Source organism: Adiantum capillus-veneris, chromosome 14 (assembly GCF_014529385.1).
Source record: "Adiantum capillus-veneris isolate H3 chromosome 14, ASM1452938v2, whole genome shotgun sequence".
Taxonomy (NCBI): Eukaryota; Viridiplantae; Streptophyta; class Polypodiopsida; order Polypodiales; family Pteridaceae; genus Adiantum; species Adiantum capillus-veneris.
In genome coordinates, this window is record NC_140944.1 from 89,930,125 (window position 1) to 90,002,213 (window position 72,089).

Genomic DNA, 72,089 nt, shown 5'->3' on the forward strand with positions numbered 1-72,089 from the left:
CTCGTAAGCTTTCTGAAAGTCCACTCTGCAAGGCTCTTGTTCGTAGAAATGAATGAGCCCCAACCTGCGATTAGCCTCTTTTGTCTCTGGCTTTGCAGCTACATCATAGACTTCTTTGGGCAGGAGTTGTAGCTCCACCTGATGCCCCTCTTCACTCTTGAAACTGCCAATGAAGATTGTAGTGTGGTGCTCTTCTAACTATTCTCTGGAAAGATAGGATGCCTTTGCTGCTTTGACTGACTCGGGGTCTAGTTGATACACGGGCAGTTCTTGTAGTTTCTCTTTTTGGTTTAGCTTCTTCTTGGCCCTCTCTGCTGCTTGCATTGCTCTTGTTTAATGAATAGAGTGCAAGGTCAGCAGATTTGTCAGAATTTTCTCTGAAATGTCCTTTTAGACTAAAATGGTGACAATTTGGTCCAATTTGCTTCAAATCAATTTTTGAACAAGCAAAGATGCATAAAAACATGCAAGGAACAAAATTGTATGTTCAAAACAAAAATTTGCAATCAAAGTAAATAATCGCGATTATTTACAGCTGAGGAACTTTTTGCAAACTTGGCTTTATACGCTTGAAGTATATACCAAATACATGCTCTGAGTGAAACATGGGGTCATTTGGATGCACAGGGTGAAAATGGTACCAAATTTTGGCTTTAGGTCTCTGAAACAATAGATATAAAGGAAATTTGAGATTTTGAGCTGCAAATTGATTCCAAATTGGCTAGTGGGCTTAACACATCATGTACTTTGGATGTATGATGACAAAATATCCAAATTCCCCAATTTTGACCATAAAAAAATAATCGCGATTATTAACTTTTCTTCCAAAATTGACATTTTTTGATACAAATTGGTTCTAAGCATTGTATAGACCTTGGTTATGAGATATAAAGTGATTTGGATCAAGAAAAGTTGTCCATAACCCAAATTTTGGCTTGCAAAGACTTCTTTGCTTTTTTGGACAATTTTACAAGTAATGGGTGGTCATTTTGGCTCATACTTGATTTTTGGCATGTAATAGGTGTGTACACATGATAGGTGAGATGATTTGACAATTTCCAAGCAAAACTGATGCAAAAGTAAATAATCACGATTATTTACAACAGTGACAAAAACTTTGCAAAACCTATAAATTTTGACCTAGACATGTTTCATACACCTAATACAAGTCCTAAATTGAATTTGGTCAAGTTTGATCATGCCGGCATCACTTTGTGCTGTGTCGACTCTTAAATCCCGGTTTTTTGTCACTACTCTGTCTGTTGGGTTGGTCGGTCAACTTTGAGGCTTTGGACTTGTCCGCAACATAGTCGTGAAGCAACCTGTCCAATTCTGGCTCATTTGGAGTCAGTTTGGCCTCGTATGTCGGATTTGACGCTGTCATGCCGTGGCACGTGCATAATGTGAAAACTAAAATATCTACTTCACTCTCAATGCTTTTGTTATGTGGGATCGAATGCTATAATGTACTTAATGTGATATATGCTATGTACTTAATGTGATATATGCGAGAATAAGTGCCATGGTTGTAGTTGTGTGCGTACCTTGCCGGGCAGGCGAGGCCCTAGACGTAGCACTATGGCATGATTTTTTAGATAAATATATGCCTATTTTGCTTTAGAAAATGTACAAATGTAAAGTGTATCGAAGTGGCACGCTCGTTTTGCCTAGAAAGTTCAATGCGGGCAATCTCGGCCAGAAATAGCAGGTTTCGTGTGCTGGCGTAAAAGACGTGTCCAAAGTGCTTACCAAGTGGGAAAATGAGGTTCAACATGAAATTTGAGCCCAATGGGATTTTTCCACAATTTTAGGGATTTCTCCCAGGTCGTTTGGGCTTTTTACGGACAAAAAGTGGCATTTTTGGGCTAAAAATGACTAAAAATGGCCTTAAAATAGTCAAACATAGCCTAAAAATAGCTCAAAATGCCACATCAACAATAGTTACATATTTTCTCAAGTTTTGTGGGAAATTTTAGAGCCAAGAATGAGCTCATTTGGGCACATGAGCAACGAGATACAGCCATTCCTTTACAGGGTGCTAGTGTAGTCCTGTGCTGCTTCCACTACATGGTTGAGGCTGTGAGGCCTCCAATTAGGGTTTCCCCTCCTCAAATAACTACTTCGGCTTCTCCAATGAAGTAATGAAGCTTCCATGAAATGGTCACGAAAAAGAATCGAAGCGTAAATTTAGGGTTTTTAACAGGTCGAATGAGCACTGCATCTGTGCAATTGGGAGCGAGGCTACACCTAATCTTCACACACACAAGAATTTTGAGTTGATCTTGGTTCATTTTCAAAGTGGATCTTTCATGGATGGAGTTTTATTCTTTTTTAGTGTGTTTTTGGCTTCAAATCATCTACACCTTGCTTGAGTTTACTACGAATCCTCAGAGACAGAGGCCCGGCGCTTTCCTAGTCACACTGCGCACTTCTTGACACATTTTTGGTGAACCAGACGCGAAGTAGGCTAGGGTGAGGGTTCAAAATCTTCATAGTAGGTCTCAAAACAAAGGTTTGAAGCTATGGAGCAACAAGAGCAACAGGGGGTTCGGTTTGATCCAGTCACAATGCAAATGTTTCAAGCTTTTGCAGTGTTTATGCAGCAGCAACAAGCTACAGAAAGGAGGGAGCTTTCCTCAACCAAAGCGCTTCAATCTGTGGTAAAGAAAATAGACCAATTCAAAGGTAAAGATGTAACAAAGTACCTTTGTGGATATGTAAAGGAGATGGAGCTTCATCGAGTGCCCGAAGCAGAGATGGTGCAAAGTTTTGAACTAGTTGCGGTTCCCGAGATCAGAGAGCATGTAAGGGGAATTAGAAATGAGCATGGGGTGACTTGGAAAGCATTCAAATTAGCCATGAAGGAAGAGTATTTCATGGAGGACACCAAAAGGATAACAAAGAGGACTTTTTTAGAGTGGGTAGTTTGGCCAAAAGAGGGGCTTTCGCCTACCGAACTGCTAAGGGAATTTGAATGCCGATATGATCAATTGTCAAGGACTGAAAAGGCTACGCTAAACTCAGAGATTCAAGAGAAGCTAGAATTACTGCTTAAGGATAAGGACATGGAACAAGGCTTAAAGACTAATTGGAATGAAGTTGAAGATGCCATTTCGCTTCTAACTAAGCGACAACGACGAAGAGACAAGATGATTTTCAACCCTACTCAAGTCCCAAGTGTTCCCGAGAGTCCTATAAATCCTGTTATTGTGGTTCCAAAGAGTGACAAGTCCATTCTAGATGATATTGTCAAGGGAATGCAAGAGCTCAAGTTAAAGCTTACAAGGCTAGAAGAAAAGGGGCAACCATTAGGACAATCTACAGGGCAAAGAACTCAAAACAGAGAAGGATTTGTAAATAGATGCATATGGTACGATAGTACTGACCATGGAAGGAGGGATTGTGAAAGTTGTAAAGACGCTTTGACAAAGGAGCTTGTTTTCTTTAAAGATAGAAAAATTCACTTAAGTGAAACAGGTAAGCTCTTGGGAACAAACTTTGGCAAAGGCGGGATGAAGAAGTTAGTTGAGGACATGGCTACTAGCCATGCCATCTCAATGGTTGAGGCATGCGCCTATGGGTTGAAGGTGGATCCTATTAAGAAAAAAGGACTAGTCAAAGTTGAAGAAGAGGAGTCTAATGGTATTCGAGAGCTATGGCCATGTGCTATAGAGTCTACCATGAAGGGTAAAATGACTACAGAGGTTTTACATGAAGTTGGAGATTGTATTCAACTTGAAACAGGTTGGAATAACCCTGTGGACTCTTTCTCAGTGCATGCATACATTGATAAATGTCAAGAAAATGAGGCCATTGTTGAAGAGAAACGTAGGCGCGAGAACGGGGATGAAGGGCCTTCAAAGCGGGCCACGAGGAGTGGAGGTAGAAATGACACAGTGCCTCCTAGATCACCTTCCCTGCAATAGATGCCTGTCGCCGAAGTGCCTATGCAAGAAGCCTCTAAAGAAAAGAAGAAGGATGCAACAAAATCCAAAGCAAAGGGTTCGGCCTACAAACTCCAATCCGATATAGAGGTAGCAACGAATCTCAAAAGATTTTGGAAGAGAGGATTCTAAACAGTAAGGTGGAATTTACCTTGGGTGAGGTCCTTGGTATAGCAAAGTGGGAATTCCATGAAGAAACAATTGATATCATAAAGAGGAAGCCGCAGTCTCTTACTGAATCTATCCATGTACAAGGTGAAGAAGAGACTTTAAATGCATAGAGTGTAGAAGTCTATGGCGAGCAAGGTAAAGAAAGTGTTGTTGGATGCTACAAGTCTAGGGGAGGAGTAAAACACGTTCACTTCTTGGATGATGAAGATGAAGTGGAGACCACTCACAAGAGCTACTACTTGAAGAGTCACTGGGCAAGAGCAACTACTGAGACCCTTGTAAAAGTGGGAGACTTAGAAGAGCCATACATTGTGTTGATAGATCATGGGTCAAAAATTAACCTCATGTCAAAGATTCTTCATCAAAAAGGAAAATGGCCAATTGATATAAATCATGGATGGATGATTCGTGCAGCAAACAACTCATCAAGGGAGCTGTACGGAGCTTGTCCAAATGTTAAGGTGACTATAGGGGATGTGAAAGATGAACAAAATTTCTTTGTACAAGAGATATCTACATACCCTCTTATCCTTGGGCAGCCATACATCACTGTTACTCGCATGGAAACCAAGGTGATGGATGATGGGTCAGCTTATGCAAGAATAAGGAGTAGGGATGGGAAGCGTGCAGTACAATTCCTTACTGTTTGTGTGGACCATGAAAGGAACCGTGAAAGTCTTAGAGAGCAACCCTTGTCAAAGACAAACAAAGAATTCAAGGACTATAGGGATATGAGGGGTTTTGGCCATGTACCATTGTAGAGCGGGATTGCAGTGGTACAAGAAGAGAAAGGTTCTCACATGATGTATATGCAAAGGAAACATTTTCTACAGGTTTTGTAGGATTAGCAGACTATGGATCTATTGCTTTTACAAAGTGTGAGGACTTAAAGCGGGGTGAACAACAACATGTAAATATTGTACAAAGAGGTTTGAAGATGAATGGTTTGCTAGAAGATGATGAATTCATTGCAGGTGTGTTTGATGAGTGACCGTTTGTGGATACTATGCAAGATTTGGAGCCTTTAGTGGATTGCAATTTTCATATGGGAAGTGAGGTTGTAAAAGTATGCTCGATAGAAATGTACAAAGTCATTGAGGATTTCAAAAATGCTCAAAGTGTTGATGCACGAGTGGAGACCAAGTATAAGTCTGTGGCAAAGAAAGTGAAACCAGTGGCATTACCTCTACCAAAGGAGTGTATGGATAAGATGGAACAAGCTGCTTTGCAACCTAGTCTTCGTGTGCCAAGCAAGATTGGACATAAGTTTACACATGACACTTTGCAGGAGTTAAAGATTGGTTGCACGGACATTTTGACAGATGTTGAAAGAGTATGCTTTGAAGGAATGCTTTCCAAACATGGAAAGGCTTTTGCATTTGAGCCGCATGAGAAAGGGTGTGTTGATCCATCCATTGTTGCTCCTATGGTGATCTTCACTATCCCTACCTTGGAACTTGAGGTCTATTCCAGTTTCGAAGGCTCATTTGCCAAAACTCATTGATTTGCTTAATGAAAATATCAAGATGGGTATTTTGGAGCCTTCTTGTGCTCCATATTCAAACAGGTGGTTCACAGTTCCAAAGAAAAATGGTTCTTTACGCTTTATTCAAAATATGCAATTTGTAAATAAGGTGACAATCAGAAATGTGGGTATAGGGCCAATTGTCGATGAGTTTGCAAAGGCATTTGCAGGAAGAGCAATATATTCTATGGGAGATTTGTACTCAGGGTATGATCAGTTCCAACTAGCAATGGAAAGCAGGGACCTGACTACCATGAGGACACCCTTGGGTTTAGTTAGGATGTGCACCTTACCTCAGGGGGCAACTAATTCAGCTGCACATATGATGAATGGTATGAACAAAGTCCTACGTGACTTCATACTGCAAACTACAAGGCCTTTCCTTGATGATGTGTCAATCAAAGGATGTGATGTAAGCAATATAGATGTGGATCTCGACTCGAGGGGGTGCCCCAAGTATGTGGCAAACCATATCAATGCTTAGGTGATAATATCTTGTCGAGGTTGGAAGAGGTGAACCTTACCTTGTCTCGCCAAAAGTCGGTATTTGGTGTGAATGAAGTTCTTATTGTGGGACATATGTGTGGGCCATATGGTAGAAGGCCTTGTCCTGCAAAGATTGATGTAATTCAAAGAATGAAAGAGACATGTATTAATGTAACTGAGGTTCGAAGGTTCTTGGGTGCATGTGTGCTCTATGTTATCTGGATTCCACATTATGCGCATGTGGCAGAACCTTTGTATCAAATTTTGAGAAAGAACCAAAAGTTTCAATGGGAAGAAATGCATACTCATGCCATGAGAAAATTAAAGAAGCTGCTGCTTATGTCTCCAACTTTGAGGAAAGCAAACTATGAATGTGGAAGATATGTAATTGTGACAGTGGATACTAGCCCCAGAGGAATTGGATGGGCGATTGGGCAAGACGATGATGATGGCAAGCGATATATGGTGAAATTTGGAGCAAAAGTCCTAAGTGCTCGTCACCGCAACTATCCACAGGTAAAAAGAGAGTTATGGGGAGTAGTCACAACTTTAAAATGTGACAAAGAGTATTTGATAGGAGCAAATGTAATAGTGGAGACTGATTGTCTACCCCTTCTTGGAATGATCACAAGCTGCTCAACTCCCGACATTGCTATGTTGAGATGGATTGCCTACATAAAGTCCTTGAATCCAGAATTTAAGCATATTGAAGGGAAAGATAATCCAGTTGCGGATATGCTTTCAAGAGAAAGGTATGAAAATGAAGAAGACATGGTTGTCGAGGGAGATGATGTAGGCACACAATTCTATAGTATCTCTCATGCCAAGGGTGATCATGTTTGCCTCTCAAATGCACTTGAGTCATTTACAAAGGACCTATATCAAGGTGACTGGATGCTCATTGGACGTTGTCTGAGCACTTTGACAAGGCAAGAAGGGTGGACTAACCAAGAGTTCAAAAGAATAAGGAGAAAGGCCTATGGATACTTTTTGAAAGATGGGTACTTATGATAAGGACTCTCAAAATGAGCTTATGAAAAAGTTTCATGAGAGTCTTTATGTTGGACATAGAAGTGTATGGGCCACCTTTACTAAAATGAAAAAAAGGTATTGGTGGAAATGTATGTATAAAGATGTATCTCACTTTTTGGAGTCCTGTGAAACCTGTCAAATGTATTCAAATGTACGTCATCATGATGGATTGCACCCTACTTACCCATTGGCCATGCATTACAAGTGGGTAGTAGATCTGGTTACAATGCCATTGGGCTTATGGCAAATGAGATACATAGTGCTTGCACGAGAAGACTTAACCAATCAAGTTGAAGGTCGTGCTCTAAGAACAAAAAGCACAGAAGGGGTATGTAAGTTCCTCTTGGATGATGTAATTAGCCGGTATGGTTGTGTTGGAAAAATAACAGCGGACAGAGGTGAGTTGGATGCTGACAAAGCAAGGGAGTTTTTCTCTAGGTTGGGCATTAAACTTGCTCTCACTACTGCATATAATCCTAAGGGAAATGGTAAATCAGAGCGTGGGCATACTCCTATCATTAAAGCTTTGGCTAAGGCATGCAAAGGTAAAATGGGAGAGTGGACTAGGTTATTGCCTTATCTTTATGGGCTGATAGTACAACCCATAGCTCAGTTACTGGTTATATGCCTTTTGAATTGATTTATGGTCAGAAACCTATAATGCCAATTGAGGATGTAATTCCCACATGGAATGTATTACATTGGGAAGATGGAATGAGTAGGGAAGTCCTTCTTGCCTTGCGCATACGATAGTTGAAAAGAAGGCCCCAAGATATTGAGATTGCAGTAGCACGATTGAAAGATGCAAGGTTAAAGAATAAGGACAGATTTGATAAGAGGCATAGGCTCAGACCTAAAGCTATTAAGGAAGAGAATTGGGTGTTGGTGTATGACAGTAGTCTTGAAAACCAACATTCAACAATAAGAAAGCATTCAAAGAGATGGTTTGGTCCTTATGTAAGTTCCTCTTGGATGATGTAATTAGCCGGTATGGTTGTGTTGGAAAAATAACAGCAGACAGAGGTGAGTTGGATGCTAACAAAGCAAGGGAGTTTTTCTCTAGGTTGGGCATTAAACTTGCTCTCACTACTGCATATAATCCTAAGGGAAATGGTAAATCAGAGCGTGGGCATCCTCCTATCATTAAAGCTTTGGCTAAGGCATGCAAAGGTAAAATGGGAGATTGAACTAGGTTATTGCCTTATCTTTATAGGCTGATAGTACAACCCATAGCTCAGTTACTGGTTATATTCCTTTTGAATTGATTTATTGTCAGAAACCTATAATGCCAATTGAGGATGTAATTCCCACATGGAATGTATTACATTGGGAAGATGGAATGAGTAGGGAAGGCCTTCTTGCCTTGCGCATACGACAGTTGAAAAGAAGGCCCCAAGATATTGAGATTGTAGTAGCACGATTGAAAGATGCAAGGTTAAAGAATAAGTATAGATTTGATAAGAGGCATAGGCTCAGACCTAAAGCTATTAAGGAAGAGAATTGGGTGTTGGTGTATGACAGTAGTCTTGAAAACCAACATTCAACAATAAGAAAGCATTCAAAGAGATGGTTTGGTCCTTATGTGGTTCAGCATGTACATAGGAATGCGACTTATACCTTGCATGAATTAGATGGGACAAAAATGAAGATTCCCATCGCAGGGAAAAGAATCAAGTTATTCAAAAGAAGAGGTGATACAAATCCCTTTGATTCACAGGAAAGTTAGAATGAAGGCTCTGATGAAAATTTTATGGATGTGTATGATGAACAAGAGGATGATGCGTTAGAATTTTTTGGAGGTGATGATGGGATCGATATGTATGTTTACTTAAATGAAGACTGAACGTGCAAAAGATATTTGTGGCACATGTCGGAGGATTTGCAGGTTTAAAGGGGGTGGATTTCGTGCCGTAGCACATGCATAATGTGAAAACTAAAATATCTACCTCACTCTCAATGCTTTTGTTATGTGGGATCGAATGCTATAATGTACATAATGTGATATATGCGAGAATAGGTGCCATGGTTGCAGTCGTGTGCATACCTTGCCGCGCGGGCGAGGCCCTAGACGTGGCACTATGGCATGATTTTTTAAATAAATATATGTCCATTTTGCTTTAGAAATGTACAAATGTCAAGTGTATCGAAGTGGCACGCTCGTTTTGCCTAAAAAGTTCAATGCGAGCAATCTCGGCCAAAAATAGCAGGTTTCGTGCACTGGCGTAAAAGACGTGTCCAAAGTTCTTACCAAGTGGGAAAATGAGTTTTAACATGAAATTTGAGCCCAATGGGATTTTTCCACAATTTTAGGGATTTTTTCCAGCTCGTTTGGGCTTTTTACGGGCAAAAAGTGACATTTTTGGGCTAAAAGTGACTAAAAATGGTCAAAAATAGCCAAAAATAGCTCAAGATAGCTCAAAATGCCACATCAACGATGGTGTAGTCTTTGCTCAAGTTGTGTGGGAAATTAAAGATCCAAGAATGAGCTCATTTGGGCACATGAGCAAGGAGATACAGCCATTCCTTTACAGGGTGCTAGTGCAGTCCCGTGCTGCTTCCACTACATGGTTGAAGCTGTGAGGCCTCCAATTAGGGTTTCCCCTCCTCAAATAACTACTTGGGCTTCTCCAATGAAGTATTGAAGCTTCCATGAAATGGTCATGACGAAGAATCGAAGCGTAAATTTAGGGTTTTTAACAGGTCGAATGAGCACTACATCTATGCAATTGGGAGCGAGGCTACACCTAATTATCACACACACAAGAATTTTGAGTTGATCTTGGTTCATTTTCAAAGTGGAGCTTTCATGGCTGGAGTTTTGTTCTTTTTAAGTGTGTTTTTGGCTTCAAATCATCTACGCCTTGCTTGAATTTACTACGAATCCTCACAGTTATAGGCCCTACGCTTTCCTAGTCACAGTGCGCACTTCTTGACAACGCTTTGTAACCTTCGAGCCGTTTTCTACTTTTTGAGGGCTTTGCTTGATGGATTTCACCAAACCAATCATAGACATCGTATATGGACCTCATTAGCAAGCCATCTGTGGAGTTAGGTCGGAATTCTGGCATTTGCCAAAAACCTAACTTTTCTACTCGGGACCCTCTTGACCCCAGTCGAATGGTCATCTGATGGTATAGAAAGGTTCTATTATGTTAGGGCATGCTATGGTTCAAATCCCATCCGATTTGGTCAAGCTGACAGGCCGCTATGGTCAGTTTTAGGTCGTAGGTCTTCGTGCACTGCTCAGTTTCTAGGGTTTTTTCTAGCGCTTTAGACTAGCTACCAGCCGTACAAAATGGATCATTGTTGAGTAAAGAACTTACCCCTCATGTCTCGTGTGAGACAGTGCTGAAAACGGTCAACTATGGGCTCCGGAAAAGTCGCACGAAAAGAGGCCGAAATCCCTCTCTACAAAGGCTCCAAGTGGAAATGAGGTGGTTTTAGCCTACCTTGGATATCTATACCCGGACTTCCCAAACCAATTTTCCCCAGATTCCCCCATTAGTTCTACTAGGCCGTGAAATCTATGTTCGCCTCAAAAATTTCCCTGATCTGATTCTTGTAGCTCATTCTGCAAGAATTTTGCAAAAGTAGGCATGGCCGCCTAATTTACGCTTCTCGCCTTCATCTTCCGATTTCATTGAAACTTTTTGTGCTTGTCCATCTTTTCTATCTGATCACCATCGTGTCTTCCATTTTTCCATATGAGCTTCCCTGCTATTTATTATTAATTTTTGACCTATTTATTTGAAAAAATCAAAGAAAATAGAAAAAAGCTCTAAAAAAGTAAAGTAAAAATCTAATAATTAAGAAAATCCCTTGAAAAACACAGCTTTATTGTTTTTTGTTGGATTTTTCTATTTTTAAGTCTCATTATTAACAAAAAAGATAAAAAAATACCCAAAAAATGACTATTTTTAATGATTTTTTGATAGTATATACACTATTTACACTCAGCGAGAAGATATTATCAGTGAATTTTTCCTTGGTGATGAATTATAAGGGCATTATTGGGTAATTTTTCAAAAAAATCATACGTTAACATCAAACTTTTTCAAACATTGCCCTTAATTACTTAATACTTAGTACTTAGTTCTTAGTGCCCTTTCACCCCTCCTAGATGGCATACTCCGGGACGACAGTGTGCATGGGTTGAAAAATCGTGTCTATGCATAGCCATGATTGGCTCTACCATGATATGAAGATCAATGCAATTCAAGCCAATATGCTGTGCAAGAGCTGGGTCTTGAGTAATTAACTCAAGGGTTTCCGATGTCGAGGTTTGTTGTTGATGTCTTCTAAAGAGAAAATATTGTAATTTGTGTGCTCTCTGTTTGATTGTACCGTCAAGATGCTTTAACACGCTGATTACTTAAGGTGTTGGTAGCACGTTTGACTATTGTCGAGCTTTTTCTCGCCATTGGTAATTTGGTCGACGTGGTGCTGCATGGTGTGGTGGAGTCTGTTGAGACTTAACTCGCCATTGCTTGATTGGTTTCGGAGGTTGTGGAGAAGATAAGTGTTCCTTTTTTCTTCCAAACCATTTCCATGTTAGGTTCCTTGCCCGGAGATGCTCGTCTCTGTGTTCGAACCCTTGGAACCTTCTTTTGTTTCGTCGGTGACGTTTTAGGCACCCAGATCTGAATTTGTTTATCCTTAAGCTGCGCTTTTGGTACCCAAATTTTCCTGACTCCTTGCATGCTATATGTAGCATTTGATTGTCGAGGGGATGGAGAAGATTGACTTTGTGGACTGGTCTGTTGATTGCTTCTTTTCCATTCCTCCTTGCTTGGTGCAATTGGAACAATGAGTTGCCCTCCTTTAGGTGATAGCTTTAGTTGATTCGTATCCCAATCTGGTACTGCTTTGTATGTATGCATCCAGGGAATTCCCAGAATCATTGTCTCATTCATGTGCTCATTTGGCAAGCATACAAGTTGATGAGGACATGAACATCCATGTACTATCACGTTCAAGTTGACTACTCCCAATGTTGGAGTTGGGTTCTTGTTGCATCCTTTGATTGTCTCTATTCCTGCCGTCAATGCTTGACTTGTTGCCTTCTTGTATGTGGAATAACTGATTGCATTTACTCTAGCTCCCGTGTCGACCAAAGCATTGGTGCTATGATTGTTGAGCTGTACTTTGATGCGCAGGTCCATTCCATCTAACCAGTCATCATCTGTTCAAACTGCGTCTTTAGGTAGTTCCCAATGTCGATCGTCTATTTACAAAGTGTCGATGGGAATCAGTATCTATTGAATCTTGAGAGAAGCTTTTTGCTTGAGTACCTGAATGCGAGCTTCCTCTTGGGCTTCATCAATAACCTGTTGTCGTTTGATCTTCCTTTGTTTGGCTACATGCATTCTTTCTAGCAAATCATTGGTTAGTGGCAAATTGTATTTCTTTAAACGACATTCACTCATCCAATTAGCCATTGGTTCACCGTCTAGGGTGGACAATTTTACTGCTCCACTTGGAGATACATCTTCAATGATAAATGGTCCGTTTCCCTTTTTCTTAAACTTGGGAATGTGTTGCTTAAGGGAATAGACTAGAACTAAGTCCCCTTTCTTGAAGATCTTCGTGATTAAGTGGGAATCAAAAAACTGTTTTTGTTTCCGCTTTTGTGCATAGATATGAGCTACAACAGTTAGCCTTTGCTCGTCTAGCTTTTCCAAATCTTCGAGTCTTTCTGACAATTCATGTCCAGTCCACTCAAGATTATTGCTACCCTTAATGTCGGCAATAGAAATTCTATTGGCAGTATGGCATCAAGACCATAAACTAAGTTAAAGGGTGTAGCATTTAGAGCTGTTTTGAATGAAACTCGATAAGCCCATAGAGAAGCATGGAGATTCATTTCCCAGTCCATCCTTCCTAAACTAACCACTTTAGTCAACATCGAGCTAAGAATTTTATTCATATGCTCAGCTTGTCCGTTTGCTTGTGGGTGATAGGGAGCTGATTTGTTATGGATGACCATAAACTCATTAAGCAAATACTCTATTACTCATTGAGAAAATGAGTTCCCCGATCACTGACAATCTCTATTGGCAGTCCATATCTCATGAATGCATACTCATATAAGAATGCAGCAGTGGTTCTGGCATTATTCTTTTGAGTTGCTTTAGCCTCAGCCTATTTGGTCAAATAGTCCGTAGCTACAATGATATATTGAGCTTGGGTTCTATAAGCAGGTGGCTTGGGTTCTTTTTCTTTGGGGTTATGCATACGAGTAATATCCCATCTCAATTTCTTTTGTATAGCCTTCCAGCTAGTAATTGATACATAGCCGATTGCTTGATTAATCCAATTGTGATACAAAGTGGTATTTGTGAATCCACTTGAGCTATTGTCATTAATGACACAATGTTTTCGACCATCTAGGTATCATTTCTACGGAGAACAAATAGGCATCTTGTAGATCATCGTCTACCCCTTTAGGTGATTCTCCTAAAACAATCCTTGACAAATGATCTGCTCATTGATGTGTAGTGCCTTTTTTTACAACCACAGTGAAATCAAATTCGAGAAGAATGATGAACCATCTCACTATTCTCCCTTTGTTGCATGGCTTGTTAACCAAATACAACAAAGCTTGGTGGTCCACAAAGAACACAAACTTGTTGGCTAATAGGTAATGTCTATACTTTTTAACGGCATAGATCATTCCTAGTCCTTCTCTTTCAGTGGTGGTGTAATTATTTTCTGCCATGTTCAATTGTCAGCTAGTATACAACCGATAGCAAAATTTGAAGCATCTACATGTACGTGGAATACCTTATTCCAATCTGGTGCTTTCAATATTGGAGCTGAGGTGATAGCTTGCTTAAGCTTCATGAAGGATTCTTCACAGGCCTCGATCCATTCAAAGTGCGTAATCAAGCTATACATGGGTTTTGCAATTATAGTGTACATGTAGATGAACCTTCGGTAATATCCACAATGTCCCATGAAGGCTTGTACCCCCTTGACTGTTGTTGGTCTAGGAAAATCAACAATGACATGAATCTTCTCAATGTTAGTAGTGCTATGCCATTTTTAGACATTATATGTCCAAGAATTTTTCCTTGTCTTCCCATGAATGTGCACTTTTCAGGATTTAAGCAAATCCTATAAAGTCTACATTTTTCAAATACCTTTTTGAGGTGTTCAAAATGATCAGCTCGGATTGATGAATGTATGCATAGATCATCCATATATACTTCTACGAATTTCCTAAGATATTCTTTGAAAGCATGGCTCATCAACCTTTGAAACGTGGTTGGAGCATTAGTTAACCTAAATGGCATAACCCAATAGGCAAATATACCCCATTCTATTGCAAAAGCAATTTTGTGCTGATCTTTTGGGTCAACCAAAAGTTGATTGTATCCCAAAAAGCCGTCTAAGAAGCTGTAAGCTTCTTTTCCTGCAACTCGTTCCAATACATTCTCAGTTATCGAAAGAGGAAAGTTGTCTCTAATGGTAGCTGCATTCACCTTTTTGAGATTAACACACACTCGTAATTTCCCATTCTTCTTGGGTACTACCAAAATTAGAGACACCCAATCTGTGTGTTCAATTTCGTAAATAAATTCAGCTTCCTTTAGTTTTCTAATCTCTTCTTTGATCTTCTCGGAAAATGTTTCGTTATACGTGTATGGTCTCTATCTACTTGGTTTCGCGTCATCTCGCATGGGTATAGTATGTTGACCGATTTCTGGATCAACACCCTTGAGATCCTTGTAAGACCAAGCAAAGATATCTCGGTATTATTTTAACAAGCTTAGCAAAAGCTTTCTTCTTCTTCTATTAGGTCATTCGCAATGTAAGCCGGTTTAGGCTCTTCTCTTGGTTCAGCCAAGTCTATCCTTTTAGCGTTTTCAGGCCCTTCGTAAGACTCGCCCTGTTTTCGTAGTTCCCTAACAGGTTGTTCAACTATGATTTTCTGATCTTGGAGGGTATACTTTTGTAATGGGATGGAACATGCATTACATCCTTACCATCCTCTTCCGTGGTTTCCATTTTGGTTGTGTATATCTCCTTTATAGCTTTTTTCAACTCTTGATATTTCTTTTGCCGCTCGACTCTGGTCATGAGTGGTTTCTTATCCTGTGATTTTTCTTGAGTACCCATCCTTGTTTTTCTCTATGTCTGAGACATTTTTGAGTTTTTGTTTGAAGGATATCTGCCAGTTATTTTGTCCTTGACACAATCACTAGCATCTATCTGCATCAGGAATTGTGTTTTACTGGAGACTGATGTCATCAGTCGTGTTTTCACAATTTTGGTGTCTCTCTTTTGTCTATACCACTTTTGTCTTCTTGATTTCTGGTTTGGAAAGTGAAAAAACTTTTCCTCCCCTCCTTTTAAGAGTCACTTAGCTCTCATATGCTCTTTTTCTGACCCCGAATCTTCTGATGTAGCTGAGTGTTCATCTAACTCATCAGTTGCATCGTAATAGAGGTCTAAAAAGACTTGTTGAGCTTTCATTAAGTCCTTGGGTTCCTCATCTTTGTTTTCAATATTGAGGATTGAAATCATTTGGATGGAAATTATGCCGTAGCCATCCTCATTACAAAATTGAGTAGGCATAGACATATTCACACATACATCCATTGTTGCTAAAATTTGAGTCCACTCGAATGGCTCAAATAAATGCTCTGGGAAGGGTTCAAGTACGTAGACTTCGTTTGTGCAGTCCCTTTCTAGGATACATTCTTCTCGTTTTAAGCTTCCGTTTTCTGAAGCTCCACTCATCCAAATAGGAGTGTCTTTGTTTAACCAGGATGGGAGTTTAGTTTCAGCAGAAGAGACTGAATCAAACTCTTGGATGGGTGTTTTCAAGACATCTCTATAAGTGTGATCTTTTAAATTTACTCTTGTTATAGATCCCACTTGCTTCAAGTACAGATAGTTGTTTTTCCAATCTTGGATAAATTGTACCTTTCACATGAAAGGTCTTCCCAATATGATTGCATAGTTGAGTTTTTTCCCAAAGTCTACTATGGCAAATGTGTGTTGATATTCAATTCCACAGGAATTGACTATCACTTTTTCAAGCATCCCTAATGGTCTCTCAATGTGTCCGTCAGCCAACTGCAATTTCATTCGAGTTTGTCTGATGGCTGGCTGTCCCCAAGATTCCCATACTTCTTTAGTGGATATGGCTATGCCATCTCCACTATCCAGTATCGCCATGGTTTCAGTGTCATTATATTTCACTAGGAGGGTGGTGTTTTCTTCTTCCTCTTCATAATATTCTTCGACTTTGTTCATAGGAGCTGATCGAATCTCTTTGTTTTCCATTTCATTTTCTAATTTTCCCAAATTCTTTGAGATTAACCCCACTATCCCCACCTTCTCTAGGGTTTTCTGTAAATCATTCCACAAGTATGGTCTGAGTTTTAACAGTTCTTCCAAGGTAAGAGTGCATTGGATGGGTGTAGACATGATTGAATGAATGTTGTCTACTTTTAGAGTCTGTTCAGCTCCTTTTACTTGAGTGGCCTTGCACATGATGGATTCATCTTCGTTATCTCCCAAGTAAGAAGGTAATGTTTTTAATGTCAATGGTTTTGACATTCCTGAAGCTTCCGATCCGCAATCCCCGTACAAGGATTGTAAATCCATGTTCATATCAGAAGGTAGGTTATCCAACCAGACTTCCTCTTTAGGAGCTGACTTTAGAGTTAGGCTCCCATCATTGATCTTTTTTCACGTTTTTCCATAAGTGTCATGACCAGTCTTCCTCTACGAATGGAATTCCATCTAAGTCATCTTTGCTATCCGGCACTATAAGCTCTGGTCCATTTGTTTCAAGGTGGGATTCTGCCACCACATCGGATTTTGCTTTCGTTTCTTCTACCGCAAGCTCTTCAAATTTTGCAATACTTTCAAGCTTGGGTTTTTGTTTTTTGAGCATTTCTTCCGTGATTCTTACCAAATTTTGTTAAGCTTCCATCTTAGCTACTTCCATGTCTGGAGATGGATAGTTTTTCCACTTGTTTTCCATGTTTTGGCCTGCTTTAAGTCCTGCTTGGTAGGCTTCCAAGGTGGCATTAATAGGCTCAAAAATTTTATCAACCAGAATGGATCCTCCAGATTTCACGGTTGTTTCCTTGAATTCACTGTCAGTTTCTTTCAACTTGTCCTTGGCTAGCTTCTTTGCTTTCTCTTCGATTTCAGCCCGTTGTTTTTGTTTTCTTCTCTCGTATCTTTTGCTTCTGCTCCTTTTGATTCTTTGAGAAGAAACTTTTGTGTTCTCCGAATCATCAGAGGAGTTGTGTTTCTTTTTCTTTGCCTGGGCTCTAGTGATTACCTTGATTGGAACAATCGGTTCACTCTCTGATGAGCTACTATACATCACTTGGACTATGTTAACGGTTTTACCCTCAAATTTGAGGTTTTTTGTCAGGCTCTGGACATTCCTTTTTCCAATGGTCATCAGCACCATAGTTATGACAGTTTCATGTTCTATGCTTCATCATGGGTCTTCCCATGGAAGGTCTGATACCTTGATTAGCTACATAATACATTGGTGCGAGCTCTGGTGGAGCATAAGTCACGGTTTCTTCCATTGGTGGTGGATGTGGATTATACCAATCTCCTTCTACCATTTATGTAGATGGACTAGGTTCTGCATAGGGAGAAACATGCACTAATGCTTGTTCATCTATGACTCCTTCAAAGTGTATGTACTTTATAGGCACTACATTATGTCTTGGATACGGAGGTTGTTGTCCCAACACAGGTTAAGGTTTTTCCATACCCATTGGTGGTCTTTGAGCTTGGGCCATATTAGGTTGATATCTGTACATGGGTTGTCCTTGTGGCCTCATGGGCACGTACTGAACATTCCCATCATACTTTGGTCTGAAGTAGCACTCGTGGGTCTTATGGTTGGTCCATTTACCCTCGATTGCACACCATTTTTGTGGCCTAATTGGTTGTCCCTGTGGAGGTATCCCTTGTCTTGGTCCTCTCATAGGTACTTTTTGCATATTGTTCATCATGTCGTTCATCCTTTTTAGCATATCTTCTATGGCTGAGAGTGGTGCCGTAGCAGTCGTTCCCACTTGTGCTGGTTTTGTGGACGATGTCTTCTCACTTTGGTTATCCTTAGGGGCATCTTCTTCGTTGAAGATCTCGCAATTGTCTCCTAGGTCAATAGCATCAGACACACATGCTTCTAGGGTTGTATGCTTTTTACTATAGAGTATAGCATGAAGTTCTTTGTTTAGCAGTCCCTCCAGAAACAAAGATACAAGTCGTTCTTCTGTAGGTATCTCCATCTCTGGGCATCTGACAATGTATTGTTTTATCCGAGTTGCACAATCCCTAACAGACTCACCATGTTTCTGTTTAAAGCTGTAGATTTGAGCTACTGTATTATGTTGGATTCCCGTTTTGAAACAAGCAGTTACAAATCCTTGAGCTAATGTATTCAAGTCCATGATTGACCTTGGTGGAATGTTTTGGAACCATGTCAAAGCTTTTCCTTCTAATGTCATTCCAAACCCCTCGAATTGAGTATGGAAATCGAATATATGCTCTGCTCATCGTATGGATCCCCTGATCCACTGTATTTTTTGACTCATTTTTGAAAATTAGTTGGTCTGACGTGTCTTTTTGGTTCAACTCCAGGTCTTCTGGGGGTTGGTCCTCTTCCAAGTCCTTCAAACCAGTCTATTGGCAATAGTGACTCATGTAGCCCTGAGCTGGCCTTAGTGTCACCCGGTTTTCTACGTGATGAGGTGGTTTCTGGTTTCTTCACAGTACTTCAGATGATATCTCACGGTGTTCATCCCTTGGAATTGTTGCTGGTCCTTGCCCCAATATCCAATCCCCTTTGGAATACCCTTGGTATTTGGTTTATTCTACCTCCTCAAGAGTCATCATAACAAAGTTCGTGTTATAACAATCCCTAAACAGGTAGGTTGGTAGGTTTGTTGATCCCTTATCTTTGATCTTGAAGATATAGATGATCTTCATGGCCGTTAATTGTCCTGGTTTGGCATGAGAAGTCCACAGAAGATCTTTTATGTTCTATCTTCCCAACAATAGACTCCGATCCTAGGATTATCCATACTAAGCCGTTTCAAAGGCTTCGAGTCTACTTGATCATATCCCTCGAATTCTAAAGTTGGTGGTCCTTCTTTTGCTGACCTATCTGGGATTATAGAGTTTACTTCTAACACCCATTTGTCTATCACGTTAGGGTTTTTGACCTGTAAATACTGAGTTCCGTTTCGATCCATGTACATTTTTCCTTGTTTGTTTGCCCTAACCTCTTCTTTGAACTCAATACCATGGTCATCAATGCGAATAGCATACTCCTCGTTAGGGTCCAAGTAAACATGGACTTCATGACGGTTAGTCTTGTAAAAAGATAGTATATGCTCATAGCGCACTGTCGTTCCGGTTTCCAAGTGAGTCGAGTAAGAAGACATTTTGGATGTTGAATCTGAAAAAGTGTCTGAGACTTCTTCAGGAATTGTGTGCAAGGAATTGCCTTGATTCACTCTTTCTTCGATAGATACTCTACTGGAGGTTTCTCCGAGTATGTCTTGATTTTCTAGTACACGATCAGATCTAAGGTTCATATAGACTTATGAAGCCCTGGATAGAGTACTCACCTTTGGATTGACTTGTCGTCAATTTCCACTTGATTCAATTGCAACTTTCTGTCAAGCCACTGATTCTTCGTCTGCAACCTGATTCTTGTACAAATTGGATCAAGTTAGCTATTCTTCTATAAAGACAGTAGATTTTTTGCTATTCTTATGATTGATCTCTGTGTATCACTTCAATTCGAGCTATGAGGGTCAAAATTTGACTTTCAAATTCGACCTTAGCAAAAATCAAAGGTTTGATCTGCAACCTGAAAACTAAATGTACATGTATGAATTTTGATTTGATTGAACCCAAAATTGCCCTGTGGCTTTATATTATGGTGGTCTATCACTGTATAAGTTCAAAAGTCAAATTTGATGTCTTTGGATAGCAGAAGTAAATAATTGTGATTATTTATTTTTGTCACTTTTTTGCACTTTTTTTATTGGTTTGGCAAGTATACAACTTGTTAAGAGTCAAGTTTATCAACTGTTTGGTGTCCGTAGACTCTGATTTCAAGAATCTGGCTTAAGTCTCACTTTTGGGATCCAAATTTCACCAAAATGGATTTGTGAGGTCTACTTGATGTGCTTGTCCTTGTGATATACTCAAATTTACAAAATCATCAAGTTTTGAAGTAGATGTAAACAATCGCGATTATTTACTCCATCTATATTTTTGCAAGTTTTTACCCCAACTTTGACACAGATCTGTTAAGCACCTTAAGTTAAGGTCACTAGCCAATGTTCATCAAGTTTGCAATTTTTGGTCAAATGGTCATCAATTATCTGTCCGCAGACTAACTTTGCAATTTTAGTCACAAATTTCACTCCGATGGTCCAAATCTTACCAAATTTGGTTTGTGGGCTTATTACAACATGGTGAAGCTAGTGGTATACTGACTTGGTCAAATGGTTGAAAAATAGGTTAGAAGTAAATAATCGTGATTATTTACTTTTGACAAATTTTTACAATTTTTTGGTCAACTGAGCATGTACACATGTTTATCACATCAACATAAGCCGATGAATCAAGTTTCAACAAAATTGGATAAATTTTCCCCCAATTTATACTCAAGATTCAAAAAGTCAGTACAAACTTTAGTTTTTACCCAGTTTTTTGTCAGTTTAGTGATCCAAATCTCTTGGGCCTTTACAAAAGTTGTTTGTACACATGGAATGAGTCAATGGTATGAACCTTGGTTAGTTTAGAGTAGAAAGTTAATAATCACGATTATTAACTTTAGACTTGAAATGAGCACTTTTTTGCAATTTTCTCAAGGACAGTCTTTATATAATGTATTTTAAGCCTATGAATCAAGTCAAAACTTAATTTGTCCTAAAATGTCAAGAAAAAGTAAATAATCTGAGTTTGGCCAACTCTTGAAATATTTTACCTCAAAATGTCTTTGAGCTTACCCACTGGTTTAGACAACTCTTAGGCTTACTCTCCAGTCGGATTGAGTGGATTCGAGTCTTTTTTAGCTATTTCTAGCCTAGACCTGAAATTCTGCAACTTCCAATAACAACTCACACTTGATTCTTTCAAAGAGAGCAATGTTATGAAATCTACCTCGGATCCTACTTACCCTACTCCTAGATTATCATGCAATGGGGTTGTGGAAAGTGTCCACAAACACTTGATTTCTTGTGTTTTTTATGTTTTTCAGAGCCTTGATCTTAAAACTTGTCTCGCCTTTCAATCATTCTCCAAATACTAATCTAAATCTACAATCCTACAATCCTAAAGGCACTCAACAAGTACGATTACTTCCAAGGTACCTCTACACAGCAAAAGACGACAATCTTAAGCTATGCGGTTTCTAAAAGAAAGTTTTGAACTCTAGGCGCACCTAGAGGAAGTTAAAGGACAACTACACAAGATGCTCATATTTTTCCCTAGTTTAGGTCTCTTCGATCCCCGGCAGCAGCGCCAAATGTGGGACGCATGTCTAACCTCACCATCCTATCTTATTGCAGTATTAGCGAGAACCACGATTAATTTGTCAAACCATGGGACGAAGTTGACTTGACTAGTGCATAGAAGCTACAAGAGGTTGTCAATCTCTGAAAAACAGCTAACAACTCGCATCTAACTCAAGCTACACTCAGGTGACTGAAATCACCAAAAGCCAACCGCTCATCGGCAAGCAAATCACATTCGTTACAACATCAAATGACATCCAAATGTAACAAAACTTCTAGGACAAGTTTATAAGACCTAAGCACACATGCCTATGGCCTCAAACCCCACTATAGGTCATGTTCCAAAATTGCGATTATTAATAGCAGTGGATTTTTTACCTAGTTGTTTTCGACCCAAAATGCATCTAAATGCTTAGCAATGATGCCTTAATACCCCGCCTATGCTTAGTTTTCGATTTAAAAGTGTAAATTCCTAGTTATGATAAAATTAGGCCGTGGGTCGACGACGCCAAAAGCTACAAAATATTGTGAATGGCTTGTACGTCAATGCGTAGAGCTCTTACCTGCGGTTGCAATGCAACAAACACAATCGCAATGTGACAACCGGAGAGGGAGTAGGAAGCGCGAGAAGGAGAGAAGTGAGTGCCGTTAGCTCACGCTATGTATTTCTTATCCAAAAACTTATTAAAAAACTTACAAAAATTGGCTTTTATACCTTAGCCAAGGTTTTTGGGTGGTCAAAACTAATAATCTGGAGTTCTACCAAAGCTGGGTGATGACTGGCTGGTACAATCTGGAAGCTTGTAGCACCGGCTCATTAATTATAGAGTTTACCCGAGAAAATAGGAGTTAAAATATTCCTGATTCATCAAAATAATAAATGTTTTACAAAGAGAACTCCGAAAAATGGTGTCCGTGTTAGCTTTGCTGCTAACATAACTATTGATTACCACGACAAGAAGAAAGGCATCAAATGTCAGCTCCTATCACCATAGCTAGCACCACTATCAGTGATATCAGAACCACCATGGAAGCCTAAAAGCTAAAGGTTTCACTAAAATCCCCCTTGTGAGCCTAGTTTGAAAGTTTTTATTGGGCCCAATACCTCATTACAAAGTGAATAGGACCCTTGACTAAAAGTGGTATGTAAAAGAGTTTGAAAAACCTCTTAACACTAGCTACCACGATAGTTGACAATAAGGGAAATTTGAGAAGTGAAGTATACCAAGGGCAATTTCGAGCCTTCCTTAGTTCAACCAAAGTTTAGATAGTAAAAAATTGGAGAGCTAAGTTTTTTGAGAGACCTAGAAAAGATGAACCAAACTTGTTCAATCTACTTTGGTTGAGCAATAAGTCAGTTGATGGAGTGTGGATATTGAGTGATCTTGGCAAAACAAGCTTTGGAGAAAAAAAAAAATCACTTCTATTGTTGCCCCTCCAACCACTTGTGCCATCCCTCTTGGCCACCACCTACTCCATCTCTGCCTCGTCCCCCTCCCTCCCCCCCCCCCCCCCCCCCCCCCCCCCCCCCCCCCCCCCCCCCCAAATGGACATGGTGTGATTGACCCTATGTTATTTTTGGTATCCATCTTGGGTTGCCTACAAAGCTTTACACTTGGCCAAAGAAATCCAAAATTGGATCATAGAACTTAATGTAATAATCTCAAGTGTAGGGAAAGACCCTAGCATGTAACCTACAACCATCATGTGGGACACTCACCTTTGAGCATAGACTTTAAATGGGCACCTATATATGGTGATATTGTTGAGAAAATGTTATGGAAGACAAATCTTCCAAAGGATTCAACACTAGAATGCAAGTGGGAAGTTTTGAAGAAGGTCATTCGCTCTTGTGCAAAGGAATGTTTTGTGGTGCAAAACAGAATGTGCAAATTAAATTTGGAATATGCTTAATGAAGTTGTACCAAACCGCGGGTATGAAAAACTAAAATTTAGGGGCTTCATGGTAGATGAAGCCTTGGCGAGTCTGGATGGACACTTGGTGGATCTTTGATCAACCACTTCTATCACCCTATTTGCTCTAGATTCTTTTTGGGACTTTCCATCCTTACACTCCTTAATGATGTGTTTCAATTGGAAAACTAGTAGATTTGTGGTTCTTCTAATGGACAATTGGTGGAACTCAGACCATTCGTTTCTAGTACTATGTTTAGATTGGGCGCTTGGTGGATCTAGCATGTAACAAATCCAACAAATGGATCTAGATTTGACAATGTATCTATCAACATAAATGAAGGATTGATTCTTCAAAATGGACAAATGCTAGATCTAAGAACATCTTCCATTACCTAGTCAAGAGTAGACAATTGCTAGATCTAGCATACCATAGATTCTTCACATCTTATTGATTTATGTATATGGAAGAAGTGGTGGATCCACATTGCATACTCTATTTAATAACATGTCTAGTATCAGCATTTCTTTTATTTTGTATATTTTATGTACAAATAGAATAAGAATAAACTTGTATATCATATATCACTAGATTTTTTTAAATAAGTGATTTCTACCTTTTAGGAAAAAATAGCTCCCAAAAGAAAAGTTTCGACCATTTTCTAAGTCTTGACTTTACTAGTGATGATGGACCAGTTTTATATGAAATTACACTTGTGAAGGGAGATGATACCATAACATACACCTTTTGTTGAAAATTACAAAGATGAGTCAAATTTTGAAGATTTACGACAAAGTTATTTCATCAAGTTCTTCAATTATTGAGGCACATCCTATTTTCAAGTGCATCAACGTTGGTGTCTCAACAAATCATGAATATCAACTATCTGTAAATGACATATGCTAACGACAAAATGGTCAAGAATAAAGAAGAGAGCATGTTCTTGAGTGGTTGGGGTTGAATCAAGATTCAACTAAGATTATTGAAAATATTATCTCTTCAAAGGGAAAATACGTGAACAAAAAGAGGTCAAGAATGTAGAAGGTTGAACTGTCACATGTAGGAACAGTCACCTATCATGTGGAATAACTGTCAAGAGAAATGACAGTCACCAAAATTATCGGACAGTTACTTTGGTAACTGTAACAATGCTAACAGTTAGAGATCCAGTCGACACCTATAAATAGGACCCAGTACAAACAATTGAGAGAGTTGATTAGCATGTTGTATAACTCATTGTATTACCAATTGAGCTGAGCAAAAGACTTTGCACTCTCTTAACTATTCTGTACCATCAGTATATATGTCTGAACACTTTTGTACTCTCTGAATGATCAATATATCAGTACTAGTTCCAGTGTCTATTTCTAGTCATTATTTTCAGTATTCATTTCCAGCCCTCAGTTCTAGTACTTTAATTGTTGGTTTCCATTTCCAGTCACTTGTCTGATTTTGATTTGACTAACTAAAATGCCAAACCTAGAATAGCTGATAAGCTCATTCCATTTTGGCAATCATGGTGGTTTGAGCTAAGTTGCTCATCGACAAAACTGGCTTCAATCTTCCATTGATGTTTTGAAAAACAAACATGCCAGTAAGAAGAGTTGCACAGGGCAGGAAGACAACGCGATCACGATGGTTTGAGCTAAGTTGCTCATCAACAAAATTGACTTCAATCTTCCATTGGTGTTTTGAAAGTCAAACAATGAATTTCTTGATTCCTGTTTTTGGAACAAGCTGCTACAAATCTTTTTGCCAATGTGGCCAAATCTGTGATAGTTCTAGGAGAATTATTTTGGAACCAAATCAAAGATTTATCTTCCAGTGTCATTCCACATCCCTCAAACTGTGTATGAAAATCAAGCATCCTTTAAGCTCTTAGCACCTGCTTGAAGCTTGCTAAGTGGTCATATGGATCCCCAAATCCATTGTATTTCTTGATCCACTTTTGAAAATCTGTTGGTCTAACTCTTCTATTGGATTCATATCCGGTCCTACATATGGTAGGCCCTAGTTCAAGTCCTTAAAACTAGTCAATAATAAATAGTGACTCGTGTAGCCCTGTAGTGGCCTTGGTGTCACTCGATTTTCTTTGATTTAAGTCAAATTCCTTTCCTTTATGGTGGGTTCTACTTCCAAAAGAGTGCCTTGGCTTAGCTTCTTCTTGATTTACTTCAAATTCTATGCTCAGAATCCAATCTTGGATTGAATACCCTTGGTATTTGGTCTGTTCAACCTCAGTGGGGGTCATCATTACAAAGTTCTTGTTATAACAATCCCTAAAGGGATAAGGAGGGAGCTCTGCAGATCCCTTCTCTTTGATCTTGAAGATGTATACTATCTTGAGCGGCATTAGCTACCCTGGCTTTGCGTGGAAGATCCACAATAAGCCCTTAGCATTGCCATCCTCCCAACAATAGACTCCTAGTCGAGGGTTGTCAATTTTGATCCGTTTAAGTGGTCTTATATCCACTTGTTCATATTCCTTGAATTCTAAGACAAGTGGTCCCTCTTTGGTGGTCATATCAAGGATTATAATGTCATCCTTTAGTCCCCACTTGTCTATTACCTCGGGATTTACAGTTTTTACATATTGCGTACCATTTTTCCATATACATGTTTCCTCTTGTTTGTCCCTCTTCCTCAAACATGATGTCATGATCATCAATGGAAACAACATACTCTTCATTAGGGCCCACGTAAACCTGAGCCCCATGGGCACTGGTCTCATAGAAAGTCAATATGTGCTTATAATACACTGAAGTTCCAACTCCCAATTGAGTAGAATAGGAAGACATATCGGATGTAGAGTCTAAACAGGTGTCTGGTACTACCTCAAAGATTGTTCCTAAAGGATCACCTTGATTTACACTCTCCTCAGTAGACACTCTACTTGTAATCTCACCTAAAATTCCAAGGTTTGCTATTACTCTTCATGATCTAAGGTGCATAAAGACCTACTAGATCTTGGTGGATTTACTTGTCTGTCCCTAGAGACACTTACAAATCATGCTCCCAAGATTTCAAAGTTTGGTAGGATCAATTATCTCCCAGATCTCCTTGCTACAATCCTTTTAGCTGTCAAATCCAAAAATTTAATTGGCTGGCTTCAACAAAAATTGAGAACACTTTCTCATAGACAAACCAATTTCATTATCATTGTTTCAATTTTTCTAAATATTTACCGACTGTGAACAGAGATTAGTTACCAATCTGAAAACTTCAAGGTGTTAGAAAAGTCTAGTTTTCAAGCAGTTACTTGAACCCAAACAACTTCAAACTTGAAAAAGGGTCTCCTAAGCACTTGCTCTCACTTTGTATAACCAAAGTGTACCCAAATCTTACCTTTGGATAGCAGAAGAAAATAACCGTGATTATTTTCTTTTGCTCTAATCTAGTGATTTTTCCCAGCTTTGTGATTTAAACTTGGTAGTACCTGCCCTCACTAGCCTATTGGCCAAGTTCCACCCAATTTGGATAAATTTGCTAAAGTTTACAACCTGTTTTTCTTGGCAGATTAGAGTCAAAGGAAATTGGACTGATCCAAATGAGACCAAACTTGAAATGTGACCTTATCTTAGCTTGCTTTACCTAGGTGTTCTCTTGTTTTGTAAAAAAATTACCACTTTTAAGCCTTAAGAAAATACTTGCAAATGTTTTTTTTTTCAAAATGGCCTATTCTTGAACTATAAGGACTCACACCCCCAATATACGTTATTTCAAGTATTTAGTGAATTTTCCACTGTGTTTGGACCACTTTTGCTAGATATTACAATACTTACCAATGTGCTTGTGACCAAGTCAGATCTGGTACACCTTTTAAGTGCAAATGCGATCAAACTCACATAAATTACTCATATAGGTATGCAATCTCTAGTGAAAGACTCAAACTTAGCAAAAATCACCAAAATCCACCAGTAGCAAATAATTGTGATTATTTTCTTTTAAGTTATTTTGGATAATTTTACCTCTGGCAATCTACCAAAGATGTTTTTCAAGCACTTTTATCCAGTTAGAATGAAATTTTCTCAAAATCTTCAAGTGGGAGAAAATAATCTATGTTAGTCGCAAACTTTTAAAAATTGACTGTAAGTGCACATTCCAGCTTACTCAAGGGTTCATATGGCTTCCTCAACCACAATCTCTGACCCAAACCTCAGTTTTAATGAGCAACTAAGCTATTGCTAGGCTGGAAACTTTGAAATCCACTAAAACAATCTCATGGATAACTCTTTTGGATTATGAATTGAATTAGGAATCCATCTTAGAATCTACTTACCCTACTCCTAATGGTTGTTTTTCATGGGTAGTAGAAAGTGTCCACTTGCACTATTTTCTTGTTTTCTTGAAGTTTTATGAGCTTTGACTCTAGACTTGGTTCAACCTAGTCGTCAAGCAACTCCAATGAACTTAATCTAATCCTAGAAGGCTCTCGACAAGTACATCTACTCCCAAGTTACCTCGGCACAACTAAGGACGATACTCATCAACTGGTGGTTTTAAAGTGTGAGTTTTTACTCTAGGTGATCTCGAGGAAGTCAAGGACAATGTTCACTATGTACTCTTGTTTTTCCTAGTTTAGGCAACAGTGTCAAATGTGGATGGGCTACCAAGCTTCACACTTGCCTTATTATAAACATAGCAAGAACCACAAACATAATTATCAATCCATGGGATAAAGTAGATTTCACTAGTGCATGGAGGCTACGAGAGAGTATCAATCTCCCAAAAAACATATCAACTATCTCAACTCAGACAGGCGCCAATCATCAAAAGCTAGCCGCTAATCGGCGAGGTATAAGTGCTAGTTTCTTGAGTTTCCATCACCAAAACACTAGGACAAGTAGACAAGACCTAGATACATGCATCTATGGTCTCAGTTCCACCTTTCTACCACTTGCAAAAAATGTGATTATTTACAGTATGGTAGATTTGACCTAACTAATTTTGGTTTACAATGCATGTGGAAGCTTAGCAATGAAATCCTAACACCTATCCTATGATTATTTTTCCATTCCTATGCTTAAAATTTGAGTTATGGGCTATGCTAGGACAAGGCGATGACAAATGCTTTGAAACAGTAGCAATGGCTTACCTTGTTGCATAGAGCTTTCACCTAAGAATACAATGTCATAGACGGTTCACCAAACACACATTCCAACAAGGAGATACAGCTTCAAAGAGACAATGGAGAGAACATGAATGTAAGGTTTCCACCTTTTTGGGAATTAGAAAATGAGCTTGATTTTTAACTGATAGCACTTTTTAAAAACTAGCACACCCCTAACCTGAAACTAGTCGAAAATGGTATTTTTAAAATCTTAAACACACCAATACTATAGCTAGTAATGTCAAAATTCAATTAGGGCCAAATCTGACCCCAATAGACTCTCCAAAAGATTTCACAGTTAATTTAATCAAATAAACGCTTGGATACAATAAGAACTAATTATATCACATGGCATAAAGGATAAGAAATCACATCACCTAGAAGCTAATCATTAAGTGTTCTATCAAAAATGACAGAAAACACATCCAAAGTAGCAGACTTGGACCTCAAGCTAAATAGGGGGTGGTCATAAGGTTCCAGAACCCTTCTAGAATCCAATGAGTAGCTTGGGGATGCCCCCTCTTCTGTAGGGGCTAATCTGGACCTAATAAGATCTCTTTCCCACTACCCTTGGCCCCCAGAAGCCTATAAAAAGGCCCTGAATTTATCATTTTACATATTCACTTGAGAATTCCTCTGAAGACTTGAGAGAAGGTTCACAGACCGCTTAAGAGAGCAAAAACTCTTAATCCAAATAATTAGGATTAATCATGTGATGAGCAGTTAAGCCAGATTAAATTTTCTCTCTCTATATTATAAATAAAGAAGAATTAAGTCTTTTATTATCATAAACTAATCCTATTCTATCTAGTTAATCTAAGATATCTTAATTCTTTGATTTTTATTAGTGATTAGCATTAATTAAGTATTATTATAATTACTAGTATGTGATCCGTGCGTTGCCACGGCTACATGTGCGTCAATTGAAGCAACCATTGTTCTCCTTCCCTTCAAAGAGAGGGCAAATGCCCATGATTCTCAAGTGAGATTTTATAGCTCTTTAATACACTTGTGCATCAACCACCACTATAACTACTTCTAGATGACAATGTATGACAACACACAAGGTCTAAGTGCCCTCCACATTCACATCAACCAAGCACAAATCTATCTTTTGGATCAACACTATGTCTACCTTTTCGAGTGTAAGATCAAACAACTAATGAAGTGTAGTTACTCTCTACATTCTTGTGGATTGACCAAGGACAAATCTCCTTCTACTTGGTCATGCTAAGCTCCAACATACTCCTCCTAATCATGGCAAGTTTGTCCCTCCCCCCTACCCCCCCCCCCCCCCCCCCCCCCCCTTCTATGTGTGTGTGTGTGTGTGTGTGTGTTTGTGTGTGTGTGTGTGTGTGTTGAGTTCAAGGATTATTAGTTCAATTTGAGGTCTCTTGGGAATGAATTAAGTAATGGGCTCCCTTCGCATGATGTCTTGTCTTAACATCCTATGTTTCTCTCTAAGGAGGCGACGAATTTGCGATTAGGCTAGAGACGTCCCCCTTACACAATTGATATGGGACCCTGGTGAGTGGTAGTGGCCCTCTAAATAGACTAATAGAGAGCTGGTATCCTTCTTTGGATATAGTGTTTGCATTGAATGACAAATTCTTTAGATGCAAGAGCATCCCCTCTCACCATCCTTAACAATCAAGGCATTGGTCATGATAGCAACTCTCCCATGCTTCTCTCCTGTAGTTTTGGTCTTGCATTTGGGGCATCATAATCAACTAAGTCATCAACTGCTATTTGTTGGCACTTAGGATGCATGTACCAGCCATGACCAAACATGTCAACATTACACCACATAGTAGTAGAAGAAACTTGCCATTGGTACCCACAACTGATTTAGTGAGTAGTGTGTCATTTTCTTCTCAAAGACAGTATTCCAACTTTGTCTCTATATGTGGGTAAATTTCAAAATTTACAGGTTGGATTGCACTCAATCTAGCTAGCATGTACACTTGCATCTACCAAGACTCGTCGCATGGATGTTGAGGTCTCTTGCAATTTACCATAAGCATGCTAGTAATATAAGGCGCAGATTGTTCTTTTTGTGTACATTTGGCACCATTGGCACCTTAAAACATAAGGGCAATGAAAGCAAAAAAGTTCACTCAATCGTTTCTCTTTGCAAGAGTGTTGGGCATCACGCTAAAAGAAAGAGTGTGCTGCAAAATACACACACACACACACACACAAACATACACACATGCATGTTCTTCTTTGAGAGAGAATATTGTATTCAACCATTCACATGCTTGCCCTTACCCATATTTTATACCATAGGAGCCATTTGGCTTAGCTCCCACTCCCTTAAATGTGAGAGAGAGCATTGAGGCACTACATGGAGGAGAGTTTCTTTTTGTACGCGAACTATATCCTTTAACAATTTGAGAGTGAGATCAGCATACCCTACATGAGTGCTCAGCTTTTGATCACATCAAACTTGCTTTACCCACATTTTGTCCCATACCAAGGCCTACATACCTTTCTCTCCTAGCCACCTCATGGATTCAACTTGTCAGTGGCCTCCCTTATATCCATAGTCTTCAAGCATGTTACATGTTGTACTCGGTCCATAGGTCAATTTGATCTTTAAGGATGATCTCTCTCTCTCTCTCTCTCTCTCTCTCTCTCTCTCTCTCTCTCTAACCTTTGAGGTCATTATGTCCCCCTCTCCTTGTATAAGTATGTGAGCATGCAAGCCCTTGAGTTCAAGAATCAACTTCATCGGCTAAAAATTTTAGGTCTCTTACGATCTTCTTCTTCTTCTTCTCTCTCTCTCTCTCTCTCTCTCTCTCTCTCTCTCTCTCTCTCTCTCTCTCTCTCTCTCTAACCTTTGAGGTCACTGTGTCCCCCTCTCCTTGTATAAGTATGTGAGCATTCAAGAATCAACGTTCATCGGCTAAAAATTTTAGGTCTCTTACGATCTTCGTCTTCTTCTTCTTCTTCTTCTCTCTCTCTCTCTCTCTCTCTCTCTCTCTCTCTCAGGTTGCATGTCTAGTTTGTATTAAAATGAAGCATGTGAGAGACGAAGAGCCTGGTCACGTGTACCAACAAGCATTTATCTTCAAAAAGCCACCGATTTTCTTGACTTGCAAACAAAGCTAGAATGCTATTTAGCCATCCCAAAGTGACCAAGCTCTAAATGTAAGCAAAATGATATGGAGGCAATCCTACAATGGAGGCACATGCATGGAGGTAGCCCTACAATAAGAGACCGGAGTCATCATTTCTAGGGGGAGGCAAAGGGTCCACATTAGGTATGCAACACCAAGGAGGATCCAAATGAGCAAAGGATTGCTAAATCCAAGACCAAGGCCAATATCCTCGACTGGCAATGATCATCCTCCAATGCAATCACATCTCGGATTGGCATCTTGGCATCCTGTCCAGTAGAGTATTGAGGTTGTATAAGGGTGTGGGACTTGTGGCGAATCAGCTATTGGTAGCCAAGGGTGTTGATAGAGTAAACTACATGAGGCATGTTGTGGCAACGTTTGAGAAGTTGTACATGAAGTAAGTGGTGGGTTGTGTTCATGATCGAGTTTGGGGTGGGGGGGAGAGGGGAGGGGTGGGAGAGGGGAGCATTCGTTGTCAAGCGCCAAGGCCAATCAATGGCACTCTCTCTCTCTTTCAAATAGAAATAGACATATGGCACTGCTCAGCAAGACTAAATGGGATTGGCCCTCTCTCTCTCTCTCTCTCTCTCTCTCTCTCTCTCTCTCTCTCTCTCTCTCTCTCTCTCTCTCACACACACACACACACACACACACACACACACACATGAAGACCCGCGACACACACGACGGTGCCACAGAAAATGAAACCTACTCTCTCTCTCTCTCTCTCTCTCTCTCTCACACACACACACACACACACACACACACACACACACACACATACGCACGTTCAAGGCAGACCAACTTATCAACATGTGGTATAGATCACTGCTCGTTATTTTTCCAAGCTGCGAAGTAGAGCCATCCTTTACAAAAACAAAAGTAATCACCCTTCAAAACAAAATTGAAGGCTACACTGAAACTCTATGGCCTTGCTAAAGAGTTTAAATAATATAAATATATATATGGTACTAAGTATTGTGACTTTTTGACAGAACTTCGAAGTCAAAACTAAGTCTTTTCATTTTCTACCATCAGTGTACTTGCTACTTACCCTTTACTTTTACATTTCCAACCAAATGATTTTTGACTTACCTTTCACTTTTACATTTCAAACCAAATGTTTCTTAAGTTCTTGAAATGAAGGAGAGAGTGACACATGGATGCCCTCTCCTTCCTTTAAAATTTTAAGCTCAATTATAAATAGTATAGAATATAGCTTTATTGATGATCTAAATTAAGTATAAATCATTGTAATTAGCTTTATTAGTCTTATGTTAGTTTTTAGAGCTTTATTATATTATTATTTAGCTATAGTAATTATGTGAAAATTTAGTTGGTCATTTTATAAATTATTAAAGTTAGTATCTACTAATTTTTGTTTAAAGTTAAGGAGAAAATTTTGTTAATTAAGTTAGATAAATATGTAATAATTGTAAACGATAGAAAACATCATTAGAAAGATGTGATAATTAGCTCATACGTAAGAAACTACTTTATCTGATTAATTTAGTCAAAATATCTTAATTTTTGACATAAATCAAAGAGGAAAATTAGATAAATTTGTCGTAACTACCAATGATTAAAAAACACCACTAAAAAGTTGTGATAATTAGCTCATGTATAGAAAACTAATTTAGCTAATTATCTTAGCTAAAATATCCTGATTTTTTTAAATAAAACAAAGAAAAAAATTAGCTAATTGATTTAGATAAATATGTAGCAATTATCAATGATAAAAAATATCATTGAGAAGCCTAATAATTAGTTCATGTATAAAAATTTATTTTAGTTAATTATCTTAGTTAAAATACCTTGATTTTTGACATAAAAGAAAGAGAGAAATTAGCTAATTATGTTAGATAATTATGTAGTAATTATCAAAGATAAAAAACATCATTTAAAAGTTGTGATAATTAGCTCATGTACAAAAAATTAATTTACTAAATTATCTTATTTAAAATATCCTAATTTTTTATAAAAATTAGCTAATTAAGCTACATAATTATATAAAATCCATGAGAATTAATTTATATATAAAAATTTAATTTAACTAAACTATCTTAATTTTTAACATAAATCAAAGCAAGAAATTAACTAGTTAAGCTAGATAATTATGTAGTAATTATTAGTGATAAAAAAAACATCATTAAAAAAGTCATGATAATTAGCTCATGTACAAAAAAATAATTCAGCTAAATTATCAAAACGGGACATTAAAAAATTTAGAAACATGATGCAAAGGTGGCAGTATGTGCTCCTTCCATTCTACATTAATCCCCTACTTATCTTTCAAAATGGCTAAATGCATTTGGATAAAGTTGTTAAAAAAATCAAACACTTCTTATGGTAAGAAGTGGTTGATACAATGAAAACTATAGTCCCAAGGAGGCTCATAAAAAGAGATATAAGTTCGTGAAAAATTGTGGACAACAAGCTAGACAACTTAATGTTAGTAGGCAACATGGGCCAACTAGTCCAAAAATGCACCAAAGCATCCCCCTTTACTAGAATTTGAAGAGACAATGAAGTACTTCAAGTACTCATTCACACACTAGTCCTTTGGCCTTTCTAAGGTTGGAGGTGGTCTCTTTATTTTTGCAAAAAATAGATCCTTCTATTAGTTAACTTTGGCCCATTGGGCTACAACACCCCTGAAGGGAAAGATATGTGAGGGTAGACTCTCCCAACTGAAAAAATATGTACAAATGTGAGCTCAATCAGGAGATAGGGCGTGGGAACAGCCACATTGGTGGGTGGTCGTGCCATTGGGGGGACCCTTGCTCATTAGTGAAGAAGGGGCCCGAACTCCATAGTTGTAGGAAGGCCTGTTGTGGTGCTCCCTCATGCGATCTGATCCACCTTGAAGCTAGTCAAACTGGCCGAGGGTGTGTATGAGCTCTATCAAGATGTCTCTACAAGTGGAACTGCTTTGGACTCAAAATGCAAAAGCAACAGTGTTAAGACTGCTGATTAGGGCCCACCGGTCGTCGGCCTCTTGTTGCAAGTCCTGGGGGATCACCTCCAAGGCTTGGTATAGTCGTGGTCGGACATCTTGGATCTTGATCATCATGCCAACTGACTCTGTCTGGTACTGGAGTGCTGTTCCCATGAGAGTGGACCATGCTGCGGAGCCCCAAGTGAACTGCCTAGATGAACAAAGTGAGGGGAGCAACCAAAGAACTTGCAGCCAGATTTGGTGTGCCATAGGGAAATCCCATAAATAGTGTCTCTATGTCTCTCTATGGTTACCACAAGTAATGCACGCTCAGAGTGGCCAATGTGCTCCAACCAACTGCCCACTGTTATAGCCCTATGAGCACCTAGCCACTTGAACATCGTGGCTCTCTTGGGCTGTCGACTGTCCTAGAGATGCATCCAAAATTCTTTCAAGAACTCAAGTGAGAGGCCCTCTCTTGGCCAGTGGTTTGCTGCTGCTGGAGAGATCTCACATCAAACAATCAAGATGTGCCTGCCCAAACGGGTTGTATATTGAAAAAAAAGAACCCCAAGATGGTCTCTGGCAGCAAAAGGGTCTCACCAAAACCACTCTCTAGGGTCCCATTGAGCACGGACAAGGGGACGAAACTCCCAAGCCCATAGTCTCCAAATTTTTTTCTCAGTGACAGTTGGATCTGGGTCTAGAACACAAGCTCTTGCACTGATTGCTAGAAGCAACATTTTGAGATCTGTGGTGACTTTGAGCGGACTCTATGTAATTTGCCCTCACTCTGAACCTTGACGAATAGACAAGTGCCATTGTTTGAGCATGCATTAATTGCAACCTAGACCTCCAAGCTAGTGAATGCACCCATCCAGTGCAGGGCCAAGGGCTCGGTGAGTGTGTGCCAGCCTACAGGAATGGCCACAGGTATATATCTTGGCAAATGCTCAAGGCACCCCGCATGCCACGCAATTTGTCTCTCTGTGAATCCTCTGCTAGTGATCACAAGTGCAACCAAATCCCAAAAGTGCTAGCAAGTTCCTCTGCTAAGGCCCCGCAAGAAACATGAGGCCCTACCATGTGACCCCTCTCTGTGCAAACTAAGGGGTTCTTGATAAGTGGCTACCTCAAATGCTCCTCCAAAAATCTCGACGGGTGGTGCTTCAAGCCCTCTCAAAGCTACTCCCAAGAGCAAAGTATTCTCAATGCAAAACGATCCTCCCAGCCGATGCTCAGTCCCACTCTTTGAGCCTTAGTGAAATCCAACGTGTCAATGGGCTCAATGTGCCACCTATTTGTGGTACTTGATCCTTTACCTTTGAAATAGCAACTCCTTCTAGAGCTCTGTCCTTGAGAGAAGTCCTGTGACAATGAGCTCCTCGAGGAGATCTCTACTCTTACGTGTTGGGTCAATGATGCCTAGGCCTGATGACCTCCCAAGCAAGAGAGAGGCGTGCGTAACTCCAATGAACCAGTTTCCTCCGTATAAAGAGGAAGAGGGGATTTGTCTACTGCAAAAGGGATAAGTCTAGCCCAGCCTCACAACCCAACTAACACACTGCAATCCCTAGTGGAATCCATCTAAAGCCAAAGCCTATGACAAGGTGATATGGTCATTGGTGAAAGCTACTCTAGAAAGGCTAAGTTTTGGATCTTGTATAAATAAGATAGTAATTAAGTGTTGTGCACACCAAAGTCTAGTTGTAGCATAATCCCTTCTAGTGGAGCCAAATTGTCATCCATAAATGAAGATAACTCTTGACAAGCAAAAATATTAACTAGGCACCACTCTGTGCTTGTATAGAGGAGGTCTTTCTTTCCAAAAGGCCATATGGTTGGTCACTTTAGTATACATAAGTATTCTCAGAATACCAAAAGGCTTCATTCATATTCCACTTGCATCACATCGTCCTCGTCCTCCACAAATCTCTGTGAGTCAAATCCTAGTGGTATCAATTCCCGCAAGACATCCTTCTCCTTGTCAGAAGCATCCTTGAACACATCCTCACAAGTCCTAGAGAGGATCCTCAACTTCTCAAGAATATTTGCCGCATTCATCCTCTCAGACTTGAGGTGCTGGAAACCTTCTAGCCCTTTCACGATCACTGTAGTGTGCTCAACTTTCACTCTCTCAACCTCCCCTCTATCTCCAATTTGAAAAAGCACTTCAAGATGATGATCCAACCTGTCATCATCCTGAAGTGCTTCCACCGCTCTGGCCAGGGACGGCTCGCCCCTTTGATTCTTCACCTGTCCAAGGAAAGAAATTCTATGATGCAAAGGTTGGAGGTTGACCTTCTTTTTCTTTGCAGCACTTGGCAACACAGAACGTGCAGGAAGGGCAGCCGATGCTCCTACATCCAGCAGACCACCATGGGCAGGAACTGCAAAGTCCAGAACATGCTCCTTTCTTCTTGCAACAAGGGCATCACACCTAACAAAGCAATCATCTAATAGCTGTGGAGAAGGTGGAAGAGAGGTGGGGATGAAACAATTAAAGAAGAGGGTGGATTCCAAGTTAACACAATTATCCTTCAAGTCCTGCACAACCTTGCTCCCGAACATGGTCTCCAAGAAGGTGGCCAAGGGGACACTTTTGATCACTCTTGGTGCACTCATGCATGGCCAACATGATAACAATCCTGGCTACAATCTCCCCCCTGATTCCTTCGAGCACCAGCCCATCCTTGCACACTTCCGTCAGCTTGTCTATGAACATAGCGAGAAAAGCATCATTCTTGGCATGCAGCAACATAGCAGCAGCAGCAGCAAGAGCCGGCTCTGCAGCAGCTGACGTGTACACTCTTCTTCTATCCTTTGAGATGCAGACAATGGTTCTCATGTGTCTGGTCCTGTGGTAGTGCCCCCCACGCAACCACATCTAGCCCCACGATGCAGGCAAACACAGCTATTGCGATGCCTTGGTTCACCCACCCTGTCTCTGCAATATTTATGTCCTTCCCCCGCAGCTTCTTCATTGCAAGTTGAAGGGTTGCATCCAGCTTGTCAATCACACCCACTGAGTCATAGTATGCTGCCCAAAGAGGCCTCCCATATCGTATCGCATTACATGGATTTGTAATGTCACTGCTACCGGCTCCAACCTGAGCAAAAATGTCACTCTTCCCAATCAAGTAAATGGGATGAAAGACATTGAAATGGGTGGCCAATCTCGCGCGTGCACTCGGATCATCCTCTTGTGCTGCTGCTAGGTCGGCCACTATCCTGTCTGTGCCAAGCACTATGCCAAAAAAGCTATCACCCCTCGGCATACTCCTCAATGACCTCCTAAACTTTAGAAAATTGTCACCTAGCTCTCCAGCCTCGTCTACACACAGTAAAACCCTCGCACCCCCGCTGCTTCAGCTTGTCTATCTCTACCTGGCAGAATTTTTTATGGTCCTCTTCTGCAGCAATGTATGGCTTATCCGTTATGACTCCAATTGATTTCTTCATGGTCTGGAATATGGCAAGAATTTCATGCTGGATGGCATCATCTTTCTCCTGTGCCACCATCCATTCTTCACATGCCATGCCAGGGTGCTGATTGAGGACTGCCAATATACTAACGACAAGTGCCACAAAGGTTGACTCAGTAGACTTGGGGCCCTGCATAATGTCTGCCAGCTCTCCAGTGCGTCTAGGGAAACCACTCTGACTCTCCTTCATGCACGATATGTAGACCACATAAAAGCCCATCCTCCACATCTGACATATCAAACGGGATTTGCCCCAGCCACTACTCTGCACCAACGCAGTAAGCGGTGCATACCACTGGTGACCGTCCCATTGGCTTGCAAAATCCTTCAACTGATCTGCCACAAGGTTAAGCACCTTCTCTGAAACAATATATTTGATCTCCCAGGCACGCTTTGCAGCTTCCATGTCCTGCATCAAAATTTTCTCACGCAACTGCCTTGTATTCTCATTGATTGGTATTATATCACGGAAAAGGCGAAGAACCTCGCCCAAGTTTGTGCAAGCTGTCAATAATCTTTTGAGGATCGCTCCAGTCGACAGCAACATCTATGCCCCATTTTCGTAAAAACATTCGCAAAACGTCTTCAGTGGCATTCTCAGTGTGGACAAAACCCTCGAATGCCAGAAAGCTTCGCCCTAAGAGGAGGTAAGAGGGTTAGTCGGGCAAAGGGGCAGAAAAACTCACGTCTAGTTCAGGAGGATCTAAGGCTGGAAAGAGGCGGGTTTTCTGAGCGCCGTTGGATTCTCACGGTGAACTAGGGGCGATCTAGGGGGCGTGAACTAGGGCGGCTCGGGGTCCTCACTATCTTGCACGGGCATGTTCAAATGGGATCCATGGGGGAGGAGGGTCGGGAGTCACACCTACAAATGAGGGCCGTAGATCGGAGCGTGATGGCATTTTGTAAATTCGAAAAAATTAGTAAATTCGAGTGGGGGTGGCATCGATAAATGTGAGTGACGCGAGATCAGCTTTGGGAACTGGAGCAGGATAACTATGTTTGTAAAAGTGCATGTGTCTTTTAAGGGTGTTGTTTAAAATATGATTATAAAAAGCCTATCATGTCACACGTTATATATCAATTGGTTGGAAGTGCGATGTTGGTAAATTCAGGTCACATTTGTAAATTCGGAAAAATATGTAAATTCAGGTCAACGGATTATGAGCATATTGCTGATTTTCGATGTGAGTCTCTTCTTCTTTTTCCTTTCTTTCACCTATTCCATGTCTCTTTCAACCTCTCTCTCACTCACAACACAATGGAATGGTACATTGAGACAAAAGCGTCTGCCTTCGGTTTCTGGGTGCATAGTCCTGGTCGTTCTTCTTGTATACTTTTTTGGTGTATGAGGGGAGCGGCCGGGCGTGCCCTACCCGACTCCGAAAACAAAATGGTACATTGAAAGTGAAGACAACAAATACTTTGAGGGTGAGGAGAGCTACTCTAGTAGCTCAAGTGAAGATGAGGTCGGGGTGCATGAAACTAGGTCCATGGAGTTTGACCACAACCTTTGCAATGTGGAGGGTGAAACATTGGTCAACATGGTTGCACATATATCTTCAAGGTATTTCACGTTCACTAAAGATTTGATGATTAAAACCTTGAAAGAAGACATATCCCCATCCTTGGACACACTAAAATCTTACGATCCTGGAGGGTTGCTTGACCTCAAAAAGTGGTGAAGAATGAAAGACATGTTGTGTGTGAGAGGAGGATGCAATAGGGAACTTTTTATTTGTCTCAAATCAGATCCTTTGCTTAGGATTCCTTGTGTTGAGGACTAGAAAATTATTGTGAAAGAAGCACATTGTATGGAAGGCTTACCCCATCATAGATAACTCACATCCACAATCAATACCTTGCAGTCAACTTGGTTTATTGATCTCAAGCGTGGTGGAATTCCGTTGTCCTTCATCAAAGAATATGTCATATCATGTGGATGTGGCCGCCAAAGGAAGACCAATGTGGTCACTCAAGGTACCTTTGATCTCAACAGGGCTCCATCATATGAAATACATACAACACGGGCTGATTTGGACAGGCAATTAGATCATCTTATGATTGAGCACAAAGTAAGGTTGGTTATGGTGCGATTTTCAAGGAAACGTCTTCTTTCAAGCGTTACGATTGAATACAAATGTCATAGGGGTGGAAAGACAAATCATGTTGGAAAGATAAGAAGGCTAAGGACATCGAAGAGGTGTGGTTGCTTATTCAAAATTCAAGTTCAATTGCCCAATGAAGGTGACAAGGTTACGATACATATTTACCCCATTCATGATGGCCATACTCCAGGTAGTCGGAGTGACCTCTACCACCTTCCTGTCCAACCAGCTGTCGTAGAGTGTTGCAAAGAGGATTTACTTGATGTTGGTAGTTCCCGTCATGCTGCACAAACGTCACTTTCAAAAGAAAAATATCAAATGGAGCGGGCTTCCATGCTTGATCACACTATGTATCACTTCTTCATGATCCCAAGGGAATTCCAACTACTATCATTCCAAAAGCGCATGGAAGGTATTCTTTGTCATGCTAAATTTTCATCTTTTTAATTTTGTGTAGAGTCCTTATAATAGACATTTGTTTTTAGGAAGGATCCCCAATGATGACTGGGAAACCATGTATACGGAGGTTAGAGTGTTGCAAAAGCAACATAAGGTGACAAGTTATCCTTTACTCCCAAGTTCATGCTTGTACGTACTATATTCCAAACATTGGTAATTGTTTTGCTTGTAGGTTGTTTATTTTCAACTTTACAATCCAACAGAAAGAGATCCAAAGGATAAGCCATTCATCCTGATTTTTCAAGATGATTGGATGTTGCAAATGGCCAAGCGTTTTTCTCGAAACAACGCATCGGCAATAGATAGAACTTTTAAAACAAATGTATATGGGCTTCCCCTTTTTGCAGTCGTGCTACCAAATCAACTTGGACAAGGGATCCCTATTTGGTTTATGTTGTGCACCCAAGATGCAGGGGCTCATCATGATGTCATTGCCTTGGAGGTAACTCTACGGATAGTATTTTCAAGAATGGGAGACATCCGACCCACCACTTTGGTCATTGACAAGTCACAAAAAGAATTAGAGGCATTTCTTAAGGTGGTCAATGAAGATCCACAATGTTGGGAGACAAAAAATGAAGGAGAGCATCGCCAAACTTCATGTCACATTATTCTATGTTGGTTCCATGCTAAGAAAGCATGGGTAGATAACTTCCTTCCTCAGGTAAGCATCATGGTTCTTGTGATTTATGATAATCATGTATTCAAGTTATCAACATTGGCTTGGTTCTCACTTTAGGTTCCAAAAGAGATTAGAGGCGAAATCTACATGGAAATGTCAAATCTCATGCAATGCCCAAGTGAGGTAGACTTTGATGGTAGATTTCAACAACTACTTCTTCGATATGCATTGTATCCAATGTGGTGCAGTATGTCACCAATGGGTGGTATGGGAGATTTTGTATATGGAGATCACGTTGACCAAAGTTTGGAAGACTTTTTTCCCATGGAAATGTTGATACCACAAATTTGGTAGAGCGTTTGTGGTGGCAGTACATCAAATACACTCTACTAGAGGCACGCATAAATTGCTCCATAGTGGACTTGATTCATGCATTGGAAATTCAAAGAGTGGGGCCCACATGGGTGGGACATTGTTGAAGTTCTTTATGCAAAAACAAGAAATAGGTTTGTATTTTGCCTTGCTTAGTAAGTGCTTGATGTTCATAGCTGCATGTTTATGTAATTTATGTATGCAACTGACTCTGGTCGATTTGGATTTCAAGGCTCCTCTAAAAAACACACCAACAAGCTACGGGAGGGCGAGAAAATTTTGCAACGATATGCACTTGACCCCTCTAGCCTTCAAGTTATCAATGAACTATTGATGCAATTCAAAATACAGAGCTCAAGTATACCTACCCAGTGGTACAATGTCAGTTTACAAGCAAACTATTGCGACTGTCCTGATTGGTCCTCTGAATGCAAACATCTTTATGGCGTACAATTGATTAACACACAACATTACCCTCACTTGAATGCTATTCTCCCAATTGTGGATAAGGCACGTGAGATGATGGATGGGCCTCATCATCGTGAACGTGATCAATGCAACCAAGAAGAGGATTTAATGAACAGTCTACAGGAGCTCAAAGCACAAGTTTGGGTGATCCTTTGGCAATAAAGAATACACGGTATGGCGTGTTTCAAGGAAGGTTTCCAAGTGTTGTTTTGTAATGATTACACACTCATAAGTAATATCATTGCATAGGTCACACGAGGAAAAGTTAACCCCCTTATATTCACTTCGATATGGCCTCGAGGTTATGTATGACACGAAGCTCGCAAGTGATATAGCAACAAAAAAAGCTTCCTCTTGAGCTCTAATTTTGTTTTTCTTGTAAGTATTCTTTTTGTTCTATCATTCACTTAAATCGTGTACTTGCGCTCAACTTGGGAATTATAATGGAGATCATGGGTAATGATAGATGGCTTGAAAGCGTTCTTGGAGAAGAAGCTTTAGATCAAACATGGTTTGTTGGAAGAAGCTTTAGATCAAACATGGTTTGTTGATAGTTTATGGCACTCTTTTATGCAAACCAATCCTACTGAGAGAGCGATATGTAACTACTTTGGACGGGTGGATCTTTCCTCATGAGTCTTTACTTTCTTTCCGATTATTGATGAGTAAGAATTTGTTATTACATAGCTTTTGATGCAAATTAGGTGCCCCTTTTTAATCCTTACTAATGGCTTTTGGTGGTTTTAGGGATCATTGGACGCTTGCAGTACTTTACAATTGTTGGGTATGTCCGATATCGTGCCTTCCAATTGATAGGAGCGCTATCTTTTTCTTCGATTCACTCTCTTTGCGGTCTATTAACCGTTACATCTCACCTTTGCAGAGGTATGTGTTTCAACATGTCTTTGTACTTTGATAAGTGTGCTCTCCTCTTGAGGTAGTATGCTCTTCTTTTGTAAAGTTTTACAACATTTTTCTTCTTATGCAACGCATTTGGAAATTAGAAAGGAGCTATGCCATCCTGAAGATTGCCACACGCAAACGATGGAGGTGCACTTTTAGATATTATGATGTTTTTTGTTGCGTTTGTGTATGAAATCTCTTCTTATGAATGTTGTTTAGATGCCAATGCAATCCAACACAAAAGATTGTGGATTCTATGTTATGTTGGTCATGAAGCTCTTGATTGAAGAAGGTTATGGTCCCATAGAATCAAGAAATTGTGTAAGTAATGGATGCTAACATCTCTATTATGTGTTTTGCATGCCTAATGGAGGTCTTTGTTATGGTCATGAACTAATCACGTTAACATTTGCAGTTCACCGTGAATTGGTTTACTCATGATGAGGTGGAGACATTGAAGGTGGACCTTGGTGCTTGGGCTAATGAAGGAGCTATGGACAATGCAATATAAATGTCACTTGGTTTCTTGTGCACAACCTTTGGTGGTTACATGCAGTTCTCCCGTTATACAAGTTCTCTTTGTAGTTTTGATATGCCTTCATAAGCCAACAATTATCTTTTTTGTAAACCTACGAATATGGCTTAAGTTTTTGGCAGCCTCTCTTTAATGTGGTGACATGGGTATGATGAATGTTTTAGATGACACTTTATTATTATATTGATCGAAGTTATATGTATGATGATCTTGTTGTCATGGTTTTAATGTTATGGTTATGACAAAGGTTCGGATTATCTAGTCACAATTTTGGTGAGTACTCGCTAGATATGTAATGGTTATGGTTTTGAATGTTTGGTTATGATTTTCATGAGTACTTGATGAAAATGTTACGATTTTGGCTATGGTTATCGTGAGCACCTAATGGGCTCATCATTTTGTTATGGTTAGGGTGATTTGCTTATGGTTTTGGTGGTACTTGCTGGATATGTAATGGTTATATATGGTTTTGAATGTTTGGTTATGACTTTCATGAGCACTTGATGGAAATACGATTTTGGTTATGGTTAGGGTGATTTGCTTATGATTTTGGTGAGTACTTGCTGGATATGTAATGGTTATATATGGTTTTGAATGTTTGGTTATGAATTTCATGAACACTTGATGGAAATGTTACGATTTTGGTTATGGTCAGAGTGATTCGCTTATGATTTTGGTGAGTACTCACTGGATATGTAATGACTATATATGGTTTTGAATGTTTGGTCATGACTTTCATGAGCACTTGATGGAAATGTTACGATTTTGGTTATGGTTAGGATGATTTGCTTATGATTTTGGTGAGTACTCGCTGGATATATAATAGTTATGATTTTGAATGTTTGGTTGTGACTTGGTGGGATTAAAGCCCAAGTGGCCTTTTATACGGATATGGCCGCCTGCCCGCCTAACTCACTTATCACTAACTCTTTGTATATACTCACTTACACTTTTGTGGATAATAAGGTTTTGGGAGATAACCCTTCAAAACGAATTCTTTGCGTACTGTGTAAGATCTCTGTGTATCTCTGTGTGTGTGTGTGTGAGAATCGATCCACGCTCCGCTCCGCGACTTCAATTGGTATCAGAGCTTGGTTCAGTGCGGTTTTGCGTAATCGCGCGCACGCGCACTTTTCAGGCAGATTATGGATCCGGAGCTTGGAAATTCACACTCGGCGTTCCGGGAGCATTTTCAGCAAGTGTCTGCAGTTTTACCCCCCTTTCGAAGCCGTTTATGCTCTCAGAATTTCATTCTGAGCACTACATTAGAAGATAGGTTTCAACCGCAAAGAAACCCGTCTTGTGTAGATTGGCAAGCAGGAGGTGGTCGGCATCAATATCGGCATCGACATACATCACTCATTCGTCTTCAAAGCATCATCTATAGACCAGGTACACATATATATATCATCAGATACATATATTGAAGTCTCCATTACTACATCTTGTGCTTGCCAGGTTTCAGTGGAGGTGTGGCCATACGACGGCTTGACACCACTGGCATGTATTGCAGATTGATGTACTGTGATTGTGGGTCTGCTAGTTGTGAGTCACGCTAGCAGACAGACCGCCGCAGCGGTCATAGGATAGTGATTGGTCTATTGTAGGATGTATGCTAGTTCTGAGCAGTTTGCTGAGCCATCTGTGAGGGTCGTGTGTTAGGTTTTTTGAAGCCAAGCACAGGGGGCTGGGTTACCCAGTGTGAGGTGGATTAGGTTGCTGGAGTTCCCCTCTACACGCATCCGCTTCGGCGACTTTTATCCCATAGGATGTATAAATTTGTGTAGACACTGGATTGCATCTTATGCGTCAGACCGTTGAGGCATTGTTCAGGGTTCAGTCTTGAGACAGATACAGGTTCTGTCATCGCCCAGACAGGAGACAGTGCATGCTTACAGGATAGCATATTACAGAGATTTTCAGATTTGTCACTGGTCAGCTATTTATGGTTGTTTTTTGAGCTATCTTTTGGTTTCCAAAGCTCAGTTTACAAGGGAGACTCTGTCAAAATTTTTCAAAATACTGACAGTTACTGAGGAGAGGTGTTCAGCTTGTTGTTTACAGCTTGTTTACTGTGTACAGAGGCCAGTTTACAGGGAAAACTCTGCCGGATTTTTCCCAGAAGTAAACAATTTGGCAAATATGGCATCTTCTCAAAGTGAGACTCTTTACAACATAAAGAAGCTGGATGGCACAAACTTTCCATTCTGGAAGAAGCAGATTTGGCAGGTTTTGGTGCAGAAAAAACAAGTGAAGCCACTGAAGCTCAAAGGGGAGAGACCAGAAGGTATGGTTGAAGATGAGTGGGAAGAGCTTGACGAGTTAGCTTGTTCCACAATCATGCTGACACTGACAGAAAATGTTTACTTCAACGTAGCATAAGAGACTACAGCGTATGGCGTATGGTAAAAGCTATGTGGTATGTACGAGAAACAAAGTGCTGCTTCTCAGATTTACTGGCTCAAGAAATTGGTGGATTTGAAGATGAAGGAAGGGACAACTATGTCAAATCATCTCAATGAATTTCACACAATTTTCAGCCAGTTAATAGCACAAGAGATAGTCTTTCCAGATTCAGTGAAGGCTATGTTTCTCTTAATCACTTTGCCAGACAGTTGGGATACTTTTCGTACAGCGTTAAGTAATTCTATCGCGCCAGAAGGTCTTACAAGTGCCACTGTAGAAGGCAGCTTGCTCACAGAGGAAGTGAACAGGAAGAACATTGACAAAGGCAAAGGCAATAGTGCTTTGGTCGTTCGAGGGAGACAACAGTCTAAAGAGAAGAAGGGTAAGAAGGCACAAAACCGAAGTAAGTCTCGTGACTCGAAGTCAAAGGATGACATAGAATGCTACCATTGTGGCAAGAAGGGTCACATGAAGAGAGATTGTACGAAGTGGAAACAAGAAAAAGGCAAAACAAAGAGTTTTGAGCAAGATGAAAAGAAGAGTTCAGTGAAGATTGAAGAGGTGAATGCCACAGGATCTGGTTCAGACAATGATTCTGGTATAGCAGCTGGTGACATCTTCCTCACAAGCAATCTTGATTCTGTTTTCTTGACTGCAGAGGACGGACATGCTATGAGTGATTGGATTATCGAGTCAGGGGCATCTTTACATGTTTCTCCGCACAAAGAGTGGTTTACATCATATGTGACTACTAAAGATTATGTCAGACTTGGCAATGAGCAGGTTTGTGACATACTTGGAGTGGGAGATGTGCAGTTGAAGTTTCAGAATGGCTCTTCTTTATGGCTCAAGAATGTCAGACATGTTCCAGCAATCCGAAAGAGCTTGATCAGTACAGGGAAGTTGGATGATGCGGGTTATGTGACAGTTTTTGGGAACAGCGCTTGGAAGATCTCCAAAGGTTCGATGACTGTAGCACATGGCAGCAAGTCAGGAACTCTGTACACTTTACATGTTTCAGAGGTTAAAAACCATGTAATCAATGTGATTGAGTAGCCAAGTGTGTCACTGTGGCATCGTAGGCTGGGACATATGTCGAAAAGAGGAATGGAAATACTTTCTCATTATGGTTATTTGCCTGGATTTTCATTTCAAATTTCGAGTTTTGTGAGCATTGTGTTTATGGTAAGCAAACATAGGAACCGCACAGATCAAAGAGGAATCGTAGGGATGAACGGTTAGCTCTTGTGCACAGTGATCTATGCGGACCAATGCCTAGCTTGTCACTAGGGGGAGCAACGTACTTTTGTACATTCATAGATGACTATTTTCGCAAAGTATGGGTTTACTTCTTGAAGCACAAGGATGAGGTTCTCAAGGTCTTTAAGACATTCTTGCAGCTTGTGGAGAATCAGAGTGGTCAGAAGCTGAAGTGCTTGAGAACTGACAATGGTGGAGAGTACGTTTCCAAAGCTTTTCAACACTTTTGTGAAGCAAAAGGGATTAAGCGGGAACTCACTGCACCATATAATCCTTCACAGAATGGAGTTGCAGAACGTATGAATAGGACCATACAAGAGAAGGTCAGAAGCATGTTGTCAAATGCTTGATGGATTTTGGGTGGAAGCAGTGGATACAGCAGTCCATTTGATCAACAGGTCTCCTAGTAGGGTTCTGGCTAAGAGTGCAGTGGCCGAGATGCTATGGACACGCAAGGCACCTTCGTATAAGCATCTCAGAGTCTTTGGCTGTGAAGCTTACAGCCATATTCCTAAGGAGTTCAGGAATAAGTTAGAAAGAAACAACAAGAAGTATATATTTCTTGGCTACGGAGAATAGGGCGAGATGGGTTACCGGCTTTGGGATCCTGAGTCCAGAAAGCTTATTCGTAGCAATGATGTGCATTTCAATGAAGCCAAGTTTCACGCTAAGCCAGAGAAGACAGAGGAGATCAGAAGAGTTGTCTTCAAGGAAGATGGACCTAGTGCTAGCACATCAAGACAGCATGGCTCAGGAACAGCCTATAGTGGCTAGAGAGGCAGAATCAGTTGTGGTGAGACGTTCTGAGTGTGTCTCCAAACCACCTAATCGTTATGTTCCATCTCTAAATTATGTCATGCTCACAGATTGCGGAGAACCATCTTGTTACAAGGAAGCATTACAAGTGGTTGACTCGAAAAATGGCAGTTGGCCATGCAATCAGAGATGACAGCTCTGCAAAAAAACCAGACATGGAATCTGGTTAAATTACCACAGGGCAAAAAGGCTCTACCTTGTAAATGGGTTTACAAGTATAAGATCACCGCTCATGATAGTCAGCCAAAGTACAAAGCAAGGCTTGTTGCCAAGGGCTTTAAGCAAGAACAAGGCATTGACTTTGATGAAGTCTTCTCTCCAGTGGTCAAGATGACTACATTGAGATGCTTTCTTGCATTGGTTGCTATATTGGATTTGGTGTTGCACCAAATGGATGTCAAGACAACGTTCTTGCATGGTGATTTTGATGTGGGAATTTACATGCAGCAGCCAGAAGGGTTTGTTGAGAAAGGCAATGAAGATTTGGTATGCCAGTTGTTAAAGAGTCTTTATGGTTTAAAACAATCACCGAGGGCATGGTACCATAAGTTCCACCAATTTATGCTTTCTCAAGGATACAAATGTAGTGAGTTCGATCATTGTCTATATACAAAGAAGGCTAAGGATGGCAGTTGGCTGATCCTTATTTTGTATGTGGATGACATGTTGATTGCTGGCAAACACTTGGAAGAAATTTCAGCTTTGAAGTCAAAGATGGAAAAATCGTTTAACATGAAAGACATGGGTGAAGCAAGTCATATACTTGGTACGAGCATTGAGAGAGATAGATCAAAGAAGTTGATTTGGTTATCTCAAATAGAGTATATTGACAAGGTTTTGCAATGTTTCAATATGGAGAAGGGAAAGGCATTGAGTGTTCCATTGCCACCATATGTGAAACTTAGCAAACAAGATTGTCCTGTGTCTGAGGAAGAAAAGACTGAAATGGATAAGATTCCATATGCGTCTGCAGTGGGTAGTTTTATGTATGCAATGATTGCTACACGTTCGGATATTGCATTTGCAGTGGGAGTGGTTAGCAGATATATGTCAAATCTCGGCAAGAAACATAGGGAGGCAGTGAAAGGTATCATGAGATACTTAAAACATACAAAGAGTATGCACATATGCTATGGTAGTCAGGATTTGAGTGTCAGAGGATACACTGACTCAGATTATGCAGGAGACTTGGATAAGAGGAGATCTACATCAGGCTATGTCTTTACATTGGCTGGAGGTGCCATATCATGGCGATCTCGATTACAAGATTGTGTTACGCAGTCTACTACAGAAGCTGAGTATGTTGCAGCAAATGAGGCATGCAAAGAAGCTATTTGGCTTGGTAGATTGGTAGTAGACTTGGGAATCAAAGTAGATATGCCAGAGTTATATTGTGATAGTCAAAGTGCTATACAATTGGCAAAGAATCCAGTGTTCCATTCGAAGACTAAGCATATTGATGTGAAATATCACTTCATTAGGGAAGTACTTGAAGACAAGCAGATACAACTGCTGAAGATCCACACCAAGGACAATCCTGGTGATCTACTCACAAAGGGACTTCTAGGAGAGGGCTTTGTGCATTGTCGTGAGTTATTGGGCATTGGATAGATGGAAGCCATGTAAATCTTTGTACATTTATGTTCATAGATTTACAGTTACTTAAAGTGCCACATTGGACTTTAAGTGGGAGGTTGTTGGGATTAAAGCCCAACTGGCCTCTTATACGGATATGGCCGGCCGGCCGCCTAACTCACTTATCACTAACTCTTTGTATATACTCACTTATACTTTTGTGGATAATAAGGTTTTGGGAGATAACCCTTCAAAACAAATTCCCTGCGTACTGTGTAAGATCTCTGTGTATCTGTGTGTGTGTGAGAGTCGATCCACGCTCCTCTCCGCGACTTCATGACTTTCGATGGAAATTTACGATTTTGGTTATGGTTATCGTGAGCACTAAATGGTCTCATCATTTTGTTATGGTTAGGGTAATTTGCTTATGATTTTGGTGAGTACTTGCTGGATATGCTATAGTCATGGCCTTTGATTTTTTGTGTGGCTATATGCTTCTGATTATGGTGAAGGATTTTTTGGTTTCTCTTGTTATTTGTAAATTCGGGCTGCGCATAAGTAGCTCTCTGGAATTTTGTAAATTCGGGTGTGAGAAGTAAATTTGGGCTGCACAAAAATTACTCTCTGGAATTTTGTAAATTCAGGCTTAGAAAGTAAATTCGGGCTGCACAAAAATTACTCTCTGGAATTTTGTAAATTCGGGTTGTTTTTGTAAATTTGAGCCGTAGCACTAAAAACCATGTGAAAAGACAGTAGTGCAACATCTTCAACTTCACAAACCCGTGTCATTTCAAACTGCCAATTACAAAAGTCTCAATTGAATAGGTGGAATTTGTGTAAACATCATTAAAACTCTCGTTGAAGAGGCTTGGATAGAGTAAGAGCTACCATCATATGTGGCTAGGGAGAAAGTGCGCTCACCATCAGTTGTTTTCGCATGCTCACACGAAGAAATTGTGGCATAAAAGCTTCACACACCATCACAAACTTGGAAGGTCCGTCCAATAAGACCTTCCACGTCGTTTACTCCACTATGACGATTTGTCAAGGGGAGTAAAGCATTACAAGTATGACAACAAAAGGTGGATGTAGGATCCACTAATAGAGTTTTTGTACAACAATGCGAACAAAAAATTCAAGGATGCTCGTCAAATTGGATGCGATGGCGGCCATGTTGATGCTTTCTTCTAAGCTTTCCGGTTTGACGAGCGGGCTTTTCGGGTTGGGTAAGTAGACCTCCCATATCCACCTTTTGCCTTCCATGACCAAGACGGGTTAGGGTGACATGCTCTTGGACTTGGCGGATTATTCCTTTAGCTGGCAAGTCTATCTCCTTTGGACTCACCAATGATCTCATGGAGTCTCTTGCAACCTTCACTTGGTGGAGTTATTGATACAAGTAGGTCTTTGAGCTCCTGTAGACTGTTCACTAAATCCTCTTCTTGGTTGCATTGATCAGGTTCATGATGATGAGGCCCATCCATCATCTCATGTGCCTTATCCACAATTGGGAGAATAGAATTCAAGTGAGGGTAATGTTGTGTGCTAATCAATCTTACGCCATAAAGATGTTTGCATTCAGAGGACCAATCAGGACAGTCGCAATAGATTTCTTGTAAACTGACATTGTATCACTGGGTAGGTATACTTGAGCTCTGTATTTTGAATCGCATCAATAGTTCATTGATAACTTGAAGGCTAGAGGGGTCAAGTGCATATCGTTGCAAAATTTTCTTGCCCTCCCGTAGCTTGTTGGTGTGTTTTTGAGAGGAGCCTTGAAATTCAAATCGATCAGAGTTAGTTGCATACATAAATTACATAAACATGTAGCTATGAACATCAAGCATTTAATAAGCAAGGCAAAATACAAACCTATTTCTTGTTTTTGCATAAAGAACTTTAACAATGTCCCACCCATGTGGGCCCCACTCTTTGAATCGCCAATGCATGAATCAAGTCCACTATGGAGCGATTTATGCATGCCTCTAGTAGAGTGTATTTGATGTACTGCCACCACAAACGCTCTACCAGATTTTTGGTATCAACATTTCCATGGGGAAAAAGTCTTCCAAACTTTGGCCAACGTGATCTCCATATACAAAATCTCCCACACCACCCATTGGTGACATACCGCACCACATTGGGATACGCTGCATATCGAAGAAGTAGTTGTTGAAATCTACCATCAAAGTCAACCTCACTTGGGCATTGCATGAGATTTGACATTTCCATGTAGATTTCACTTCTAATCTCTTTTGGAACCTAAAGCGAGAATCGAGCCAATGTTGATAACTTGAATACATGATTATTATAAATCACAAGAACCATGATGCTTACCTGAGGAAGGAGGTTATCTACCCATGCTTTCTTAGAATGGAACCAACATAGAATAATGTGACATGAAATTTGGCGATGCTCTCCTTCATTTTTTGTCTCCCAACAATGTGGATCTTCATTGACCACCTTAAGAAATGCCCCTAATTCTTGTTGTGACTTGTCAATGATCAAAGTGGTGGGTCAGATGTCTCCCATTCTTGAAAGTACTATCCGTAGAGTTACCTCCAAGGCAATGACATCATGATGAGCCCCTGCATCTTGGGTGCACAACATAAACCAAATAGGGATCCCTTGTCCAAGTTGATTTGGTAGCACGGCTGCAAAAAGGGGAAGCCCATATACATTTGTTTTGAAGTGCTATCCATTGCCGATGCATTGTTTCGAGAAAAACACTTGGCCATTTGCAACATCCAATTATCTTGAAAAATCAGGATGAATGGCTTATCCTTTGGATCTCTTGTTGTTGGATTGTAAAGTTGAAAATAAACAACCTACAAGCAAAACAATTACCAATTACCAATGTTTGGAATATAGAACGTGCAAGCATGAACTTGGGAGTAAAGGATAACTTGTCACCTTATGTTGCTCTTGCAACACTCTAACCTCCGTATACATGGTTGCCCAATCATCATTGGGGATCCTTCCTAAAAACAAATGTCTATTATAAGGACTCTACACGAAATTAAAAAGACGAAAATTTATCATGACAAAGAATACCTTCCATGCGCTTTTGGAACGATAGTAGTTAGACTTCCCTTGGGATCATGAAGATGCGATACATAGTGTGATCAAGCATGGAAGCCCGCTCCATTTGATATTTTTCTTGTGAAAGTGACGTTTGTGCAGCATGACGGGAACTACCAACATCAAGTAAATCCTCTTTGCAACACTCTACGACAGCTGGATGGATAGGAAGGTGGTAGAGGTCACTCCGACTACCTAGAGTATGGCCATCATGAATGGGGTAAATATGTACCGTAACCTTGTCACCTTCATTGTGCAATTGAACTTGAATTTTGAATAAGCAACCACACCTCTTCAATGTCTTTAGCCTTCTTTTCTTTCCAACATGCTTTGTCTTTCCACCCCTATGACATTTGTATTCAATCGTAACGCTTGAAAGAAGATGTTTCCTTGAAAATCGCACCATAACCAACCTTACTTTGTGCTCAATCATAAGATGATCTAATTGCATGTCCAAATTAGCCCGTATTGTATGTATTTTATATGATGGAGCCCTGTTGAGATCAAAGGTACCTTGAGTGACCACATTGGTCTTCCTTTGGCGGCCACATCCACATGATATGACATATTCTTTGATGAAAGACAACGGAATTCCACCACGCTTGAGATCAATAAACCAAGTTGACTGCAAGGTATTGATTGTGGATGTGAGATCTCTATGATGGGGTAAGCCTTCCATACAATGTGTTTCTTTCACAATAATTTTCCAGTCCTCAACACAAGGAATCTTAAGCAAAGGATCTGATTTGAGACAAATAAAAAGTTTCCTATTGCATCCTCCTCTCACACACAACATGTCTTTCATTCTTCGCTACTTTTTGAGGTCAAGCAAACCTCCAGGATCGCAAGATTTTAGTGTGTCCAAGGATGGGGATATGTCTTCTTTCAAGGTTTTAATCATCAATGGATATGCATCTTTAGTGAACGTGAAATACCTTGAAGATATATGTGCAACCATGTTGACCAATGTTTCACCCTCCACATTGCAAAGGTTGTGGTCAAACTCCATGGACCTAGCTTCATGCACCCCGGCTGCATCTTCACTTGAGCTGCTAGAGTAGCTCTCCTCACCCTCAAAGTCTTTGTTGTCTTCACTTTCAATGTACCATTCCATTGTGTTGTGTGAGAGAGAGAGGTTGAAAGAGACAGGGAATAGGTGAAAGAAAGGAAAAGGAAAAAGAGAATCACATGGAAAATCTGCAATATGCTCATAATCCGTCGACCCGAATTTACATATTTTCTCAAATTTACAAATGTGATCTGAATTTACCAACATCGCACTTCCAACCAATTGATATATAACGTGTGACATGATAGGCTTTTTATCATCATATTTAAACAACACCCTTAAAAGACACATGCACTTTTACAGACATAGTTATCCTGCTCCAATTCCCAAAGCTGATCTCGCGTCACTCACATTTATCGGCGCCACCCCCACCCGAATTTACTACTTTTTCCAAATTTACAAAATGCCATCGCGCTCCGATCTACGGCCCTCATTTGTAGATGTGACTCCCGACCCTTCTCCCCCAGTGATTCCATTTGAACATGCCCGTGCAAGATAGTGAGGAGGCCAGTCCACCCCGAGTTGCCCTAGTTCACCTTGAGTTCACCCCTAGTTCACGCCCCCTAGTTCGCCCCTAGTTTACCTTGAGAATCCAACGGCGCTCAAAAAATCCGCCTCTTTCCAGCCTTAGGGTAAAGGGGCCAATAAAAAACCACCCCCCTTTAGGAGGACTGTCGGGGCCAGTATTTTTGTGCACTTTCGGACCCATTGTGAGACACAAATGGGTGAGAGTTGGGGTGGACAATGTAGCCAACTTGCAATCGTGGCCATTAGATCTTGGGTTCAAGCCTTGTTGGCACAATGGCTCTAAATGCCCCCCTTATTCTGGTTTTCTATTTACATCCATTTTTTATACACATAAAAAATGTTGTTCGAGTGTTCTTCGCCTGTATAAATGCAACTTGATTCCAAATTTTTGCTGCTGGTAGAGACGATCTCGATCTTCATTTTGAGCGTCTAAGCACTCGATTCTGTTTAGCAGGCTTTCCGGAGTGTGTGTTTCTTCTTAGGTGGCCTTTTTCCAGCCTTAGATCCCTCCTGAACTAGACGTGAGTTTTTCTGCCCCTTCGCCCGACTAACCCTCTTACCTCCTCTTAGGGCGAAGCTTTCTGCAGGTCTGAGGCATGGCGAAGCTTTTGCCAGGGCATAATACAAATGATGCATTCGACTCCCAGCGTCTTGCTGCGTTACTGGATTTGTTCAACACTGAGTATGCCACTGAAGACGTTTTGCGAATGTTTTTACGAAAATGGGGCATAGATCTTGCTGTCGACTGGAGCGATCCTCAAAAAATTATTGACAGCTTGCACAACCTTGGGCGAGGTTCTTCGCCTTTTCCGTGATATAATACCAATCAATGAGAATACAAGGCAGTTGCGTGAGAAAATTTTGATGCAGGACATGGAAGCTGCAAAGCGTGCCTGGGAGATCAAATATATTGTTTCAGAGAAGGTGCTTAACCTTGTGGCAGATCAGTTGAAGGATTTTGCAAGCCAATGGGACGGTCACCAGTGGTATGCACCGCTTACTGCGTTGGTGCAGAGTAGTGGCTGGGGCAAATCCCGTTTGATATGTCAGATGTGGAGGATGGGCTTTTATGTGGTCTACATATCGTGCATGAAGGAGAGTCAGAGTGGTTTCCCTAGACGCACTGGAGAGCTGGCAGACATTATCAGGGCCCCAAGTCTACTGAGTCAACCTTTGTGGCACTTGTCGTTAGTATATTGGCAGTCCTCAATCAGCACCCTGGCATGGCATGTGAAGAATGGATGGCGGCACAGGAGAAAGATGATGCCATCCAGCATGAAATTCTTGCCGTATTCCAGACCATGAAGAAATCAATTGGAGTCATAACGGATAAGCCATACATTGCTGCAGAAGAGGACCATAAGAAATTCTGCCAGGTAGAGATAGACAAGCTGAAGCAGCGTGGTGCGAGGGTTTTACTGTGTGTAGACGAGGCTGGAGAGCTAGGTGACAATTTTCTAAAGTTTAGGAGGTCATTGAGGAGTATGCCGAGCGGTGATAGCTTTTTTGGCATAGTGCTTGGCACAGACAGGATAGTGGCCGACCTAGCAGCAGCACAAGAGGATGATCCGAGTGCACGTGCGAGATTGGCCACCCATTTCAATGTCTTTCATCCCATTTACTTGATTGGGAAGAGTGACATTTTTGCTCAGGTTGGAGCCGGTAGCAGTGACATTACAAATCCATGTAATGCGATACGATATGGGAGGCCGCTTTGGGCAGCATACTATGACTCAGTGGGTGTGATTGACAAGCTGGATGCAACCCTTCAACTTGCAATGAAGAAGCTGCTGGGGAAGGACATAAATATTGCAGAGACAGGGTGGGTGAACCAAGACATCGCAATAGCTGTGTTTGCCTGCATCGTGGGGCTAGATGTGGTTGCGTGGGGGGCACTACCGCAGGAACTTGTGGCCAGACACATGAGAACCATTGTCTGCATCTCAAAGGATAGAAGAAGAGTGTACACGTCAGCTGCTGCAGAGCCGGCTCTTGCTGCTGCTGCTGCTATGTTGCTGCATGCCAAGAATGATGCTTTTCTCGCTATGTTCATAGACAAGCTGACGGAAGTGTGCAAGGATGGGCTGGTGCTCGAAGGAATCAGAGGGGAGATTGTAGCCAGGATTGTTATCATGTTGGCCATGCATGAGTGCACCAAGAGTGATGAAAAGTGTCCCCTTGGCCACCTTCTTGGAGACCATGTTCGGGAGCAAGGTTGTGCAGGACTTGAAGGATAATTGTGTTAACTTGGAATCCACCCTCTTCTTTAATTGTTTCATCCCCACCTCTCTTCCACCTTCTCCACAGCTATTAGATGACTGCTTTGTTAGGTGTGCTGCCCTTGTTGCAAGAAGGAAGGAGCTTGTTCTGGACTTTGCAGTTCCTGCCCATGGTGGTCTGCTGGATGTAGGAGCATTGGGTGCCCTTCCTGCACGTTCTGTGTTGCCAAGAGCTGCAAAGAAAAAGAAGGTCAACCTCCAGCCTTTGCATCATAGGATTTCTTTCCTTGGACAGATGAAGAATCAGAGGGGCGAGCCGTCCCTGGCCAGAGCGGTGGAAGCACTTCAGGATGATGACAGGTTGGATCATCCTCTTGAACTGCTTTGTCAAATTGGAGATAGAGGGGAGGGTGAGAGAGTGAAAGTTGAGCACACCACAGTGATCGTGAAAGGGCTAGAAGGTTTCCAGCACCTCAAGTCTGAGAGGATGAATGCGGCAAATATTCTTGAGAAGTTGAGGATCCTCTCTAGGACTTGTGAGGATGTGTTCAAGGATGCTTCTGACAAGGAGAAGGATGTCTTGCGGGAATTGATACCACTAGGATTTGACTCACAGAGATTTGTGGAGGACGAGGACGAATGCTTTAGTCTATAAAATAGATTCATTTTGTACTTTAAGGACTGGTTCTTTCGTCCTCGTGATCAAGTTTTGTTGAGTTTTCTGAAGCTTCCCCGATTTCTTTAAAAAGGTTGGCAGTCGTCACTTTTGTCCACTGACTTTTGAGAACGAGTTGTTTTGTGTGTCTTTTGCTTTGTTCTTTTGTCCTCATGATTAAGCTTCCCTTTCTTCATGAAGGCCTTATTGTTTTATGTCAGTAAATTGCCCAACGGGGGAAAAAAATTTAAAATTGAGTCAAATTGGAATTCCTAGCATAGTTGGCACATTGTACGGTTTCTATTTAATTAAATAAGCAATAAGCATATATGTGTGTGTGGGGGGTGGGGTTGTAAGAGAGAGCGAGATGAGGCGGGTAATGAGATGAAGGGAGGGATTAAGATCAAGAGGTATAAATAAGGATCGAGGGTTTCGTAATGTAATTTTCTCTCACAATCTATTCTTGTAGCACAATGCAAGGGATAATGCAACTTTGTTCTATCTCTTTGAGTTCTCTTCTACATTACAGCTCCAGCCCTAATTGTTTATGGCGCTTGGTGTTTTGGTGGCTTTGGTTGTTTCTCTTTCTTATCAACTGTTATGCCCCCACCACTTTAGTTCTTATGCAATACATGCATGTAGAAGATAAGTGGTGGACCTCTCTAGTCATATCCTATCCATAGTGATAATATTCCAGGCCTAGCTGTACCTTAACTACACACCTATGTATACTAAGGTGACAACCATATGGCCTTTTGGAAAGAAAGACCTCCTCTATACAAGCACAAAGTGGTGCCTAATTAATATTTTTGCTTGTTAAGAGTTATCGTCATTTATGGATGACAATTTGGCTCCACTAGAAGGGATAGATTATGCTTGAGTGCCAGAACAAGAGTGTATTATGCTACAACTAGACTTTGGTGTGCACAACACTTAATTACTATCTTATTATACAAGAACCAAAACTTAGCCTTTCTAGAGTAGCTTTCACCAATGACCATTTCACCTTGTCATAGGCTTTGGCTTTAGATGGATTCCACTAGGGATTGTAGTGTGTTATTTGGGTTGTGAGGTTGGGCTAGACTTATCCCTTTTGCAGTAGACAAATCCCCTCTTCCTCTTTATACGGAGGAAACTGGTTCATTGGAGTTACGCACGCCTCTCTCTTGCTTGGGAGGTCATCACGCTCCCTCAATCTTAGGGAGGCCTAGGAATCATTGACCCAACACGTAAGAGTAGAGATCTCTTAGAGGAGCTCATTGTCATAGGACTTCTCTCAAGGGCAGAGCTCTAGGAGTTGCTACTTCAAAGGTATAGGATTAAGTACCACAAATAGGTGGCACATGGATCCCATCGACACGTTGGATATTCACTAAGACTCATAGAGTGGGACTGAGCAGCGGCTGGGAGGATCGTTTTGCATTGAGCATACTTTGCTCTTGGGAGTAGCTTTGAGAGGGCTTGAAGCACCATGGGTCGAGATTTTTGGAGGAGCACTTGAGGTAGCCACTTATCAAGAACCCCTTAGTTTGCACAGAGAGGGGTCACATGGTAGGGCCTCATGTTTCTTGGGGGGCCTTAGTGTCATGGATGCTTGAGAGTCAGTCACTGCCTGCATCAGCGCTTTTGTCATCGCCTACATCAACGCTAGAAGGCTCTAGAAGAATCTAGAAGTTCTAAAAGTATCAAGGAGTTTCTAGAAGTTTCTAAAAGCATGGAGAAGATTCCGGAAGAATCTAGAAGTTTCTGGAAAGCTCTAGAAAGTTGAAGAAGGATCTAGAAGGTTATAGAAGAACTAGAAGGATCAAGAAGTTTCTAGAAGCTTGGAGAAGATTCTGGAAGAATCTAGAAGTTTTTGGAAAGCTCTAAAATCTTTTATTGACTATGCCAAAGGTTCACACACTAAGCGAGTTCATCTCTCAAGCAATAGAATGTGATAATCGACTATTTAAGAGGAGACAAGAGAGGCGTCTTGGGGCGTCATTACGACCCCAAACAAAAGTGACACATAATGGCTACACACCTCAATAGGGCCATGAATCAAGCATTGAGCCCATGCAAATTGATTCAGCACAGTTTCAACCTCTCTCAGCCAGGAGAAGCAAAGGCGACGCATTAATGGCTTATGTATGTATTGTGGAGAGCACGGACTCATAGTTCAACAGTGTCCAAGGAAGAGAAGGATGAAGGTTCACGGTGCAATAGCGTCAACGTGTTTGGAAAACATGGACGTCCAACCCCAATAGAGACCGATCGGTTGGGCGAAAGAAAAGCAAAAAAAGGTCTCTTTCTTCTCGCTGATTCCACTTCAAGTTTTATGCTATCAGTCAAGATCCATATGCCGGGTAGGCACATGGATTGTGAAGCATTACTAGATTCAGGCGCAACGGCGTGCTTCATGGACAAAGAATTTGCAAAAGAACAAGGCATACCACTTGTGGAGAAGTCTAATCTAGCAACTGTAGAAGTCATTGATGGTCGTCCCCTCGCTTCAGGGGATGTCAGGTATGAAACTCGCCCCATAGAAATAACATTGCAGGAGCATGTTTCAAGAATAGCGTTCAATATTATACAAAGCCCAAGCAGTCCAATTGTTATTGGGCTACCGTGGCTTGAATTACATAATCTGGACATCGATTGGATTGCTCGAAGAATTGAACCAGGAAAAGTCCAAAAGAAGAAGAGAAGGCATAATAGGCCTATATATCTTGGAGCCAAGGTCTTCATGCGTACAGCCAAAAAGTATCCAACTTTCCTGATATTTGTAACACCAACCAACACGTCGACAACAAAAATCATGGAGGCAGAATCAAGAAGAGCATGAGCACCATGTACGATTAGTGCTTGAAAGGCTTCGTGCATTAGGGTTATATGCAAAATTGGAGAAGTGCTCTTTTCATCAATTTAAGGTGTAATTTCTTGGTTATGTAATTTCTGAAAAGGAAATCTCCATGGATCCAAAGAAGGTTCAAACCATCCTTGATTGGGAGACACCCACCTCAGTAAGAGATGTTCAATGTTTCCTCGGATTTGCAAATTTTTATCGTATCTTTATACAGGGATACTCCAAGGTGGTTACATCACTCACAAGGTTGACAGGCCTTAATAAGTTTGTCTGGGACTCAGTGGCCGCGAAAGCATTTCAGACTCTCAAGCAAGCTTTCACGACCGCACCCATTCTAATTCACGCAGATCCTACAAAGCCTTTCATCCTAGAAACAGACGCTTCAGATTTTGCCCTTGGCGCTATTCTATCCCAAGTAGGAGAAGATGGTCGAGTACATCAAGTGGCTTTTCATTGTTGCAAGTTCTCAGCTACTGAAATCAATTATGAAATCCATGACAAAGAGCTCTTAGCAATCATCGACTCCTTCGACACTTGGCGTCACCTACTTGAAGGAGCTCCTCATAAGATCACTGTCTATACAGATCACAAGAACTTCATGACATCCAGCGTCTTGAATCGTCGCCAAGCCAGGTGGAGTGGTATCCTATCAAGGTTTGATTTTCTTATCTCTTATAGACCTGGCCGTCAACAAGCTAAGCCAGATGCCTTATCAAGAAGATCCTACCTTGCACCTAGAGAAGGTGACGCAGCATTTGATCAACAAGAGTCAGTGATTTTGAAACCTGATCAGCTTAAGCTAAACGCTACCATGAGCCAAGCTCGTGAAGATTCTACTTTTCTTTCTAAGGTGAAGACGCAAATTGCCAAAGACCCACTTGCTCAGAATATTAGACAACAACTACAAGGACAAGAGGTTAATGAGGACTTTCAAGAAATTGATGGACTAATTTACTATAAGGGTCTTCTCTATATTCCGCCAGGACCAACACGCTTGGAGGTACTTCAGCAACGGCATGATCTTCCATCAGCAGGGCATTTTGGGGTTAATAAGACAATTGAGCTTCTCTCCTGTGACTTTTGGTGGCCTCAAATGTGGAAGCTTGTTAAGGAATATGTACGCACTTGTGGCACTTGCAATAGATCAAAGGCCCCTCGTCATCGTCCTCATGGTTACTCCATTCCTTGCTCATTCCAACCAAACCATGGTCATCCATCTCCATGGATTTCATTGTAGAGCTACCCTTGTCACAAGGATTTGATTCCATTTTAGTAGTCGTGGATCGGTTTACAAAAATGGCACACTTCATTCCAACCACTAAAACCATCACCAGCGAAGGTACGGCCAAACTCTTTCTTTAACATATCTATCGTTATCACGGATTACCGGATGACATAGTTTCTGATCGAGGCCCACAATTCATCTCTAGCTTGTGGAAAAGCTTATTCAAGCTACTCGGAGTACAAATCAACCTCTCCTCAGCCAATCACCCACAAAGTGATGGACAAACAGAGAGAGTAAATCAAGTTTTGGAACAGTATCTCCGCTGTACTATCAATTATCACCAAGATAATTGGGTCGAGCTCCTACCGCTAGCAAAATTCTCCTATAATAACAATTTTCATGCCTCCACCCGTCACACTCCATTCTTTGCTAATTATGGTCAACATCCCAAACAGGATATCCACAGACACTATCAAGTCAAGAATCCAGCTGCTATTCATCTTACACAACAATTATCTGCAATTCACAAAGAACTTACAATTCATATCAAAGAAGCTTAATCCAAGTATAAGGAAAGTGCAGATCTCCATCGCATGCAACATCCAAAATACAAAGAAGGGGATAAAGTGTGGCTCCTCCAACGTGATCTGCGTTCATCTCGTCCCTGTCAAAAGCTTGATTATCGTAGCTTAAAATTACCCGTCAAGTCAATCCAGTCACCTATGGCTCCAATTGCCCTCATCCATGAAAATCCATCCGGTCTTTCATGTCTTAGTCCTAGAACCTTGTCACACATCTAAGATCCCAGGAAGAGCCCTACAACCACCTCCTCCGGTTGAGATTCAAGGACATGACGAATATGAGGTCGAGAAAGTCCTAGATTCTCGAGTTTCGCGTGGCTGGTTACAGTACTTGGTGCATTGGAAAGGCTATGATGTTAGTGAACGAACCTGGGAACCAACACACAATCTACAGCATGCATCTCTCAAAGTCCAAGAGTTCCATCAAGAACATCCATGGAATCCCAACTCAAGGAACACCATTGCTCCTTGTGGAACTCGTCGCTAGAGGAGGGGGTAATGTCATAGATGCTTGATGTTACCATATACATGTGGTAGTGATGTGTGTGAACACACTAGGACCGCCGGGGCATTTTTTCCCTCTTTAGGAGGTTTTTTCCCCCGTGCATTGTATATACGCCCATCACTCTAGGGCTATCTATCTTTCCATTGCACACTAAGTAACACACTCTCTATTGTGTGCCTTGAGCTTCCTTCGTCTTCTCCAAGCTGTGTGTGTTTCTCTGCAACCCTAATTCCAACAATTGGTATCAGAGCAGGTCACGTCCTCCCGGGCTTAGTCGCCAGCTGCTCCAGCACACGCCTGCTCACTTTCTCCGATTTCAGTGAGCTTTGGCAAGCGTTCGCAGGTCGACAAATATTTTGGGAGAGCTCGAATAGCTCGGTCTGCTCAGAATTTTGATTTGGGCTCATTTCGGCCTCCGTTTCCACTACGGGCAGTACTGCACAGGTTATTTCGTCATTTTGTGCAGATTTTCTGTCAGTGCCGTTTTCTGCATAACAGGTGCCTTATAGTCTTCTACGGTTTGTGCTATATAGCACAAGTTGTTCCCGCTCCATTTCTCCTATTTTCGGGCAGTTTTCACATCAGGTGCAGCATTTACCATGGCTGACAACAACAACACAGATGTGTTCAAGATGTTTGCTGCTGAGGACAGGTTGGATGGGGACAACTACCCTATGTGGGCTTATATGATGCAACACGTTCTTGTGTCAAAAGGTGTCTGGAACATTGTGCAGGGCATTGATGTACGTCCTGGTTCTGAAGATGTAGGCGATATTGAGGATGTTGCAGGTCTTGCTGCAAGGATTGCAGCTGTTAGAGTTGTTTTGCCTACAGCAGAACAAGCTCGTTGGGATGTTAAGGATGCGCAGGCTCATGCATTGATTGCGTTGTCTGTGAAGCGCACCATTATTCCTCACATCCGTTCAGCAAAATCTGCAAAACAGGCTTGGGATATTCTAGCAGGTCTTTATGCAAGCCGCAATGAGGCTAAAATTGCTTTGCTGCGTAAAGAGCTAGAGTCGAAGATTATGCATGAGGAAGATGATATGGACACTTTCCTTGCTAGTGTCAAGGATATCAATGAGCAACTCATTTCTGCAGGTGAAGTCATTTCTGACAGTTCCCTTGTGCAGACTGTTCTTGATGCCTTACCAGATTCCTACCAGACTTTTGCTAGTACTTGGAGACTGATGACCCAAGGAAATCCTGAAGTTGTCAAGTTTGATGCATTATGCACATTGCTGTTGCAAGAGTCACTTTCTAGAAAAAACAGGACTAGGCAGCGTGCAGTTGAACAGGCTTTTATTGCTTCTCAAAGAAAGGGTGGTAACAGTAATGCAGTCACTTCTTATGGTTCTGCTGCGAGTGGCAAAAATTCTGTTCCTAATGCTTCTGCTGGCAGCACTTCGTCTGGCAATTCTGGTGATAAGGGCAAAAAGAAGATGCGTTGCCATTATTGTAAAGCCAATGATCACTTGATCAAGTCGTGTCCTAAGTTGAAGGCCAAAGAGGCTAAGAAGAAAGAGGGTGGTTCCACTGCAAATGCTGGTTCCACTACAAATGCAGCCATTGTTGAGTCTTCTGTGAAAGGAGATTGTGATGCTGATGTTGATGCAGAATGGGCTTTTAGCGCAGAGTGCACTTACAATCCTGCTGTCCATGATGCATGCTTGTCAGTTACTGCAGATTCACATGTGTGGTATTTCGACAGTGGTGCTACAAAGCACATTACCTCACATCGTGAATTGTTTACCTCTCTCGAGTCTGTCCCTCATGGGAATTCAGTCACTTGTGCCAACAACGCCTCTTATCCAGTTCAGGGAGTTGGAAAGATTGTGCTCACTGCTGCTAATGGCAGTTCCTTCACACTTGTTGATGCACTTTATGTACCTGGGATCAAGAAGAATCTATTGTCTGTATCCGCACTTGCTAGACTTGGACTTGTAGTCAAATTTGTGGATGACAGATGTACAGTTCATGATCTCAGTTTTGGTGATGAAATTGTTGCATCTGGGCTTTTGTGCCGTGGGCTGTATAAGCTCACTTTGTATGACAAGTGTGGACAAAATTTTGCAAATGCTGTTGCAGATTCAAGGGCTATTTCAGATGCAAAACTTTGGCATGCACGTTTTGGTCATCTGAATTTTGCCAGTTTGCTGCGTTTGCAGAAATCTGATATGGTTGCTTCTTTGCCGCCTCTTGAAGCACCTATCAAACATGTTTGTGAAGGCTGTATTCTGGGTAAAATGCAGCGTTCTAAGTTTCCAAAGGATGGTTCAGTTAGGGCCACATGCAGGTTGCAGCTTGTGCATAGTGATGTTTGTGGGCCCATGCAAACTCCGTCCTTGGGCAATTACCTGTACTTCGTGACTTTCATTGATGATTACTCCAGGCATGCATGGGTATTTCCGCTTAAAGCAAAGTCCGAAGTTTTTATGTGCTTCAAACAATTTTTGGCTATGGCTGAAAATGTCTCAAAATGTACTATGGGCACCCTCCGTTCCGATCGAGGGGGGGAGTATATGTCTCATGAATTTAATGCATTTCTGGCTAGTCGTGGGATAAAACACCAATGTACACTGCCTTATACACCTCAGCAAAATGGTGTTGCTGAGAGGAAAAACAGGTCACTAACGGAAATGGCACGATGTATGGTCAAAAGTCAAGCTTTGCCGCATTCTTTTTGGCTTGAGGCCATCATGTGTGCCACTTATGTACTTAACAGGTGTCCTACGAAAGCTTTGCAGTCTATTACTCCATATGAAGCATGGCATGATAGAAAACCTTCTATTGAGCACATGCGTGTTTTTGGCTGTTTGGCATATGCTTTGGTGCCACAAGTGCAGCGCAGAAAATTGGATGATAAGGCTGTCAAATGTATTTTTGTTGGTTATAGTGCTGAAAGCAAAGGTTACAGGTTGTATCATCCGCAAACAAAACGTATTTTGGTTTCACGGGATGTAGTGTTTGTGGAAGATTCTGTTCAACCCTTGCTGTCATGTACTAGAGACAGTAATGTAAGCTCACAGGACATTTATGACACTTTGTTGCCTCTTTTCAGTGGTGGAAATACGAATGTAAGTTCCAATGAGGCAAATGTACAGCCTATGGAGGTTTCTGAAAATGTTTTAGAACAGCCTATTACTGATGCAGATGTACATGATGTACTTGATGAGGAAAGGGCTGAAAATGAGCAGGCTAGAGGTATGCCAAAATGGCTGGTGCACACTTTGCGTGACAGTAAATTGGATGCACCTTTATCTAGTCGTACTCGTTCAGGCTCTCGCCATGCATCTTATGCATCAGATTGTTATGCTTTGGCTGTGTCTAGTTTACATGATGTTGAGGAGCCTCTGTCTTTTGATGAAGCACAGAATTCAGAAAATTGGATTGCTGCCATGAAATCAGAATATGATGCACTTATAGAGAATGACACATGGACTTTATGTGATTTGCCTCCTGGCAAAAAGGCCATTGGTACGAAGTGGGTTTACAAGTTGAAACGCAAGCCGGATGGTGAGATCGATCGCCATAAGGCTCGACTTGTTGCAAAGGGTTATGCACAACAAAAAGGCATAGATTATGAAGAGACTTTTGCTCCCACTTGTCGTATGACTACTGTGCGTTTTCTATGTGCATTGGCAGCTCATTTTGGTTGGGATGTACATCAATCAGACATTGTTACTGCTTTCTTGAATGGTGACATATTTGAGGAAGTTTATGTAACGCAGCCTCGCGGTTTTGTCATAAAAGGACAAGAGGACAAAGTGTGCAAATGTAAGAAGGCTTTGTATGGGTTGAAGCAATCTCCTCGTGCTTGGTATGAGAAAGCTGACACTCATTTGGTTAAACGAGGCTTTCGTAACAGTCCAACAGAAAGCACATTGTATGTAAAGCGTGAGGATGATGTATTTCTCATTGTGGTTCTTTATGTTGATGATTTGCTGATCACTGGACCAAATGAGAGACATATTGCTGAATTTAAGGCTGATTTGAATGCTACTTTCAAGATGAAAGATTTGGGGCTGTTGCATCATTACTTGGGTATACAGTTTAAGCAGTGTGATGGTGGTATTGCCTTGTGTCAGAAAAGTTACATAGAGACATTGCTATGTAAGTTTGGACTTGAGGATTGCAAACCTATTGCCACTCCCATGGAAACAGGTTTGAAGTTGAGTCTACATGATGCTGGCGATCCTGCTGATGTCACTCTTTACCAAACTGCTGTTGGCTGCCTCATTTATGTATGCAACACGAGGCCAGATATTCAGTTTGCAGTCTCGCAGGTCAGCAGATTTATGCATAGCCCAGGGTCTAAGCATTGGCAGGCTGTCAAGAGGATTTTCCGCTACCTTAGTGGCACTTTACATCTTGGCTTGTTTTATCCCAAGGGGGGATCATTGCCGCCAGACTTACATGCTTTTTCGGACTCAGATTGGGCTGGTTGTTTTGACACGCGAGTGTCCACAAGTGGTTTTTGTTTCATGCTTGGCAGTTCATGTATATCATGGTTGAGCAAGAAGCAACCTACTGTGGCCACTTCGAGTTGTGAGGCTGAGTACAGGGCAGTCTTCACAGCTACGGTTGAGTGTGTATGGCTCAGACGCCTTATGGCTGACTTGGGTGTTGGACAGGACACTGCCAGCACTATCTACACTGACAGTCAGAGCGCATTGGCAGTTGCGAGGAACCCAGTTTTTCATGCTCGCACAAAGCACATTGAGGTGCATTACCACTATGTCAGGGAGAGGCTCTCAGTAGGAGAGATCAGCTTGGCTTATGTGCCAACACAGGACAACCTTGCAGATCTTTTCACAAAGGCATTGTCTCGTGAGAAGCTTGAAGCTTTCCGCAAAGCTTTGGGCTTACTCCCCTTTGTGGACTGATCCTGTCCTCAGGGCATGGCACTTCCCTTTACTCATGTGCCAGCTCTCGTTCACCGCATCACTCCAGGGGGGATTTGTTACCATATACATGTGGTAGTGATGTGTGTGAACACACTAGGACCGCCGGGGCATTTTTTCCCTCTTTAGGAGGTTTTTTCCCCCGTGCATTGTATATACGCCCATCACTCTAGGGCTATCTATCTTTCCATTGCACACTAAGTAACACACTCTCTATTGTGTGCCTTGAGCTTCCTTCGTCTTCTCCAAGCTGTGTGTGTTTCTCTGCAACCCTAATTCCAACACTTGAGAGTCAGTCATCTCTGCCTGCATCAGCGCCTATGTCATCACCTACATCATCGCTAGAAGGCTCTAGAAGAATCTAGAAGTTCTAAAAGTATCAAGGAGATTCTAGAAGTTTCTAGAAGCATGGAGAAGATTCCGAAAGAATCTAGAAGTTTCTGGAAAGCTCTAGAAAGTTGAAGAAGGATCTAGAAGGTTCTAGAAGAACTAGAAGGATCAAGAAGTTTCTAGAAGCTTGGAGAAGATTTCGGAAGAATCTAGAAGTTTCTGAAAAGATTTAGAAAGTTGAAGAAGGTCTAGAAGGTTCTAGAAGAACTAGAAGGATCAAGAAGGTTCTAGAAGATTCTAACCTCCTCAAGAAGAACCTAGAAAGTCCTAACCTCCTCAAGTAACCTCCTCAAGCACTAGTATAAATAGGGGTCTTGGGCCACAAGCCCCTCAGTCTTGCCAACATCAGTTGTGAGCCTCCTGTGAGGAAATCCCTCTTCTAGTTCTTATGTTCAAGTCTTGTCCTTGCAATCAAGCCTTGTCTTGTACTCAAGTCATGTAATCCAAGTCTTGTATCTAGCTCTCTTAATAAAGTATTAAGTCTTGTAATCAATATTAAGCTTATCATCAAATCCAAGTTCTTGTACATTGTGAGCGCCTCCTCTTGCTCTCTTCTAGCTCTATACATGCTCATAACACTTAGCAGAGGAACCTGCTAGCACTTTTGGGATTTGGCTGCACTTGTGATCACTAGCAGAGGAGTTACAGAGAGACAAATTGCGTGGCATGCGGGGTGCCTTGAGCATGTGCCAAGATATATAGCTGTGGCCATTCCTGTAGACTGGCACACACTCACCGAGCCCTTGGCCTTGCACTGGATGGGTGCATTCATTGGCTTGGAGGTTCAGGTTGCAATTAATGCATGCTCAAACAATGGCACTGCTTGTCTATTCTTCAAGCTTCAGAGTGAGGGCAAAATTACATCGAGTCCTCTCAAAGTCACCACAGATCTCAAAATGTTGCTTCTAGCAGATCAGAGTGCTCGACATTAGTGGAAGAGCTTCTGTTCTAGACCTAGATCCAGCTGTCATTGAGAAAATTTTTTGGAGACTATGGGCATGGGAGTTCCGTCCCCTTGCTCCTGCTCAATGGGACCCTAGAGAGTGGTTTTGGCGAGACCTTCTTGTTGCCAGAGACCATCTTGGGGTTCTTTTTTTCAATATACAACCCATTTGGGCAGGGATGGTCCTAATAATCGGACTCTCTGCTTACGTGGTGCAACCGGTGATCAGGGGCGCTCATACACATAAAGACCCCCCCCCCCCCCCCCCCCCCCCCCCCCCCCCCCCCCCTTTCCCCCCCTTCCGTGTGGGCGCAACCTTTTCTATAGTTTAATCTATAGCTGATTGCAAGTGGGGTTTGAGCATCCAATGCTGTTAGTGTAGTGGTTAAGCTCTAGAGTTAAATTGTGTGGACATGTGTTCAAACCCTCCACTGCTCAAACACCCTTTTGGTTTAAACATCCGCCCTGCCTTGAAACATTCTAAGACACGGAAAATGACTGGCAACCGGCTTGACCGGTTGCTAAGCGTGACATTTGGCTGGCTCTAAGGTGTGCCACTTCACTTAGAGTCCAATATCTAGACACAGCCTTTGGGTAGGCACATCTTGATTGTTTGATGTGAGATCTCTCCAGCAACAGAAAATCACTGGCCAAGAGAGGGCCTCTCACTTGAGTTCTTGAAAGAATTCTGGATGCATCTCTAGGACAATCGACAACCCAAGAGAGCCACGATGTTCAAGTGGCTAGGTGCTCATAGGGCTATAACAGTGGGTAGTTGGTTGGAGCACATTGGCCACTCCTGAGCGTGCATTACTTGTGGTAACCATAGAGAGACATAGAGACACTATTTATGGGATTTCCCCATGGCGCACCAGATCTGGCTGCAAGTTCTTTGGTTGCTCCCCTCACTTTGTTCATCTAGGCAGTTCACTTGGGGCTCCGCAGCATGGTCCGCTCCCACAGGAACAACACTCCAGTACCAGACAGGGTCAGTTAGCACGATGATCAAGATCCAAGATGTCCGACCACGACTATACCAAGGCTTGGAGGTGATCCCCCAGGACTTGCAACAAGAGGCTGACGACCGGTGGGCCCTAATTAGCAGTCTAACACAGTGTTTCATATGGCGGACCCGTTGCTTTTGCATTTTTGAGTCCAGAGCAGTTCCACTTGTAGAGACAATTTGAGACATCTTGATAGAGCTCATACACACCCTCCAAGGCCAGTTTGACTAGCTTCAAGGTGGATCAGATCGCATGAGGGAGCACCAAGAGGCCTTCCTACGACTATGGAGTTCGGGCCCCTTCTTCACTACTGAGCAAGGGTCCCCCCAATGGTACTACCACCCACCTATGTGGCTGTTCCCATGCCCTATCTCGTGATTGAGCTCACATTTGCACATATTTTTTCAGTTGGGAGAGTCTACCCTCATATATCTTTCCCTTCAGGGGTGTTGTAGCCCAATGGGCCAAAGTTAACTAATAGAAGGATCTATTTTTTGCAAAAATCAAAGTGTTCAAGAGACCACCTCCAACCTTAGAAAGGCAAAAGGACTAGTGTGTGAATGAGTACTTGATGTACTTCATTGTCTCTTCAAATTCTAGTAAAGTGGATGCTTTGGTGCATTTTTGGACTAGTTGGCTTATGTTGCCTACTAACATAAAGTTGCCTAGCTTGTTGTCCGCAATTTTTCACGAACTTATACCTCTTTTTATGAGCCTCCTTGGGACTATAGTTTTCATTGTATCAACCAATTTTTACCATAAGAAGTGTTTGATTTTTTTAACAACTTTGTCCAAGTACATTTAGCCATTTTGAAAGATAAGTAGGGGATTACAGACAAGTTTATTACCTTTTTTAATGCAGAATGGAAGGAGCACATACTGCCACCTTTGCATCATGTTTCTAAAATTTCTTATGTCCCGTTTTGATAATTTAGCTAAATTAATTTTTTGTACATGAGCTAATTATCATGACTTTTTAATGATGTTTTTTATCACTAATAATTACAACATAATTATCTAGCTTAACTAGCTAATTTCTTGCCTTGTTTTTTGTTAAAAATTAAGATAGTTTAGTTAAATTAAATTTTTATATATAAATTAATTATCATGGATTTTATATAATTATCCAGCTTAATTAGCCAATATTCCTCTTTGATTTATATAAAAAATTAGGATATTTTAACTAAGATAATTTAGTAAATCAATTTTTTGTACATGAGCTAATTATCACAACTTTTAAATGATGTTTTTTATCTTTGATAATTACTATATAATTATCTAATTTCTCTCTTTGATTTATCATTTATGTCAAAAATCAAGGTTTTACAACTAAGATAATTAACTAAATTAATTTTTTATACACGAGCTAATTATTAGGCTTCTTAATGATATTTTTTATCATTGATAATTGCTACATATTTATCTAAATCAATTAGTTAATTTTTTCTTTGTTTTATGTCAATAAATCAGGATATTTTAGCTAAGATAATTAGCTAAATTAATTTTCTACACATGAGCTAATTATCACAACTTTTTAGTGGTGTTTTTTAATCATTGGTAGCTACTACATATTTATCTAAATCAATTATCTAATTTTTCTCTTTGATTTATGTCAAAATTTAAGATATTTTGACTAAATTAATTAGATAAATTAGTTTCTTACATATGAGCTAATTATCACATCTTTCTAATGACGTTTTCTATCATTTACAATTACTACATATTTATCTAACTTAATTTACAAAATTTTCTCCTTAATTTTAAATAAAAATTAGTAGATACTAACTCTAATTATTAATAAAATGACCAAGTAGATTTTCACATAATTACTATAGCTAAATAATAATATAATAAAGCTCTAAGAACTAACATAAGACTAATGAAGCTAATTACAATGATTTATACCTAATTTAGATAATAAATAAAGCTATATTAATTATAATAATAGTTAATTAATGCTAGTCACTAATAAAAATCAAAGAATTAAGACATCTTAGATTAACTAGATAGAATAGGATTACTTTATGATAATAAAAGACTTAATTCTTCTTTATTTATAATATATATAGAGAAAATTTAATTTGGCTTAACTGCTCATCACATGATTAATCCTAATTGCTTGGATTAAGAGTTTTTGCTCTCTTAAGCGGTCTGTGAATCTTCTCTCAAGTCTTGAGATGAATTCTCAAGTGAATATGTAAAATGAAAATTCAGGGCCTTTTTATAGGCTTCTGGGGGCCAGGGGTAGTGTGAAAGAGATCTTATTAGGTCCAAATCAACCCCCACAGAAGAGGGGGCATCCCCAAGCTACTCATTGTATTCTAGAAGGGTTTTGGAACCTTCTGACCACCCCCTATTTAGCT

General features: G+C 40.8%; 2 pseudogenes; one reads left to right on the plus strand and one right to left on the minus strand.

The window, feature by feature from the left end:
- Positions 1-36,429: 36,429 nt before the first annotated feature.
- On the minus strand, positions 36,430-38,947 carry LOC147442737 (uncharacterized; annotated as a pseudogene).
- Positions 38,948-54,849: 15,902 nt separating this feature from the next.
- LOC147442738 (uncharacterized) lies at positions 54,850-57,447 on the plus strand (annotated as a pseudogene).
- Positions 57,448-72,089: the final 14,642 nt, after the last annotated feature.